We start from the raw sequence: 56791 nt of genomic DNA, 5'->3' as shown, positions 1-56791 counted from the left end.
TACTTTTTATTATCATGATTATATTGATTAATATTTTACATTTTCAGTGTAAAAGTAAATATAATTAAAAATAAGAATTAAAAAAATTGTTACAAACGGTTATAAATTTAAAAAGATTAAATATAATTTTAGTTATAAATTATGATATAAAATTGGATTTTATTCATAATACAATTTGATCCCAAACTCCAAAATTCATGTATGTTTCTATGTGACAGCGTATGAAAACACACACGTAATAATGTGATTTTTTACATCATTAAATATTTAATGTTGTTTGGTAACGAAGACTGTGACATCTCAAAAATACAGCCAAAATTATATATTCAGAAAAATCACATTTAACAATAATCCAAAACAGTTTTTCCACTAAGAATTTAAAATTTTGGAAACGAACGAGCGCTCAAGGACGAACGTCCTTGAGTACAGTTACAACATAACGAACGAACGCGCCAAGCCGCACGTCTTACAATAAGAGTTACAAATGAAGTCGAACGCACAAATAAAAACCTGACCGAACGGTTTACATGGTAAAAATACCGAACGATCAAACTTAAAAGAAAACGAATGAGTAGGTCGAACGACCACTCAGTTCAACAACTACACTACTAGCCGAGCGTCTCATTGCTCGGTCTTCACTTCCACATCAACCAGGTTCTCTTCGTTCAGCGCCTCTTCCAAACGCTCGTCTCCCTCTGCTCACATCCACACGGATGATCATTGCAATGACAAGACGGACGTACATGACGAGACAAGACAAGGAAAAACGCAGGGTAAGCTTATGTAATCTAACTCATGCATCAACATATAAATTCCAGCAAATAGTTCATTTTACACATACATATCAACGTACGCATTCATCACACATCAATATATTTTAACGCACGTACGAAATAGAACTCAACACCACTGACTATCCGGACTGTATGAATTCCCGTGTAGCTACGACGATCGCGCACCCGGGTGGTGTGGTAACTGGCATTCTCATCAGCTGCCACCCGAGGTTAGTTCGTTCCGTCCAAATTACAGTTATGTAACGAGGACCTCCTGCCGTTCCCACGCATGACATACCCCCTCTATGTGAGGACGTGTACTCACGGAACATCAGGATTGGATCGTCCGCTAAGTCTGGCCACGGTTATACTTTACAAATTCTCATATACTGTTCATCATTCACTATTCATCATACATTCATACGTTCATTTCCTCCCATATACTGTTCATCATTCATCATATATCATTCCATAATCATTTTCATCATTCATAAGAAAATCACCAGAACCAAACGTTCTCTCCGCAAAGACCGAGCACGAACGCTGTAAGTGAGACAAAGAGACGCTCGATCGCATTAGAGTACGAACGGCAGAATTTCAATGACGTACGGGAATAACTGCATAATACACTGTTCATTGGACGAACGTTGTTTACCCTGAGAATCAGTTTAAGGAACTGACGCTCGTGAATATTCCAGGAATAATTTAAGTGTAGAGGCCCTAGGCCGAATACATCAGACGCGAACGTTTCAAGACTTCAAGGGAACGTCTATAAGACTTCTCAATCTGGAAATCCACTTCCAGTCAATGACCGAACGTAGAAAATATGAAGTTGGACGTACGCTAATTCAATAGGGCTGATTTTATAAAAGCAATTACGAGCGCTCAGTATAAAGACCGAGCACCATTCAGGGCGAGCGCTCAGTGTAAGACCGAGCCTCATTTACAGCGAACGCTCGGTATAAGACCGAGCGTCAAACTGAGCGTATGTTCAGTGCAAGACCGAACATCATTTAGGGCGAGAGTTCGGAATAAGACCTGAATAACATTTGAGCGAGCGTTCAGAATACGGCCGAACGTTTTCTCAGTGCGAGCGCTGGTGTAAGACCGAACGCTACTCTGGACGAACGTTAGGTTGGAGACCGAACGTCAATAAGTACGAACGTTAGGTTTAAGACCAAACGTTGAGCCGTACGAACGCTCGGTATAAGACCGAGCCCCATTTAACTCATAATAGTAGATTTGATAAATATATTCAGAGAGTGTCAAAGTAGTATTTACGAACGGGAAACATACTATTTCATATATATATATACACAGAAGGGAAATTTATCAAAGACTACTGGATATAACAATGCTTGGCCGAACGCTCAAGCATAATAGTTTGACACGAGGACGCTCGTCCTCAACAGGGGATCTATCCAAATGAAAGAATCCCACTTCCGTTGTTTTCATCAAGAAAACCGAACGTTCTGAGACCGTTCAGCAACGAACGCATAATATCGTGGGGAGAGTTTTCTTATTTCATTCCATATACATTCTAGTTCAAAATCTCATAATTTCATTCCTTCATATCATAAACAAATCCTCAGGTTTCATACGATCCATATAATGTAAATCCCACATATTTCATATATCATGCATAACTCTCTCATATTTCATTCCCAATCATGTAAACAGCAAACGTTCATGCAATTCAATCATAGCAACATCATGCATTATACTCATGCAATTAATAACGAACGTTCATACCACATACAACAAACCAGTTAAATTAAATAAGCTTCCCTTACCTGGAAAATAACGAACGTTCACAGACGCTCACAGACGCTTCTCCACTCAGATTCTACTAGCCAACGCTCGTTAATCCACTATACGAACGAACCCCAACACCAAACTCAGAATTACCCCACTCTAAGAAAGATTACGAACGTACACTCAGAATTGAGTTTACATGCACGGAAAAACGAACGTCAGAGAGGAAGGAAAGGACTTACCAGCTTCACTAGCCGAACGTTCTCTCTGGAATCCTGGATGTCGTGCGTCCTTCCACAGTACCGAAAATATGAATTGGAGGAGGTAAATTTGGTGTTTCTCAGAGAGAGAGAGAGAGAGAGAGAGAGAGAGAGAGAGAGAGAGAGAGAGAGAGAGAGAGAGAGAGAGAGAGAGAGAGAGAGAGAGAGAGAGAGAGAGAGAGAGCAGAGAATGAATAGGGAAGGAGGAGAGAATGTAGAGAGTAAGGGAAGAGAAGGAATTCTCATAAATGAAGCAAAGAGAGGTGCGTGCAGAGGGTGGAGAGTATTTCAGAAATTCTAAGCTTCAGCTTTCCACACGCCAGCGCACGTCTCCACTCCAACGCACGTTACACTCTGGCAAGCATGTTTCTGATTTCTGACAGCCCATAACGGACGGTCGTTCATTCTGAGCCGGACACGTGTAATCCACTTCTGTCAACGCACGTTCTCCCTGACTGCCCATGCCGGACGTCCACTCCCAGGCGGACACGTGTATTCCACTACGCCGAACGCACGTTCCCACTATGCTCTGACTCAGTTCTGCGTGCGACAGTCTGGCGTCCGTCAGTGGGTGTCAGGCGCTGCTGTCGCCCATGTGCGTCGCTGAGGTGGCTCGTCCTGCGCCTGCCACGTGGACTCCACTATGCACGTTTTTCTGAAGTCTGACAAAGACTATATTCATTTATTAATAAAATCTAGAAATGAAATTTATTCCAAGTTTAGGATAATATAAAATCTATTTTTTCATGAAAGATAAAAGACTTAACTCATATTAATCTTTTAAAAAACTAAAATCATTTTAATTTTTAATATATATAAAAATTAATATGCCTTATTTTTTTTAAAATAATTATCAAAATTTGTTCTAATGAACTTAACGTAAGTTTAAGGTTTAATACCCAATTTTGTTCCCAGTTTGGTTCGAAAATCTTAATTTAGTCCGTCTTTAGAAAAGTAATTGTAATGGATCCTTACTTGTAATTATGTGAGTCAAATTAGTCCCTTTCGTTAACTATAAGCAAACAGAGTTAATGGGCTGATGATGTGGTAGTAGTCATTGGTTAGGTGTCACCATGCAATTTTGTGCGTGCTTACGTGGTGTTAGGGCAGCTGATTTTAAAATTGGGTTTATTTAATTGGGGATAAATTGGCAGCAGTTAGGGTTTGTAATTAATTTTGTGCAATTGAATAGAAAGAAAGTTAGGGCAGCTGGAGTTGGAGTTCTTCACGTACATTGCCAACACGGAGCAGTTGTGGGTGTTGTTGTTCATGATCTTCTCATTTGTGTTGTTCTTGTTTACGGGTTGTGCTTAAGTCAGTGGTTGTTGGTGGTTCGCGGTTGGCGAGTTCTTCTTCCTTCTCAGTGGTTGTCTCGCTTTGGGGTTCGCAATGTCTTCGAATCACGGTTGTTCGTCTTGCACATGGGGGAGCTCTCGTGGTGGTTCATCCAGAGGATTGGTTGGAAGCCAAATATGTCATTGTGGGGAGGCTGTGTTGAGAGTGGCAAAAACAGTTAAGAACGAGGGGAAACAATTCTGGGGCTGCCCTAACTACAAGGTTTGTAGTTTAATGTTTGTGATAAATTATTTTTAGTTATTAATGAAAATTTTGTGGTTGGATACTTTGAACAGCGGACAAGAAATGAAGAACTTCAAGGATGCAATTTCTTTAAATGGCTTAATGAAGATTATGTAGATGATGCTGCTAGTACTATTGGAAGGCAAAGGAGGAAGATTAATATAGTGCATTAACTTCTTGTGGTTGGAAGGACACTAGATGTAGGCTTGGCCGAACCAGTATAAAAACTCAGTGTTTGATCTTTCTATCCCTACATTCTTTTATTCAGTCGACTTCTTTGTATGCAATCGACTTTGTTTCCGCTGCATTTACACGTCTTTTACCTTGCGTTTCAAGAAAGCTTTAAAGACATCACCTTTTGTGAAAAATATTTTAAAAGAACATTGTTTTTACATTTCACCAATTCACCCCCCCCCCCCTCTTGGTGTGAGAAATTGAGCCTTTGTATTTTAACATTTTGGAACACTGATTTGAATGTTTTAAATTTGGACTCTTTTATAGTTGCGCCTACGAGCTTGGATAGATACATCGTACATTGTCAATATGAATTCCTTACTACGAGTTAGACATGAAACATGCATTGGAAAAACTCCATTTAGATGGTGTTTAAACATTGTGGATCCTTTAGAGGTCAATTTAAAATTGTTGAAAGAGATGGTATGTCGGTGGGTTGGCCACCATCAATCGTTTAGAGTTAGCCAACATCTGGTGCGTTTCACTGTGGTCAATGTATTGATGACTTTAGGTTTAGGAGTAGGGGGTTTTGACGTGCCCTACGATGAACCAGTCGTTGGTAAAGTTGGTGAACCATTTAATTCAAAAACAACGATTTTGAAAGACCTTATAAATATGTTTAATGTGCTTGCAGTTAATAATGATATTGAGGTAGATGTGGTATGTCGTTTGTATATATTAGTTTGTTTTGTGGTATTTTATTTTCCTAGGAAGTCAAAATATGTTTCTATCACGCCTTGTTTAGTCTTAGATGACTTAGATAGTTTGTCTGATTATGATTGGACTAGTGTTGTACATACATATATTGTACATAGTCTAAATAGATGTAGTAAGAAAATACTATCTGGAGCGATTGCTGACTGATAAACAAAATTTTTGATCCCAGCAAAGGTGCCAAAAACTTGTTAAGACTCCGGCAAGTGTACCGAATTGTATCAAGTAATATAAAATGGTAAGACCAAGTATCGTATCCCAAAGGACACACGACCTAAATTGTTATGTGATTTATTGATTAAATAGTACTTGAAAACAAACTCTTTTAGGTTTAGAATGCAAATACTAAAAAGTAAATATGAAGGTTTAATACCCAATTTTGTCCCAGTTTGGTTCGGAAATCTCAATTTAGTCCCTCGTTAGAAAAGTAACTGTAATGGATCCTTACTTATAGATTTTGTGAGTCAAGTTAGTCCCTTTTGTTAAATATAAGCAAACAGAGTTAATGGGATGATGATGTGGTAGTAATTAGTGCTTAGGTGTCATTGTGTGCGTGCTTACATGGTATTAAACCTAAATTTATATATGAAATGGGGAAAACCCGAGGTTCCTGGCTCCTAAAAAAACGCATCCCCAGTCATTACTGTACACCCTCACACACCCACCTTCACCTCACTCGCTACTCACTTACGCTCATTCTCACTCTCTTACTCTTCTTCTTCGTCTCGTCTTCGTCATCTTCGTTTCAATCACACCTTCTTTTTCGTCCGGATTGTCGCCCGCGAAATCATTTCGACCGGATTGCTCTTCGACCGTAACCACCCCCAACAAACATAACCCAATCAACACACAGGGCAGAACAGATCCAACATTCACCCCTCACACTCAGATGTACACAATACACACTCGTCATTTTCAATCCCAGTAAAACATCGAATCAATCAATGCCAAATTAATCAGTAAATAAATTTAAAAAATGAGAAAAAGAGAGGGAAGAATGCTTCGGTCCGGTGGTGATGCTGGAGACGAAAGAACCCTTGAAAGAGAAATAGGAGAGCCCATCGCGGCAGCCTCGGTGGCGGCAGTTTCCGCCACTGTGGTGGCGGTGACTATGGACGGAGAAGGGAGAGAACTTCCCGCGTGCGACGAGCGACGGAGGAGGAGAAATTTCGCCTCGACTGGCGACGACTCTGGTGGCTCGCGGCTGCTAGTCGGGTGGAGGTTTGGACGTGCGATGAAGACGAACCCCTCCCTTGGTTGCCGGTGTCGGAGAGAGCAAACGGGATCGGAGAAGCAGTGGCACGGTGGCTGGAGTTGACGAAGCAGTGGCGCGGTGGCCGGTTTGGCAGAGGGCTTTTCGCGGTAGACAGAAGGAGAGTGTGTCGGCCTCACGCATGAAGAAGAGAATGCAGCGGCGCCGCGGTCAGCAGTGGTTCCGGTGGGGCCTGAGGTCGAAACAACGCAGTATCGGCGGTGGCTCCGACAGGTGGGAGGGGAGCGTCGACGAAACCATGGCCTGGTGTTTGTTTGTCCATGAGAAAGTAAGGGTTTCCGTTTTGTGTTGAAGAAGAGGAGATGAATTAGGGGTAAGGGCAACTTTCTTGGCTTCTTTTGTTTGAAGTAGGGGTAAGGGCAGCTAACTTGACTCACAAATGTACAAGTAAGGATCCATTACAACTACTTTTCTAACGAGGGACTGAATTGAGATTTCCGAACCAAACTGGGGACAAGATTGGGTATTAAACCTAAATATGCATGTAATTTGATCAACTAGACAAAAGTGCAAAGATGAACGGGTTTGATATTATGGAATGAATATGTTGTTGGGGTTAGATTTCACCTAGTTTACTCTCATGTATATGTGAATTCTACTTCTCCATTAATGTTAATGTCACTCTCTAAAACACTTAAAACTCAATTCCTCGGCGAAGAAAGTCTATCCTTAACTATTAGTTCATACAATTCCTAGCATTCCTAATAATTAATTCTGAAGAACAGAAGCTTAAGATAACCAGAACTCATACCCTCATTTTTTAGCAATACTGCTTCTGGGAATAATTCTCTAGATCATGACTTGTAATCTACCTTCCGGTACTCATGCAAATCATACATCATGCTAAAGAATGATTTAAACGAAGCAAGCATTACACAAAGAAGAATTACTCTAAAAATTAATGAAAGAAGCAAATAATATCAAGAATCAATTCAATACATGAGACTTTACAAAGGTTACATCATCCCCAACAACAAATAGAGTATAGTTCACCATTAAAATGATGAAACTAGATGAACAATGGATAAAGAATGAAAGATAGAACCCTAGAAATTGAAGATAGGAGCTTCCGCATCCATTTCCGCCTTGGAGGAAGTGAAAAGTGTGTTTTTGAGTCTATTCCATCCAAAGATACAAACCCTAGGACGTCCAAGTCCTTAAATAAAACATAAAAATAACAGAAAATAAGTCTAAGCCCACAAGATTGGCGCTCAACGCCCCACTTATGGTTAGAGCTGTCAATTTGACCCATGACTCCGGGGCTAGCCCTAACCCACTCTTGAAAAAGCCCCATCTTAAGAAGCCCCTCAAATGGGGGCCAAAAAAAAGTCCCAACCCCTAAAAGCCCCCTCTCAAGGGGGTTAGGGTCAGGGTTAAGGTGGGTTTAGCCCACTAAAAAAATTTTGGAAACTAAACTTCAACATTCTGATAATAATTATTAAAAGTACTAAATTTTATATTCATGTAATTGATTTCTTCTTACAAATTATTAAATAAAACTAATTAATTATAGTATAATAGAATATTTAATATTCAAAATAACTACTTTTTTAAATAATTAAAAACAATTACAAACCACACACTTAATTTTATACAACTAAATAGTATTACAAATTTCTTTTTGCTAAAATATTATAAAGATGTTTAATTTTGTTGTCAATTTTAATACAATTATGTCTTATATTGCAGACACCAATTATTAGAAAATTATATATAATTAGTAATATCAAAATAACCCAAGGAGAGATAATAACATATTAAATTAATTTAGTATTTGCACTGTTTTTACAGTTCTTAAAAAGAATCACTGTTTTTGTTTCCTCGACTTCTAAAATATCACTCAATCTGTTTTTAATTATTTAAAATTAAAAATAATTCAAAATTTTTATTATCTAAAATTTTTGGATCAAAAATAATATTAATATTTTATGTGTAAATTAAACTTATGTTTTATTTTATTTTTTTCTCTCTGATAATCTTTTCTCCAAATCACCATAAGATATATTATAAAAAAGAAAATTAATTTATTAAAAATTTATAAAACAAAGAAAATTTTAAATAGACGTAAAGTACTAAAGAATGACAATGTTATAGTTTTTCAATTTTTTAACTAACACATTAAATAATTTATTTTTAACTTTCAATTAGAACACATAACATAAATGTATGTTTATGTTTATGACATTTAAAATGTAAACATTTTGAGTGAGTAGTACGACGAGATTGAATCCTATGGACAAATACAACTGTAGCCTGCATAAGGTTTATGAGTTTTTTCTTTTTACTTATTATTTATGTTATGAGCATGATTTGTTGAGTATAAAATGAAAAATAAAATTATTTATATTCAATTTCTTTTTCAATAGCTTTCTAAGAAAATAAAGAAGCCTTATTTTTTTTTTAAAAATTAAGAGCTTCAATTACAAAAAATCTTCTCTTAAATTTCAATTAGGATAATTTTAGATAGAAAGTTAATTTCTGACTTATAACCTATAAAAAACGAAATTAAATATTTAAATTTCAAATTTATAAAATGACTCTTTAATTATATACTTAGAGAATCTAACTCAATAAATATTGTCATTTTGTTTTTGTTTCTTGATTCTAGAACTCTCCTCCTATAAAAATTTCAATTTATTTTCTATAGTAACTATTTTTGTAACAGATTAACAGTTAATTATATTTTTTCTTGTATTCAAAATGATCATTTTTTCTAAAAAAAAGGCCCATGGGTTGGCCCTGTCCCATAGGACTTTTGAAGAAATTTTGGCCCTGTGTACTTTTTCTACAAGGGGTTTTTTGGCCCTATAAATTTTTTTCGGCCCCAACCCACGTGGGTTAGGGTCAAATCATGTAAGGAGGGCCAAATTGACGGGTTTACTTATGGTGCTCAGCGATGTGCGGTTCAAAAGTTACGTTCAGGGTAAGCTCAGAAGGCAAGCAAGCGTGGTACGTCTCGTCATAGTTGCGCTCAACGCCCCTGAAAAAGGTGCCCAGGCGCGAGCCAGGGGTATCCTACGCTGAGGGCTCCAGAAAAGGGCAGCCAAGCATGAGACAACGTGCTCTAGCGCTAAGGGCCCCTAAAGTGGCACTCAGTGCTGTTTGCAATCACCATTTTATGCTTTTCCATCTCTTCCCGAGTTTCAACTCCTTCCTACTTCAACTTCTTCTTCCAAATCAACCCAATCCCGGTTAAAAATAATGAAATCTAGCACAAAACCATCAAATTCCCCTTCAACTCTCTTTACTCATCAAAACCATGATTCCAAGCTAGTTTCTAAGTCAAAAATAGTGTTTTTAGTATCAAATAAAGGTATTTTCAACCGTTATCACAACCTCAAACTTAGAACTTTGGTTGTCCTCAAGAAAACAAAATGTAACTTAGCTTTCAACCAATCCATACAATGGTTCTAACACATTTCAAACTTTTTCTTTCAAGACAAATAATTGCTCAAATCAGCTTATCGTAAAGAATATCAGTTAAGATGAATAAATCTCGTGATTCAATTGAGCTCATTGTGGTGCTCATATACTAACAAAATATTCATCAGATGCTATACTCATGAATTATCAACCAAGCAAAGATGAAATCATGCATACATGGAACTATTCCTCACCAAGAAAAAGTGTTTCTCTCAAACACACAAGTGTATATAGAGGTGACTCATGCACTCTACTATCACAATGTCACATAAATCAACTTTGCCTTTCATTTAACCACAATCAATCAACTCACAAGCAAGTATCATCACAAGGGCTTTTCTATGGCTTGTAATGTGGGTGGGCTAAGAAGAATAATTGGTTTTTTCGGATCACAAAATCCTTGAGTTAGAAGAGTAATTCATAATTTCATCATCACAATCTCTTTTTTCAAGAAACCATTCTTACTTCTTCCCAACTTTCCCTTGCATTGAGCTTTTCTTTTGCTTTCTTTTCTTTTTATTTTGCTTTTCATTTACTCAACACTTAGCTCAATGCTTATTTATTTTCCCTTTTCAAATTTTCCAATAACCCCAAACTTGAACCTTTATCAATACCACACAAATATTCTCAACTTAACTCAAGGTAAAGATTTTCAACAGGGGTTTTCAAAACCTGTTTAAAGCTAAAGGTTCAAAGGATAGAACACATTATGGTCTCTTTTATTGGGCTAGAATCATGCATTGGCTAAAAAGGGATAACAACAGATGACCTTCATCATATGACACATACAAGCAAGTGATTCAATCATAGAAACCTGGGCAAAGTCATTCATACTTTCAAAGTAATAGCAATCATTCCCAAAGATTCTAGAGTTCAAACCTCACATAGGCTAATTCAAGTTCCAACATTTAGATAAACGTCTTGCTTAGTAACATAATCACAATTCATGCATCTGTTTCACAATATTATGAGCAACCACCTATATATCAGCATCATGCATCATCTCAACATCAATCAATATAATCAGCATCATAAAGCAACATTCATCACAAACATCATTACATTATGATCACGAGTTGATCACTAGGCTGACCGACCAAGCCGATCACCAGGTAGACCATTAAGTCGACCACCAGACTGACCGACTGTAATACCCTAATATTTTAAAGAGTATTACTTTTAGTAGAGACTAAATTAACTTATCTTCTATAAACAATCCAACTTTATTTCAATTCTCCCAAAGTACAATACCAAGCTTACAAACTTCAAACAATATAGTCTTCACCACTTAACATAAATTCGAATTTCAACTTATAAGTTTTACACAACATAATTTTTCCAATACAAATTTATTCTTTTTACAAAATATCCCTGAAAGTTTTTCCCCGCATCTCTCTCATCTCTAAGCTTTTTCAACCGCATCTGCAACATTATCTATTCACATATAACATGAGTTATATGATCATAGCACAAACAAATAAGGGTAAGCCAACCATATCATATCAATCATTAAACTTGTAATAAAAATAGTTCAATCATGTATTTCTACAATTACTAAAATATCATTACCCCGATGTCATTAATTCATCATTATCAAAATCATCTTCCTCAATTTCATAAACCTTACAATTTTACCATGCTTACTCACGAAGCCTTATGGTCAGACCGCTCTCTGCCCGCTTCCTTAAGCCTCACCTGTACACTATGTCTTACTCTCTGAAGCCTTATGGTCAGACCTCTCTCTGCCTGCTTCTATAAAACTTATGAATCACATATTTATGTCAAAGCCTTATGGTCAGACCACTTGCTGCCTGCTTTCATAAACCTCAGGTGTTACTTTGCTCATATCAAGCTCTCATGGTATAAACCGAACATACTACTTCCCGTAGGAAACATCATTTCATAAGCAATGATTTCTTATATCCACTCCAACATTTCATCAAATCAACATTTCATACCCTCTTATCCACTCCAACATTTCATCAAATCAACAATTCATAACCTCTTCTCCACATAACTCAATCATGTTCATTCTCTAATCATAATTTGACAATAACCTATTTTGGTGTCAATAAATTAAACATATTGTCAGATATCATACTTCATATTATAAACTCATTTTGACCATAACGAGTATAACTCAACATATTTTCACCAATCAAAGATTCATAGATCATCCAAAACATTTCAACATATCTTAGCAACTACATAATATAGTCTGAGCTCGATGTAACGATAAATAAAATATATGTGAAGTTTTTACCATGATAACTTTATGCATCTACAGTTGACTTATTTTATTTTATTTTCATCCTAATAGAGATCTTTCTTTACCCCAATTGGTCATCGGAGAGGACCCAGATGTCTGAACGCATCAAACTCACATTCGACGCCAGCACATATGACTAGTCACAACTGACTGGACCAAGCCAGGGCTGCTCTATGATCAGGGATGTGCCAACTCAGGTTTTTAAGGTTCCTCTATCCTACTAACAAAGGGAGGCCCTCAATAATTAACAATTTATTTATTTAATTTATCTACCTTGTTTTCTCATGCTCTAAATCTTAAAATGCCTAATTTTACTTTCTCTCACAACAACCTCAAACAGTATCTGTATATCTATTTAATACCCATATACAAGCTATTACAGAACCCTTATTCCAAACCTTCCAACAAGATCAATTTTAGCCAACAAACTCATTCAATAAATTCATCACAATAAACATCCATAATAGAATTCATACAAGATAATTATAAACAATTAACAATAATAAAACATTACTATAAATGGTCATAGAAGAATACAATATTTGACAATCATAAAAATAATCTTAATATAAAAATTCATGGGGAAACAAGAAGTTGAATCTGGAAGAGCCGGTTAGACAACTTCTAATCCATCCAACAATACAATATAATTAAATAACAAGAAAAATACATGTCTGGGGAAATAAGAAGTTGAATCTGGCAGAGCCGGTTAGACAACTTCTAATCCTTCCAAAAATGCAATAAAATAAATAAGTAAAGCAATAAATAGTTTGAGGAAACAAGAAGTTGAATCTGGCAGAGCCGGTTAGACAACTTCTAATCCTTCCAAAAATGTAATAAAAATAAATAAGGAAGGAAATAAAAAGTTTGGAGAATCAAGAAATTGAATCTGGCAGAACTGGTTAGACAATTTCTAATCCTTCCAAAATACAATCAAAATAAATAAGGAAAACAATAAAATGTTTGGGGAAACAAGAAATTGAATCTGGCAGAGCCGGTTAGACAATTTATAATCCTTCCAAAATACAAAAATAAACCACTAATAACATACAATTGGCATAACATAATCAACATCACATTTTACAACTATCACACTTGGATATTAACACAAAAGCATACTCTCATTTAAAATTCAAGATCATACAGAAACAAAATACTCCATATTCAAGATTTAAAATCAGACAAAAGAAAAATATAGCATATTCAAGACTCAAGATAATACAAAAAGAAATACTCAAAGTTAGCTTCCCTTACCTCTATTACATACTTAATCTCCTCGCTCTCTGAAAACTTCCAGAATATCCCCTTTGAAATTAGAAATTCTTCCAACTCTCTTCTCTAAAAAATTTTCTAAGTTCTTTGGTGTAAATTTTCAACCTTCCCCTCTTGGCTATTTATAGCAAAAAATTTTACTATTCATTTTTTACTATTCATTTTAACTATTCATTTTTTTATTCATTTTACTATTACAAAAATAATTTTTTATTTGCAATTTGATAAATTCTGATCTCAAAGCTACGTGGAACACTTATCTTTTCCAAATATTATTTATTTATTTTTTTTATTACTATTCACTTTTTACTATTCACAATTTACTATTCACAATTTACTATTCATCATTTTTTTTAGCATTTAACTTACAAATATTTTCAAGGATCTTACAATCTCCCCAACAACAATTATTTTCGCCCTCGAAAATTATTTATTTAAACAAAGACTATTTAAAAAAAAAATTACTTACAAAAGAGATATGAATATTCCTTTATCATAAATTCTTCCAATTCCCAAGTCATTTTCTGTGTGTCTTCATTCCAAAGTACCTTTACCGTGCGAATATCCTTCCCTCTTATTCAAGAACACAATCATTCTCCTGTTGATGATAAACACAAGGTAACGAGCTAAGTCTTAATCTAAAGGGAAAAAATGAAGAGTTGTTATCATAGAATAATTCACATTCCAATCCAAATTACTGCTAACAAGCAACATTTATGATTTCAATAACCCAGTGTCCCAACATTCAACCAACTAAAGATGATAAACTATGCAGAAAACTTTGGAAAAAACTAGTATGTATACATTAAGGTTGAACTTGTCATTAGAGTGATCCAAACATGTTACTAGAGTGATACATTAAAAACACATGCAATCAACTAAAGTATAAACTTACTTATTGAGAAGAAAACTTAGAAATCCATGTAGGAAGCAGACAAGGTGTGTTGTTCAAAGCATCCTATGATGTTTCCTTAGAAATCCTTGACAATATTTTTCTTACTCCAACCAGGCTCTTCAAATATTAATCTCTGCATATTGCTTATCCGTTATGTATATATCTAAATATTAATCATAAGTGCCAAGGAGACAAAGACATTCAACCTTTCTTTGGCAAACCATGCACAAACATATGGGTTATGCAATGCTCATCCTTGAGTTTCTCTTAAAATATTGTTAACTTTTTCATATACTGAAATTGAAATTGTGTGTAGCACTTACCTCTTCAAATAGCCTTTAGAAAGAAATATAGTATAATCTACTCTTTGGCATGCTTATATGATCATATATAACTCATTTAAACACAATCCGATACTATAATATTTGAAAATACAACAATTTGAACTACAATTATTGATTCGAAAAACAAAAATATTGTGATACCTTCGAAAGATGATGACAGAGTATGGTAAGTGAGAAAGCATGCTTCCAATTCCTTTTCATTGTTTCGACTTGGGACAATATAAATTGGGTACCTATTCAATGATGAAAACTCAGTATAACATTTATGTACCATGGAAATTAACAAAGGCTAATCATATGATAGAAAGTAACATAAACAAGATAAGATGAACTTTGCCATGAGATCAACCACATTATCACATTTAGAATGGTTTCCATACATAATCCAGCATATACTTCCAATATGAATCATGCATTATTCTTCTTCCAACCTATCAATCAAGGCATACAAGATTAAGGGTACAAATTAGAATGAATAATTGAGAAAAATGTAGATCATTTTTATATATAATAGACTTCAAAGTAGCCACAACTGCCTCTTTTGTTGACTTTGTTAATTTAGACATGGTCTTGCTCTATAGCATTTGCTCTTCTTCCATGTGGAGGATACATGTAGTAAGCAAGCAACAAATCAATAATTACATCAGATCTAAATTTTATATGCAATTTGTTTTAGAAGAATTAGAATTGACATGGGTACAATGAGGTATTAAGTTGTTCTGTAAGATACAGTAAAATATCTATAATCTCCATCATCCAAAGTTACAAATAGTTAGTTTATGAGTGCACCTTCTCCGGGAACTTCTCACGGTTCATTGATGCTTCAAAATAGTCTCCAAAATCTGTGTAAAATCTTCCCACTGCAAAACATCACAAATATTTGACGCCCGAAAAACATAACTAGTGACAATATACCAAAATTTCTTTATCAAATGCTACCTAAACCCTAGGTATTTTTAACATACAAGACAAATCAGCATCACCAAAGGAAGAAATAGAGAAAATAAAAATAACCAACTTGATATTCGATGATAATTCGAGAAAACAGGGCAAGAATTTGAAGAAGCACATAGAACGGGCTTGGAGCATTCCAATTCGAACAATATGCGTGCATCCTCAGTCTGGTGGACAAAAACCTTCTCCTTCGCAACCATAAAAAAGTGGTCACTGGGCGCATTGAACTTGACCAGAGTAAGTTCCTTGTTGAGGCGCAAGCATCAGTTGCAGCGGCCGCGGACGAAATTGACGACGGCAAGGCAATTGTCACGGGCAACGGTGATGGCGCGTTGATTGGACGAATGTAGGGCGAGGTCGTTGATAGCAGCATTGCGGTGGACGGAGACCATGGTAAAAGCCTTCCGCGCTCCACACCGATCATCTACTTTGACTTCGCTGGTTCGAACTTTTCCGATCTGGTCCAGTCTCCGGTTAAGTGCAGTCATGAAGTCCTCCCTTTTTTTTCTTTCTCGCATTCTCTCACAATCCTAACCCTAACACGCACACGAAGAGTTCCTCTTTCAAAATCAAATGGGCGACCTGACAAATTCAAATCTGAGAGAGGACCCTAATGCAGCAGCTCCCTTCATTGAAACGCACAGTTTCATTTATTTTTTTACCAAACCAGCGCATGCAAATGACAAATTTACCCTTGATGACATTGACGGTGAATGGGCCCTACTGCGTGTCAAATGAATGTCATTCACTTAAACCGTGTCAAAGAATCATTTTTGATGAGAAAAACTCCATTTCCCGCTATTCCACAGCTCCTTCGAGGTGGGACTTCTTCCAACCAATGGCTGCTCTGACCTCTCTCTCCCTCTCTCTCCGTCCCCTCTCTCTCCGCCGCACAACAACCTCCGCTACACTTTCTTCACTCCCAGGTACGTCACCACCCAACCAATCCACGCCATTTCGCATTCACGTTTATGGCATTTCACGCACGTGCTGTTTTCAGGGAGAACCCATGGGTCTACAACCAAAGCGCCTCGCAGAAGAGCTAGGCGAATCGAAGGTCCTAGAAAAAGCATGGAGGACTCGGTTCAACGCAAGATGGAGCAGTTTTACGAAGGCTCTGATGGGCCTCCGCTTCGCGTTCTTCCCATTGGTGGTTTGGGGGAGATTGGGATGAACTGCATGCTCGTCGGCAACCATGACCGCTATATCCTCATCGACGCCGGTGTCATGTTTCCAGAGTAAACCCTTCGTCTTCTCTGTGTTACCGTATTTTGTGGCCAAATCAAAATTAGTGACACCACTTCTATTGCATTGTGCTGCGCTTCTTCAGCTATGACGAGCTTGGAGTTCAGAAGATTATACCTGACACCACGTTTATACGAAAGTGGAGCCATAAAATTGAGGCGCTTGTCATAACACACGGTCATGAAGATCATATTGGTGCATTGCCTTGGGTAATGCTTCCTTCTCTGTGCTTCTTAAACCAATTAGAGTTTCTTTCGAAAAACTGCCTGGCCTTCTGGGAGCTGAAAATAAGAAGAGTGAACTCTTGCACATGTTAATGTGTTAAAACTGGCTTATGCACAGATTAATTATTGAAACTTCTATTATATTAACTTTTTTTTTTCTATTTTTATATTTTATAAATAATGGCTTTACGGCTATGTAGAAGTTTATTTCTTTTATTTTTCTCTCTCTTTGAAGTGTCTATGGAGAAATTTATCAACTGTGACCCTTAATAATATAAAAGATGTTTTACTGAATTGTGGGCCTTGCAACTTGGTAGTTATAACTTACAAGGCTGTTTCTGTTCAATTTGTGTAACGTGATTGTGGACTCCACTGACAATCGACTATCACTTCACATTTTGGAATTTAATTTTTTGTTAGGTTTTTTTAAGGGAGTATTTTAAGTATTTGTTGCTTATTTTTAGGAAGTTACGTATGGAAGTTGTTTTATTCCCCCCTATGTATAGTGCAGCTATTAGGCAGCAGTTATCCTTTTGCTGTTGCAGTTTGTGATGTGATGTAAGGCATATATATTACCAAACCAGTATTGTTTAATATTACAGTTGATTTCTCTACTTTCTCTATTTTACTCTTCCCGACATTTGGTATCAGATGCTCTATTAGGGGGGCTGGTTGGAATTAGAAACAACAGTATCTGTGAGTGTAGTGTTTGAAGCATGACAGAAGATAGCTGTTTTATGCAACTAGTAATTCCAAAGTTTGATGATCATTATCATCATTAGGCAATGCTTATGGAAAACATTTTTCGTTCAAAACAGTTTTGGAGTTTGGTGGAAGATGGCGTTCCTGCAACAGAGGATGTTCCTCTCACAAAAGTAAAGAAGAAAAACATTGATGATGCAAGGTTCAAAAATTTGAAAGTAAAGAACTACCTTTTTTAAGCTCTAGAGTGTTGTTTTCAAGAAACTATCCTAAAGAAGGATACAACAAAAGACATTTGGGATGCCATGAGACAAGGTTCCACTAGAGTTAAGCATGTATATTTGCAAACCCTTCCAAAGAATTTGAAGTTATGCAGGTGAGTCTATGAATGAGTATTTTGCTCAAACGCTTACCATAACCAACAAAATGAAAGCAAATGAAAATAAACCCGGATGTTGAAGATGTTGAAAAGATCTTGAGATCAATGGCACCCAAATATGATTATGTTGTGTTATGCTGAACTGTCAAAAGGTACATTTACCTTGGCCATGGATGAGTTGCAAAATAGTCTTCTTGTTCATGAACAGTGAATAAGTTCTGATGTTGACGAGGAACAAACTTTGAAAGTTACTTATGTTGATCAATCTAGAGGAAGGGGAGGTCATAGTACTTTTAAAGGAAGAGGTCGAGGAAGAGGTAAAAGAAGAGGAAGACAAAAGTTTGATAAAACCACAATAGAGTGTTACAAATGTCAATTGTTTGGTCATTATTATCAATGTGATTGTCCAAGCGAGGAAAATGATCAAGTAGTAAATTGTGTAGAAGGTGAAGAAGAGGTGTTGCCGATGGCCCACTTGGAGTTGCAGAAAACCAATGAAGAGAACACATGGTTCCTTGATTCAAGTTGTAGTGATCACGTGTGGAAAAAAAGAGTACTTTTCAGATTTTGATGAGAACTCTAGAGATTTTGTAAAACTAGGCAGCAATTCCAGTTTGAAGGTAAAAGGAAAAGGAAATTTGAAGTTACTAGTCACTGACATTGTGCCATCATCGCAAGAGTGTTTTTTGTGCCAGAGTTGAAGAACAATTTGCTGAGTGTTGGCCCATTACAAGAAAAGAGACTCGTAATTGTGGTTCAACATGAAAAATGCGAGTTGTACCATCCAAAGCGAAGTTTGATTATGGAAACAAAATGTTCGTACTACATGCAGTGTTTTAGTGACTTACATTTGCTTGTTTTACCAAAACTGTAGAAGATGTTGTGCAGCTTTGGCATTGTAGGAATGGATATTTAAGCTTCAAAGATCTCCAGATTCTATATCAAAAACAAACGGTGAATGGTTTACCATAGTTAAAGTCACCCTTAAAGTTGTGTAGAGATTGTTTAGTGGGAAAACAACACTGAGATTCAATTGAAAGGAGGGATAGAAGTGCACCAATTTGGATGCAAGATTATGAAACTGGAGAAGGCTTGTCAGATGAAGAGAATGTAGCATCTTTGCTAGTGTTTGCTGCTGCAGCTGCTGATCCAATTTATTTTGGAGATGTTGTCAAGTGTGACTAGTGGAGAAGGGTCATGAATGCTGAAATAGAAGCAACACAAAAGAATGGCACATGGTGAAGTTAGTAAAGGTCTGCCTTGTGGTGAAAGGTTATCCTCAAAAGTATGGAGTAGATTATACAAAAATGTTTGCACTTGTAGCACATCTAGACACTATTCATCTTGTGATAGCATTAGCAACCTAGTAACGATGGACCATATATCAGCTGGATGTAAAATCTGTGTTTTTACATAGTAACATAAATGAAGCTGTCTTTGTGGAACAGCCGTGTGGATATGTTGAAAGAGAAGCGAGCAAAAGGTTTATAAGTTGAAGAAGGTACTTTATGGCCTTAAACAAACATCCGATGCCTGATGAGTATAGAAAGTTATTTTATGAAGGAAGGATTTGAGAAGTGTGAATATGAGCATACTTTATTCATCAAGATAAAAGAAGGTGGGGAAATTTTAATTGTTTGTTTGTATGTTGATGATCTGATTTTCACAAGGAATGACGAGTTGTTGTTTATACAGTTAAAAAATTCCATAAAACATGAGTTTGACATGACAAATATGGGTAAAATGAGGTATTTTTTGGGTCTTGAAGTCATACAAAAATTTGATGGAATTTTTCTTAGTAAAAAAGCTTTACTGTGGAAGTGCTGCACAGCTTTAGTGTGGCAAAAAAGCAATTTTGTGAGAAATTCAATGGTTCCAGGCACAAAACTTCTGAAGGATGAAAATGGTGTCAAGGTGGACAAGACTTACTTTAAATAAATCAAATTGTCCAATCTAATGTATCTCACAGCTACTTGACCTGATAGAATGTTTACTGTGAGGCTTATCAGTAGGTATGGAGAATCCTACTAAGCTTCACTTACAAGCAACGAAAAGGGTGCTTAGGTATTTTGAAAGGAACAACAGATTTTAGAATTTTCTGAAGGAAGGGAGGAAATTGTGAAATTGTTGGTTATACTGACAGTGATTATGTTGGGGATTTGGAAGATAAAAAGAGTACTTCAGGCTGTGTTTCTAATGGTTTCAGGAGCAGTATGTTGGTCTTCCAAGAAGCAACCAGTAGTTAGTCTCTCAACTACAGAAGCTGAATTCATTGCTGCAGCCTCTTGTTCTTGTCAAGCAGTTTGGTTGAAGCGAGTGCTAGGAAAACTAGACCAAACGAGCAAGACAACTGTCCTTCATTGTGATAATACTGCAATTAAGCTTTCAAAGTATCCTGTTATGCATGGTTGCAGCAAACATAGATATGTATTTCATTTTCTTCGTGAGTTTATAAAATCTGGTGATGTGAAGATGGTTTATTGTGACACAAAGGAATGATTAGCAGATATAATGACTAAACCATTCAAACATGACACCTTCTTGAAGCTTAGGGGACTTTTAGGAGTATGTTCTGAAACTGAACTGATGTAAACTGAATAATTGATAACATTCAATTTAAGAGAAGAATTGTTAGGTTTATTTTAAGGGTGTATTTTGAGTAACTGTTACTTATTTTTAGGAACTTAAGTATGGCCGTTGTTTTATTTCCCTACTATGTATAGTGCAGTTATGCGGCAGCAGTTATCCTTTTGCTGTTGCAGTTTGTGATGTGATGTAAGACATATATATTGCCAAACTAGTATTGTTCAATATTACAGTTGATTTCTCTTCTTCCTCTGTTTTGGTCTTTCTAACATTTTTTGCATTTTCTTGGACACTTTTTATCCCTTCAGTTTGGAGACTATCAGATTATGATTCCCCCCCCCCCCCCCCCCTCTAATCCCTCTATATCTTCAGTGGTATATTATAGAGTTATTTATTTACACATTTTTTTAGAGGGGGAATTCTTACTAAAAACACTTGGAGAGCTCTTTTTAGCTATTGCTTCCCCCCACTCTTGCTACTCTAAGAGTATTTCCTACTGCAATGAGCTTCCTATATCATGAATCCGTGTGTAGCAGAGCAACTATTTCTATATGGGTATCACAGATACAAGAATAATTACAAGAACGTACAATTACCCTAATTTAGATAATCACAATGATATGATCTGCCCTATTTACAATATTACTATAATTACAAGAACAACTATTTCTATATGGGTATCACAGATACAAGAATAATTACAAGAACGTTCAGTTACCCTAATTTAGATAATCACAAGGATATGATCTGCCCTATTTACATTATTACTATAATTACATATTTCCTATGCTAGATTTCAAGATGCCTTTCAAGATATTCTTAGTTATTCTTGCCACAATAAAAATTGATGTTCATAGGTGTCAATTTGTTTGTTATTGACAAGTGATTCTAACCAATTATTGATACTTCATAACAATGTTTATTGTTCTTTCCTTTTGTCTATTGTTAACTTAACTTACATTGGTTTGTCAGGTCATCCCAGCATTGGATTCCAATACACCAATTTTTTCATCTTCCTTTACAAAGGAGGTATCTGACTAGAAATTTTCTTGAAATAAGTCAACTTGTTAATTTGTTCAGTTTATGTGTGGATTGAAAATATTAAGGCATAGTAAGCGATAAAAGTCGGATCTTAGTGTTAACATTATCATGAAGTTGATTAACTAGTGCTTTAATTCTTCATTTTGTGTTACTGTAATTGATATTTGTTATTTACAGTAAAAAATTGGTACACTTTCGTCAAAATATTCTTTCAGATCAGATTAAAAAATGTGTTCTTTGTGTTGTTTATTTTGTATGGTCCAGAGAAGATAAAAGTTTTCTTTTTAACAGCTTATAAACAAACGTTTGAAGGAACATGGTATTTTTGTTCCATCTAGACTCAAAGTATTTAGAATGAGGAAGAAGTTTGTGGCTGGGCCATTTGAGATAGAACCTATCAGGGTGACCCATTCTATTCCTGATTGTTGTGGATTAGTTCTTCGCTGTTCTGATGGTACTATTCTTCACACTGGGGACTGGAAGGTCAGTATTTTACTTTTACATCTCCGAGCGTTGACCCTCTCTTTTATTTAGCTTAATCTCCTGTTGATTCAATAGATTGATGAGACACCATTAGATGGGAATGTTTTTGATCGTGAAGCCTTAGAGGAACTCTCTAAAGAGGGAGTAACATTGGTAAGTCACTTGGATATTTGCTAATTGCTCCTCGATCTTGGTTTTGAATAATTTATCATGGGCTTATCCCTAGATTAACATTAGGGATTTGAAGATTGAGGGGCTTTAATAGTCTTGTAATTGACATTTCTAACGGGTCAGGTGTATACTTACAATTATGGTTTGTGGTGTTCTCTGAGTAGTGCCTTATATATTAAGCTTAATATGGCTTTCATGGCTAGTCCTGGACTTAAAGGAGAGCATGTTTCCACATTCAAAATTTCAAATTGTATTCCATTGGTAAATAATAGGCTTTTTAAATTAGCAATATTATTGTAGTTCAGGGATGTTCTTTTCAACATTTTTTCTCCCCTTCTACTCATTATTGTTAGAAAGATATTTTTCCATATTTTTGTTCTGCTCTGTTTAATTTTACTATTATATATTTGAAAATGAATAGTATTAAATGTCATGTTAGATGCACATCGGTTTATATTTAGTATGACCATGCAGACAGTTTTCTTCTTTTTTGGTTAGATCAAATATGTATCTCTTCCATCTTTTTCCTTTAATGTTGACAAAAGATAGAAACAATGTTTGCTCCGGACATTACATACAGATGATGAGTGATTCAACAAATGTACTCTCACCTGGTAGGACAATCAGTGAATCAGTTGTGGCAGATGCATTGTTGAGACATATTTCAACTTCTAATGGAAGGGTCATCACCACCCAATTTGCATCAAATTTACATCGGCTCGGGAGTGTGAAGGCTGCTGCTGATTTAACTGGCAGAAAGTTGGTAATGTTCTCCCTGTTTAGTATACTTAAATGCAATCAGAATTGACTTATTTAGAATGACAAAAATATTAAGAGATTTTAACTGTTATCAGGTATTTGTTGGCATGTCCTTAAGGACATACTTAGATGCAGCTTGGAAGGATGGAAAGGCTCCAATTGATCCATCCACTCTGGTATTAAATGTTTGAACTTTGCTGCTGAAATTAGAGAACTAGTAGTTAAAAGAAAAGAGAGAGATTGAGAACTTGTATTCTGTTCTTGATATTTTTTTGTACCTTCAATTGAAGAGATCAGTTATATACTAGTCAGCTTTCAAAGCTTGAGAGAATAACTCTATTACTCTTACAAGAGCTGCAGAATTCTGCGTAATTCATGAGAGATTGATTTCAGCGCCATAAGTATAGTGCATACCAGCATGTTTTATTAACTAGGTTGTTAGCAGAAAGTCAGTGAAAGCATGTTTTGGCTTTTTTAGAATCTGGAAAAATCTAATGCTGATCAACTTGATTTATTAATTTTATATTTGAAGAAGTTCGTTGCAAGAAGATTAATCTTGACTTCTGAATTTTTCCTAATTATTGAAAGGTTCCACCTGGTCATCTAAATACAGTATTTGTTTTTTTAATCTCTGATGAACTACTTGGTTCTCCCTCCTTTGTCACTGAATTCAAAACTCATCTTTCAGAATATGCACTTTTGGACTTCCAAGACTAGAAGACTTTCATGTTAGATGGTTTGTTACAATTATTAATATAATTCTTGGGCTGTTGTACTTTACCAGCTTGAACTTTATGGCAAGTGAGTTTTTTGTCACCATCAATCACAACATCTTTGTTAGAATTTTCTCGAAGTATTTATTGGTTACTTTAATACCTCGTGAGCCAATAACTATTTTTTTAATTGTATGATTCTAATGAGTTGCATGTTGTTTGGATAATTGTGTCCTGTTTATTCATTATTTGTTTGTGTTTATAAATTTATATTCAAAACTATTCATCTTTATCCATGTATATAACAGCTTTTGTGAGTCTCACGTCTCTTGCCCTGCATTTCGTTATTTCTAATTATACATAAGGTGAAAGCAGAGGATATTGATGCTTATGCTCCAAAGGATCTACTAATTGTAACAACAGGTTCTCAAGTACGTTATTTCAATATCCTTAAAAGAGTGGCTAATTTCATGAATTATAAACATTGACATGACCATATTATGTACTGTTGTGTCAGGCAGAACCTCGTGCTGCCTTGAACCTCGCATCATATGGAAGTAGTCATGCTTTCAAATTAACCAAGGAAGATCTTGTTTTGTATTCAGCTAAGGTATGAGAAAATATTGTATTATTTATTTGTTTTTATGACTTTATCTAAATGCCAAGATTTCTGTAGTATAGTTAAATGTCTGTGTCTAGCGAATTGATATCAGTATTTGAAACATAATAGTATACTATTTTTAGGCAGCTCATTCTAGTAACATGTTGGATTTTTCTGCATGACCTTTCTCTGTGTCAATATCTGATTTTATTTTTACTGTAAGAATACATTACTTTTTTATCAACAAACAAGTTTATGTTTTTACTCTGATTCTAAATTAATATGCTAGGTTATCCCTGGTAACGAGTCTCGTGTGATGAAAATGCTAAACCGTATATCGGATATTGGATCAACTATAGTTATGGGAAAAAATGAAGGTCTGCACACATCTGGTCACGCATATCGTGGAGAATTGGTAATTTTTTTAATTGCATGTCAATGTTTCTTTGTTCCTTTTATTTATTTTTTCTCAAATTTAGGGGACCAAAACTGGATTCACTCCAAATTTCAAAGACAACATATTAAGCCTTCTCGTTATATCTCTTATTCGTGGTTAGATATCCTGATTGATATTTCACGAATAGTAAGAATTAGCAGATCTTGTGGACTAGTTTTTTTGCTTTGATGCCTTTTCAGTTTAGTCATTCATTTAATGAGTCTTCTAATACGATTTCCATGTGTTTTTTGGCAGGAAGAAGTACTTAGAATAGTGAAACCACAACATTTTCTTCCCATCCATGGAGAACTTTTGTTCCTGAAGGAACATGAATTACTGGGAAAATCAACTGGCATTCGGCACACTGCTGTGAGTCATTTGCTTCTGTATAAGATGTTGTGATGAAATGCAGAAGAGATTAGTGGCCTATAACAGTGAGATATATATGTTAAAATACCAATATTTGGTCCTTTATTCTTTAGAAGTTTCATTATGATCATTTTTTGTTTACAAAAGTACCAAAGTTATCCTCTCCATCAGCCAAAAGGTTACGCCGTTAGTATTAAAATAATTAATTAAATACTGACTATTTTAATCATTCTAAACAAATGTCATAGGTCCATAAAAAAGATTTCGTACTCCAGCATCAATACCGAGCCAGTAGCAACAATACCTAAAGACAAAATCATGGGGTATTTCAGTGGAATTAAACCAATAATTTCCAAATAATCCATTAAAACATTTATTTGTTACTTCCTTCACCCTTCCCTAACCAGAATGATTTTGATCCATAGAGCCTACGGATTACATTCAGACTTAGAGAATTGTCGGAAGGAAAGGAGAGCGAGGACAAGAAAAGAAAATGAATGGCAGGAAGCCTCATGTGTCACTGAAAAGGCGATTTCTGACTGCCATGGGCTGTGGTGCTTTCTCGTGGCTCTAATCTTTCTTTCTCTGTTCTTTTACCTTGTATTTCTTCCCATTTTCCTCTTGCTCCACCAATTCAGCCCCTTTCCCTCTTCCCTCTTCCCTCTTCTTACACTTGCTTCCATGGTGGACTGCTGCAACAGCAACCCTGCAACTAGGCCCTCTGTTAAGAAAATGTTTTAGGAATATTTTATTTTATAATTTTAATTGAGTCAAAGTCTATTCCTTATTTTTAGGATTTAGTTATTTTTTTTAAGGCTTAATTACCTACTTAGTCCCCATGTTCGGAGGTAATTTGTTGTTTAGTACCCGGTTTTAAAAATGTAGGCATTTGATACCTATGTTTTGAAATTTGTATCAATTGAATCCTACCCACTTAACGCCGTTATAAATCTAACGTTTTTCTGACATCAACTTTGAATTGTGGACGAGCGGTAGTGGACGAGCGTCCTCTTAGTGGACGAGCAATTGATAACGCTCGCCCTGTGGACGCAAGTACGTTCAGTGGACGCTCGTCCAGCGAAGCGAACGCCCAGTCTGGACGCTCGTCCAGCGAAGCGAACGCCAAATCAGGCAGAAGAGGACGCTCGTCCAACGAAGCGAACGCCCAGTCAGGCAGAAGAGGACGCTCGTCTAGCGAAGCGAACGCCCAGTCAGGCAGAAGAGGACGCTCGTCCAGCGAAGCGAACGCCCAGTCAGGCGGAAGAGGACGCTCGTCCAGCGAAGCGAACGCCCAGTCAGGCAGAAGAGGACGCTCGTCCAACGATGCTCGTCCACTAAGAGGACGCTCGTCCACAACCGCTCGTCCACAATTCAAAGTTGATGTCAGAAAAACGTTAGATTTATAACGGCGTTAAGTGGGTAGGATTCAATTGATACAAATTTCAAAACATAGGTATCAAATGCCTACATTTTTAAAACCGGGTACTAAACAGCAAATTACCTCCGAACATGGGGACTAAGTAGGTAATTAAGCCTTTTTTTAATTATGGATTGGAGTAGTGGATTAAAATTAAAATAAAAATGTTAGTGGATAGTTACTTTTTCAGTTTTTAAATATTATAACAATTCTTTATTATTAATTGTAAAATAATGAGAAACGTTACAATATTTAAAACCTGAAAAAGTAACTATCCAATAACATTTTTATCCTAATTTTAATCCACTACTCCAACCCATAATTAAAAAAATAACTAAATCCTAAAATTAAGGAATAGACTTTGACTCAATTAAAATTAAAAATAAAATATTCCTAAAGCATTTTCTTAACACTCCTCCTTGCTTTAGGAACTGCAAACGTCCATGATAGGTTTCAATAAAAAGTATCTGAATCCTGAACTGTGAATTCTAACATAACCCTTCTTGAGAGCTTCAGTGTTGACTTTATTAGCACCTTTAGGCTCCTTCTCTTCTTTGTCTTCATAGTCAAGAAGGTCCTCTTCGTACGCCTCGTTCCAATAACTTACTAAATTGTTTCCTAATTCATCCATGATACGATCATTAATCTTTCCACATGGTCACCTTTTGTTATATGAAACTGCTGAGGAGCATTATAGCTAGATGGGACAACAAATACATCACTTTGTAGGGGCATGTCCTCAGCCCTATTGACCTTCCTGATGAAAGAAATTGTTTTGCCTCCATGGCAAACCACAACCACATTGAGAAGGATCAAAGCAATGTTGCAGCCATTGCTGCAAAATAAGAGAAACTTTTTGCACCCAACATATGATGAGGATGTCTTAGCTTCTTGTGCCAGATTTCTGTCACATTTTCCTTGAGTGAGAATACAGTTTGCTCCTCCTCCAATGGTTTTAGAGCAAAGCTTTTCCCTTACATTTTCACCTTGAACATATCTTGACCAGCTGCATCTTTAATCAAGCAATTTTTGTCTTCAAAAATAACTCTAAATTCTCTTTCAATCAGTTGACCAACACTTAACAAATTTTGGTCAATTTCTGAAACGAAAAGAAGGTCTGCAATAAATTTTGTGCTTGCACAGCTTGTAATTGCAACTGGCCCCTTTCCTTTGACTGAGATATAATCACCATTGCCTATTCTGACTTTGGTGACATCAGTTGGCCTCATATCTCTAAAGAGTGCCTTGTCAAAGGTCATGTGGTTAGTACAACCACTATCAATTAGCCAAGATTCACTTGAAGCATTGGTTGAAAAACAGGTTGCAACAAAAAGTTGATCTTCCTTTTCTTCATTTACAATTTGAGCATCTGCTTCCTGTTGCTGATTTTGGTTTCTGCATATGACAGCTTCATGCCCAAGTTGATTGCACTTGGTGCATTTAGCGTCAGGCCTTCTCCAACACTTGAATGAAGGATGACCCATCCTGTTGCAATGCTTGCAAGGAGGATACTTTCCCTTGGAGCTTCCTTCTTTGTTTTCATTTCTAACAACACCTTCTCTATTTTGTTGTTGGTTCCTTTTTTTGTTTTTCCAACTATCTTCATGTTTAACAGGCAAGGCTTCCTCAAGAAAGCCTCTTCTCTCATAGCCCTTCGTTGTTCTTGTGCCTGCAAGGAATTCAACGACTTTGCCAAGGTGATCTTTGAAAAATCCTTAGTGTTTTCTAACGTGGATAGGGTAGCTTCAAATCAACCAGAATATTTTCAACAATACGAGAGTCCTTAAATTTAGAACCAAGCAATCTTACTTTGTTTGCTATGTTCAAAAGCCTCTCAGAGTACTCCTTGATAGTTTCAGATTCCTTCATCTTCTGCAATTTAAAGTCTCTAATGAGATTCAACACCTTCATGCCTTTAATTCGATCATCTCCATCATATTCTTCTTTGAGATAATCCTATATGGCTTTGGCTGACTTTAGAGACATGATTCGAGTGAAAATGGTTGGTGAAACTACTGCAAAGAGGCACGCCTTTGCCTTAGCTTTTTTGGTTTTTCCGTCCTTGTGATTCTTGATTTGAGCCACTGTTGGATTGCCAAGTAGCACAGGAATTTCATAATCCTCTTCAACTGCCTCCCATAAATCCAGAGCTTCTGGGTAGGCTTCCATTCGTACCGCCCAAATTTGATACTTTTCAAATTTTAACTTTACAATTAATAATATAGAACAATTTTAGCTTCAAGCTGCTACTGTTTTTATTCTAAAAACCAACACCCTCCCTTTCCTGTTTTCCCCCTTTCTCACCCCAGTTGTGGTGATCTTGCTCTCATTATCATTGCATCTTTGTGTCTCTTGCTCACCTTCTCTTTTTGTCCTTCTTTCCTTTCATTCTCCTTTCTTTTTCTCTTCATGTAGTCAAGGAGAACACTATGTGCTCTTGCAATTGCTCCAAGCATTCTTGATTGAGGCTAGGGGTCATTATGATGTTAATGGTTTAGGGTTCCCATTTGTTATCATTTGTAGAATGTTGAGTTACTGGGGTCAAAGTTTACATCTCTTAACCTATTTTAAAAGATAAAATGAGGAAAATATTTATCCAAATTCAAAAAGTAGAGAACCAAAATGAAAATTTGATGGCAATCTCCTTAGCTAGTTGGCCTAAGCTAGAAGATAAAGCCAAGTGCAGGGTGAAGGGTGAGTGTTTGCGAAAGTTGGTGGAAATGACAGCTAAGCTCACGGTTTTGTGTAGTTTATGGTGATGGAGGTGATGTTTGATGATTCTCTAAGAGAGGTTGGGCCAACTCTTGGAAGAAGGTGGCTAGAGGAGGCCACTTGGGTTGCTCTAGCCTAGGGTGACCTAATAAGAGTAATATGGCACAAAATTGGAAGCATAACAATACTTTAAATTAAAGGTGAATACAAGAGTGGGAGACACCACTATTTATAGGCTAAGGGTGTCTCCTAATTTGTAGAAACTAGACCTAAAAACCCTACCTTGGCTAACTTGGAGAGCAAGGAGAAAATCATCTCCATTAGGAGAAGGACAAGTGGCGAAAATCCTCTCTAATGAGAGGGGGACATGTGGCCACTACCTATGGAGAATCTTCTCCATTCCTACATGTGATCATTAACTAGGAGGAAAAACTCTCCAAAGAGAGGAATACACATGGCATGGACGGCCCACTCTCCTTGTCCACCAAGTTTGATGAAAACTTTGACCCCTTGGTAAACTAAACCAAATTTGTGTCCCACTTTGGTCAACATTGAGCTTTGGCCTTTTGTTGATTTGAGTGATCAAAACCCTATTATACTTGGCCCAAAAATACAAGGCCCAAAATAAATCCTACACTACTAGGCGTATAATACAAAGCCCAAATAAATCCTAAACTACTTGGCCCAAAATACAAGGCCAAAATTTATTCTTACTCTACTAGAAGCTTCATGATGGCTCAAGATGGCCCAAGAGGAGAGAGACTCTAGGCCTATCTTCCACAAATGACTCCAGCTCTTCTTGAATGTGCTTTGGCCATGGCTAGGGTGTATGCCATTAAAATTTTAAAAGATAAATGAAAAAAGAATGACAAAAAAGATAAGGGACCAAAAGAGTATTTTTAGCCATATATATATATATATATATATATATATATATATTAATATATCATATGACTTGTTCATAACATATGAACGAATTGATGAGCTTTATGCACCAGGTCATTAAGAATGGAGAGATGCTTGGTGTTACACATTTGAGAAACAGAAAAGTCCTTTCTAATGGTTTCATTTCTCTTGGAAAAGAGAATTTACAGGTTGGCAGCCATCTGTGCTCTGTTGGCTCCCTAGTATAAATTATCTAATAATTTATGTTTTATTTTCTGGTTTCATTTTTTCACGCAGTTGAAATATAGTGATGGAGATAGAGCATTTGGTACATCAAGTGAACTTTTCATTGATGAAAGATTGAGAATCGCATTAGATGGCATCATTGTTACTAGGTAGATCTTTCAAGTTTTAAATTAAAAAGAAGGAAGTATGCACTGTTTAGTGACATCTTAATATTTACTTTTCAGCATGGAAATATTTCGCCCCAAAATTTTAGGTAGTTTGGCTCCAAATACCTTAAAAGGGAAGATAAGGATTACCACAAGATGCTTATGGCTCGACAAAGGAAAGTTGATGGATGCACTCTACAAATCAGCCCATGCCGCTCTTTCAAGCTGCCCTGTAAATAGTCCTCTGGCTCACATAGAAAGAACTGTGTCTGAGGTATTGAGAAAGATGGTGAGGAAGTATAGTGGTAAACGGCCTGAAGTTATTGCCATTGCTATAGAAAATCCTGCATCCACTATTACTGATGAGATAAACACAAAATTGTCTGGAAAAACCCATGCGGGTCTTGGAATATCAACAGCAAAAAGAGCAGTAGATAGACATGAGAAAGGAAATCAGCCCACCTCACTGCAAATTACAGGTAACATCAATGTACATTTGAGGAATGCGTATAGAACTGTGGAGATATGGTCTGTTTGCTTTTGTGCTTGTATTCAGATTTTATTAAATATGTGACATCAAGTGTATGTTTGCTTGATTCCCTCGAATCTCCCTGAGTTGAAGGGTGTGTCTATATCTAGGTGACTCCCAGGTGACTGTTGCTTGCATGGCTAGGGGAGCATGGCAGCATCTCTAGTTGAGAATAAAGTATCTCAGGGCTAATGTCTTTCTTTATCATTGACATGTGGCACTCAGTTTCTTACATATAACTTATTTATTGTTTTTGAAGCTTAAGGAAGGTTTTTTATGTATACCTAGCTAATCATGGTTTTCACACTAGAAGTTTCCTTCTCAACGAATCCAATATAAGGTCAATGTCTTTGTCCGAATAAGTTTTGATTGCTCAGAAGTTGGCTACTTTTTCTAGTGAATAGAGATAATGAATTCACAGTTGTTTCAAATGCGCAAGCAATTGACAATATGAATGTTTTGGACTGTACTTGTTCTTAAATGAATGGCACTGTAAATTTCTTCATTATTCAGATGCTTTTGTTTGACTTTTAGTAAAAAGACATCTGAATGCAATGGACATGCATGGTTTATAGACACTATCTGACTTCGCTCATGCATTTTTACACACCTGGAATGGAGATATATAGCTTCTAACATGCATTTCTTCTAATGTAATGTTTTTTATGCTTGTGCCCTTCATGTTTTTTCTTATGTGTATTCTATTATTTGGAACAGATGATAGTATTCATAATGCCAGTGGACCTGAGGATTATTTATCTGATGAAGACAACACTGCAAGTGGAGCTGAGGGTGATTTATCTGAGTTAGAGGATTCAGATGAATTTTGGAAACCATTCATTGCACCATTACCTGTCGAGAAGCCTTTGGGTGCTAACAATGCATATGATTCACAAAAGGAGCATGAGTCCAATCGGAAGAAAGATGATTCTAAGATCATTGATAAAGCTAAGTCTGAAGAAATCTCTACTTCTGAACCCAAGTCTTCAAAATCAGTAAAGAGAAATAAATGGAGAACTGATGAAGTTAAGAAGCTGATTGGTATGCGTGAGGAACTACATGACAGATTTCAAGTTGTGAAGGGAAGGATGGCCCTCTGGGAAGAGATATCTCAAAAATTGTTGGCTGATGGGATCAGCAGAAGTCCTGGACAGTGCAAATCTTTGTGGACATCTTTGGTACTTAAATATGAGGTGTGTTACTTCTTGTTACCCGCCTTTTGTTCATATTGTAAACTGTTCAGCCACTTAAAAAACCATCCTCAATTGGTAAGCTGCTTTTTATGATTAATGCTGATCACCGGTTGTTTGGTATAATGTATAAATGGGATGAAAAGTTCATGCGCTTAATAATGATTCGTGAAAATTTTCACCACATAACAATTTGACCTTAAAGAAAGCTTCTGTTCATGTGAAATAAGCAATTTAATTTCTTATTCTAGTTGCCACTTTTTAATTAATAACTCGAAGGACATTTGTTTAACCTGTTTACAATACTTCCCTGAAATCTGAATGTCAAGATAACTTATTCAAAATATTCACATCATAGGCACCGATCTACTTTGCCTTTTGTGGGAGTTCGATTTTGTCAAACTTTCTTTTCTTGTGTTTGATGGAAAAACCATTTACAAATTTTGGTCTTGTGAGGTTTTCTTACACCCTTTTAGTTGTCAGAGTACCCTCTCTCTACAAGGGATTGACTTGATACAGCTAGGATGAAAATTTTGTTATAACTTCGTGTCTCTTGTGAATTGCGATATTAAATATCTACTGTACCCTTTTATCATTGTTGGCAAAAGAAATTTAGCCAGTTTTTGTTTCAATGAATTCCTCGTATCTCAAAGAATAAGTTAAAGAAAACGGGATTCTTTCTTTCATTGTTCTCTCTCTTCTTGTTAGTTACATTAATTAACATACAGATAGTAAACTCGTTCTGTGAACGAAACCACCTTACATTTCATATTTTGGTATTATCATAATAGAAGGGATCATATTCAGCTGCAGTACAAGTGTACTGTAGAACAGTACAGCTTTTGCACTGAACAAAATGATAACAAATGCTATTATATGAGATAGCTACTATATCCACAAATAACTTATTTTTGTATTTTAAGCAGGGGATCAAGAATGAGAAGGATAGCAAGAAAAGTTGGCCATATATAGAGGACATGGAAAGGATAATGTCTGATAAAGAAGCTCCTGCAACAAAATGATTGGAAAAATAGTGGATACTGGGCTGGATAAGAAATATTTTAAGAGCCATCTATTACAATTGTTGATCAGTTTGAGCATGGTGAATGGGAAGATAATTCATGGCTTCCATGACATCGAAGATCCATAGTTTTGTAAGGGTTGAGGGTTAGACAACATAAGTGGGTTTGCCTTTAAATTGATACGGGAATATCTAGGTATAGGCAACGATTTCTTACCCACCTCAAATGCCTGTCTCCTTTTTAATTTGTCAAATACATATCTTATTATTATTTTTTATTATTTTTTCTGGTGGCACATATTGGGTGCCCGAAGCAGCAATTGAAATGTCGGTATTTTTTCATATTGAACTGAAAAAAAGTGTTATTGCTTTTACCTTCACGTGCCAACTTAAATTCCCAGTCATATGTATACGTCAAAGTTGAAACATAAAAAGGGGGAACTGTCAAAAGGATTTGAACCATATTTTAAAAGAACAAGGTGTTGTTTCGTTTAGAAGTTGAGTGAGATGGTTCTAGGAAAATTTAGGTCTGTCTTGGCAAGCATTGAATCATTGATGACATTTAACAGGTGGGTTTTCACTTATTCTGGTTGATTTTGTTGAAGGCCGAGTAATATATGTTGTAAAACTTGATATTGCAAAAGTTAGTTAGTAATGTATGAACATTACTTTTTAGACGTTGCTTCTCCTACGTGGTCAAATGAACACTATAAGATTCGGTCAGTGTAGAGTTTCATCAAATCTTCAAGGTTTTGTAAGTCATAGGATTGATTTATGGTGGGCTGTGATTTTGATCATTTTCTAGTTCTATAAACAGAAGCTTGTGTTTATCTCCAAAAACACACTTTCTTCTTTTTCTCTTAATTTTTTTTTTCTTTTTTTTCTTATAACATATTGGATTTATTATTTTACTCTTTTTAGACTTTCTTACTAATTTTTATATTCTCATAAACTTTTGGAAAGTTCATGATATCCTATCCTTAAAAAAAAGTGAATTTATACATTTAGAAAAAATCTTTATTCGTGGCTTTTATTATTTTTTGTCAACATTTTACAACATTCTTAAGAACTTATGGTTGATATCAACAACCCAATCTTGAAGGATCAAAACATTGTTTCCAGAACGTAGTTGGTCTTCGCTATACCTTTCTCGGATGTGTTGCAAATCAAGATCTTTTTTGGTTAGAATTTTTGGCGTTGGCAAGAACGTGAGTATACTTTTTTAGACAAGTACATAATTATTACTAATCTTTCATCTCCAAAATCCGATTATAGTTTCTCTTCAAATTCAAACCAAGTTGAAGATTGGATTCATGCGAACAAAGTATGTTGACACACTTTACTTAGTGTACTTTCTAATGATTTGTTCCTATAAGGAAGTAAAAGACATTTGAGATTCATTGATTTTCAAATACATTATTGAAGATGTCGTCAAACAAAGGTTCGTCATTGAGAACTATTACCGCGTGAAAATGATTGAAGATAAAAACATAAAGTCTCAAATTAATGAGTACTACAAGCTGCTCGAAGATATCAAAAAAGAGAATTCTATCCGATGAATTTATTTCAAAACTTTTGATCGAAAAATTGTCGCCATCTTGAATTGATTACAAACAACTAAAACATAGACACAAGCAGATGTCACTTTCAGAGCTCATCACACATATAATTATTAAAGATATCAACAGGACAAAGTGTGCTACTGCGAGGGCCAAAACTTTGTCTGCAAAAGCAAATATGGCATAAGACAAACATGCTCCAAAAAATGTACGAACATAAACCTGATCATAATTGTCGCAACCGGAATCGTGACGGGACGACGATCCAAAAAAAGGAACGAGTTTTGATAAGAGATTTGGGGTCGCTATCATAGCTTATTCTGGAAAACTACGGAAAAATCATAAAATGATAATGCATGGTCTACAAGAACCAGATTCTGGGTTCGAGAGTCGGTTACATGTAGGGAAGATATTAACACTCTACAACGCCTGCCCTAAGGCAATACCTTCAACTAAATACGCGAATACGATGTGGTTTTCAAAATGTTTAACTATCCCCTAAAATAAAACTCTAAAGAGACAAAATATATTTTTTAGTTTTTTGGACCCGACAAGGATTGACCTTGCTCCTACGTATTCTCATTCAGAATGAGAAATTAGGGTTACGTAGTTCTTTTGAATTTGTTTGAGAAATTTGTTTGGAAATTGTTTGAAAATTTGTTTTGAAATGATTTTGGATTTTGGTAAGTGAAAGAGAAAAGTTTTTTAGCACAAGGACGATGCGAGCGACCACACATGTGCTTAACCTTTAAAATGTATTTTTTTGTATTTTATATAAAAGAAAGATAAAAGGTTTTTAGCATAAGAATGATGTGAGCGATCACACATGTGCTTAACCTTTAAAATATTTTTTTGGTATTTTTTATGAATGAAAGAGAAAATGTTTTTAGCACAAGGACGATGAGAGCGATCACACATGTGCTTAACCTTTAAAATATGTTTTGGTATTATAAAAGAAAGAGAAAAGGTTTTTAGCCCAAGAATGATGCGAGAATCACATATATGCTTAACCTTTAAAATATTTTTTTGGTATTTTTTATCAAAAAAGAGAAAAGGTTTCCAGCACAAGGACGATGTGAGCGATCACACATGTGCTAATACCGTTATTTACTTAGGAAAATTGAGGGTATTGAGTGCTAGGCTGATGCGGACGATCGCACGAGCATTCATATTATTATTTAATTTTTTATTATTTTGGATAGTGAGTATTAAGCTGATGGAGACGATCGCACAAGTACTCATATTATTAAAACGATATTTAATTATTTTTTGCTTTATAATTTTTACTTTTTATCTTTCATTTTTTGTAATTTTTATAATATAAAAATAGTATTTACAAAAATATTTAAAATAGATTAAAAAATAGTAATAATAGTTACGTAAGGATTTAATATAACATAAGAATAACATTTACTGAGTATTTGAAATGAAACAATGATATTATTTACATATCTATTTGTAAAAATGACAATATTATTTATATAAGTATTTAAAATGAAATTATAAAATATAAAGTAAAAGTAGTAGTTACGTAAGAATGTTTAAAGATACCTAAAAATGAAACAAACTAAAATTATACTGTAGTTTTTAAAAGGGTACTAAATAATTAAGGACTAGTAAGACTATTTTTGTTATTTTATAATCTATATAATAAAAAACTAACAAATCAAAATTTTATTTATTTATTTGCAAACGGAGATGGATCAGATGTCCTAAAGCCATTTTTTAAATTTTATAATTTTATTTTTTTCTTTTTATCTTTTTATTTATTTATTTTTGTTGATTTTTATTAGATATTTTCATTAGAAAAATGAGTGTGTGAGATGGAATACAGTAGACAAACAAACCTAATAAAATAAAACACAAGGCAAAGGGGTGGGGTTATCTTAAAACAGGTCACATCCAGTAAAAAAAACTAATAATCAACAAAAAAAAAAGAAAAAACACAAATGTATAAAATAAAATTCAAACAACAACAAAACAAGAAAGGCTTAGTAAAAGAGTAGGAACGCAAAGATTAAAAACCAGGATTAAAAACCAGGAATGTGTGTATAGTTCGAGTCCACGAGAATAGGGGTGCAACAATGAATTTGTAGAGGTACGATCCAAGCCCAAGGCCCATTTTTTCTCTCAGATAAGAAACCAAGTTTCTTCCTTCTTTTAGATTCACAACAGCGTTTCTACTTCAAACAAAAGAAGCCAAGAAAGCTGCCCTTACCCCTAATTCATCTCCTCTTCTTCAACACAAAACGGAAACCCCCACTTTCTCATGGACAAACAAACACCAGGCCATGGTTTCGCCGACGCTCCCCTCCCACCGGTCGGAGCCACCGTCGATACCGCGTCGTTGATGCAGGTGACCGTCTCTACTTCGCCGCCGTCAGCCTTGGAGGCTGCTACCGATGCTACCAGCTCATCTTCTCCCTTCAAATGGGGTTCATCTTTTCCCAAGTTCACTACCGCAAATCATGGCTCCTCGCTGATGCTGCCGCTCACCGCCACACCACAATGTCGTGACTGGGAATTCCTCCTCTGTATTGTGTTTTATGTCTTTGCATGGAAGTGGCCCTTAGGATTTTTGGCGGTTGATGGGTGAAGTCGAACAGGATGTTGAATTGGGTTTCTCTTTTTTTGTTTGAATGCAGGGGAAATAGGAGAGAAGTATGATAAGAAGGATGAAACTTAATATTTGACTGAGATGAGGATGGTGGAAGGGTGTTGGTAGTAGCCGTAAGTGTCAAGATGGCTATGGCAATGTGTGAATATGGATGATGGTTGATGATTGGGTGAGGGGAGTCAAGGTCTAGTGGAGAATCCAAGCGGTTGATGGTGGCTTGCAAGGGAGACAAAGGTTGGAGTTTCTATTGTTACCGTGGGCAGCGGCTAGGAAAAATGAGTGAATGAGGATGTAGGTTGGGGAATGGTGGGTGTGCCTGATGGAGGAAATTCTTGAGGAGTTGAGAGTAGTGTCTCCCTGTTTAGTGAGTAGAGAGTGAATAGAAGTTTTTGTGAGAGGCGAATGATGGGTTCTGTGTTGATGTCTCCCCCTTTAGCCTTGTTCACGCTTCAGATGAAGCTTAAAGTCAAAATCATGGCTTGTCCGATCCTGTTCTGCTTTGCTAAGACAATGTAGATGCAGCATGCATGACGAGCAGAAGATTTGCACCAGAATGGAAGATGGCGTAATGGAACCAAAAAGCCAAAACACTAAAGTTGGCTCAAATTGGACTGACATTTTTATGTTTTGTTTCTTTTCTGTTTTTTTTTAACATTTGACAGAATGAATTAAAGTAAAAGAACGTAAAAATAGAATAAAATAAAACAGACTAAAATAAAATAACTCTAAATAAATAAATAAAATTAGAATAACCAAAAAATTAAAATAACCAAGAATAAAATAAGAATAAATAAAATAAAACACAATATAATAAAATAGAATAAAATACAATGTAATATAATACAATGGCTCAAAATAACCTAAAATAAAAATAAAAGTAACAATAACATAAAACAAAACAACATAAAAAATAAATAAGATAAAATAAATTTCATAATTATTTATTTATTTATCCGAACGAAATTGGATGTTGACAATTATAGAAAAAATAATTTTTGAAAATATCGTTCCAACGGATCTAATCCCACTTTTAAGAAGAAAGAAAATTGTTTCGTGTGTGGAAAGTCGGGTCATCATACACCATAATGCAGGCGCAAAGCAAGAAACTACAATCCTCCTAGGGAAAATATAACTGAAGGAGATTATATTATTGTTGGGTCTTGTGAGTTCTTAAAAAAATAGAATATCTCATGAGAAAAATGTTAAAACCCATGTGAGTTGTGGAGAGGTTATCAACCCAACTTTAAATATCTAAGAGTATGAGGGTGCCAAGCTAATGTGATGTTAACCATGTTGGAAAAGCTGACAAAAATAGTATTTCCTGAGGCGTGTAGAGTCACTGTCCTTAAGAACTTATCCGCGGTGTGTTGCGCAAGTCCCCCAGGATACAACAGGAACTTCTCAGAATGTCTGAGGATCTCAGAACTAGCAAGGAACTCTAAACAGAGTATAAGAATAACCCAGAATATTTTTAGAAGAGAGAAAGAGCTAAAGAATGAAATTCAGAAAAGAGAAGAATGAGAAAGACTGAATTTTGGTGTGTCTTGGAATGGAGGAGGAGCTCCCTATTTATAGAGCTGGAAAGAATCAAGAAAATAAAAGGAAATTAAAACCCATAAATGATTTAATTAAAACAATTTTCCACATTTGAAAGAAAATGAACGTTGGGTGGCAACGTTCCAAACATTAAAGCTCACCATTTAATGGTTTTAAAGCACACATTAACTTTTGCAATAATATAATATTAATATATTATAACAATCCCCCACATATTGCAAAAGAAGTTGAAAGAAAATAGTCTTTAACTCAAATAGTTCAAACACTAAAAGAAAAAATAAGAAATTTTTATTCTGGGTCTCATAGGATGTAATGCATCGGAGCTGGTATAGCAAGCTATATGAACCAGTCTTAGATTTAGAACTTAACACACAATGTAGTTGGTATAGCAAGCTATATGAACCAAAGACATTTGACATGTGTTAGAGGTTTATCAATCACAATACACCCCCACAATCCTTGCTGTTATCGCTGTGTTACGCTTACTAGGCCATGCGCTTGCCCGGTATTCATGAGTGCTCCAGAGATCATGCCAAGATCTCATGCAAGCGGCCCCACTTGACACTCATATAGGTGATTTCATCAAGTGTATGCTGCAAATCATACACCACCCATAAGGGATATGAAAATCATTAAAACTTTGTTTAAGACAACATTCTATCACCGTATAGAATTTTAATGACAAAGTTTAACCTCTCAATAATGCAGTCTCTAGCACTTTCACACACACCATAGGAATGGACATAATTGATTAAAATCAATTTAGTGCTATCAGAACTAACAAGTGACTTGTTTTTACCCATATGAACCTTATTCATGGGATCTCCAATCACAAAGGTTGGGTTACCATCACTTGTTTGTTTGCTAGTGGCTTAAGTCCCATTCCCCTCGATGTTTCTAAGATCATATTTCTTCCCAAGGGTTTTGTCAGAGGATCTGCTAGATTCCGTTCTGACTTCACATAATCAATGGAAATAGTTCCACTCTTTAGCAGCTGCTTCACCAAATTGTGTGTCAATTGAATATGTCTATTCTTTCCATTGTAATTTTTGTTTTTAGCTATAGCTATTGCCGATTGGCAATCACAGTGTATTGACACAGATGGGGTTGGTTTCATTCCTAGTGGAATGTTTGCTAAGAAGTTTTTCAACCACTCAGCCTCACTACCAGCCATCTCAAGAGCGACAAACTCAGATTCCATTGTTGATCTTGCAATAATTGTTTGTCTGGCCGATCTCCATGTAATCGTACCACCCCCAAGTGTGAATACATAACCACTAGTGGATTTTGTCTCATCTGAATCAGAGATCCAGTTAGCATCACTGTACCCTTCTAGTACAGCGGGAAATCCACTATATTCAATGGCATAATCCATTGAACCTCTTAAGTATCTCATAAGCCTAGCAAGTGCATCCCAATGTTCCTGATTTGGACATTGAGTGTACCTACTTAGTCTACCTACTGCATACGCAATATCAGGTCTAGAAAAACTCATCAAGTGCAGTAAGCTCCCAATTATCTGGGCATACTGAGGCTGAGATAACGATTCTCCTCTATTTTTCATTAATTTAGAGTTAGCATCATAAGGGGTACTCACTGGTTTTAAGTCATAAAATCCAAACTTCTTAAGAAGTTTCTCAATGTATTGTTTTTGAGATAGTAATATACTATCTCCCTTCCTTATGATTCTAATACCTAAAATCACATTGGCTTCACCCATGTCTTTCATTTCAAATTTTGATCCTAGAAACAATTTAGTTCTAGCGACAATCTCATTGCATGTACCAAAGATTAACATGTCATCCACATACAAGCATATAATGACACAATCACCATTTCCAGACTTAGAGTACACACATTTATCAGCATCATTAGGTGAAAACCCATCACAAAGCAACACATTATCAAGTTTTTCATGCCATTGTTTTGGTGCTTGTTTCAACCCATATAAGGATTTTAAGAGTTTGCATACTTTATCCTCTTGACCAGGTACAACACACCCTTCAGGTTGAGTCATATAAATTTCCTCCTCTAAATCACCATTCAAAAAGGCTGTTTTAACATCCATCTGATGTATCACTAGTTTATGAATAGCTGCTAAGGCTAACAACACTCGAATAGAGGAAATCATAGTCACTGGAGCAAAAGTATCAAAGTAATCTATGTTGGGTTTTTGAGTAAAACCTTTTGCTACTAATCTTGCCTTATATTTTTCTATGGATCCATCAGGGTGATACTTTTTCTTAAAGATCCACTTACAACCAATGGGTTTTGCTCCTTTAGGCAAATCTACTAAAGTCCAAGTATTGTTTTTCTGGATTGATTCAATTTCAGTCCTAATGGCCTTATCCCACTGTTTTGCATCAAGAGCACTAGTAGCTTCTATAAAGCTTATTGGATCATTATCAACAAGATAAGTATAAAAGTCATCTCCAAAGGAAGTTTCCTTTCTCTGCCTTTTGCTTCTTCTCAAATCCTCACTTATGGTATTACTATTATCATTATCATCAACAGGTTGAGACATCTCACTAACCTTTAAGGGAAACACGTGTTCAAAAAATTCAGCATTTTTTTGTCTCCATTATAGAATTTCTCTCAAGTATGTTACTTTTAACAACTAGAAACCTATAGGCTGCACTATGTTCAGCATAACCTAAGAACATACAATCAGAGGTTTTAGATCCTATTTTCCTTTTCTTAGGATCAGGTAACATCACCTTAGCTAAGCACCCTCACACCCTTAAATATTTAAGGTTAGGCTGGTAACCATTCCACAACTCATAAGGAGTTTTACCGGTTTTCTTATGGGGTATTCTATTTTGTAAGAAACATGCAGTAAGCAAGGCTTCTCCCCAAAGATTATCAGGTGCACCAGAACTAACAAGCATAACATTCATCATTTCCTTAAGGGTTCTATTTTTCCTCTCAGCTACTCCATTAGACTCAGGTGAATATGGTGGGGTCACTTCATGGATAATTCCTTCTTTAACACAATAGTCATTAAAAAGCACATACTCACCACCTCTATCTGATCTAATCCTTTTAATTTTCTTATTCAATTGATTTTCTACTTCTGCCTTATAGGTTAAAAATACATCAAAGGCTTCATCTTTATGTTTGATTAAGTAAACTTTGGTATATCTAGAATAATCATCTATAAAGGTCACAAAATAATTTTTACCTCCTCTAGACATGGTTTGTTTCATATCAGCTAGATCAGTATGAATTAACCCTAATAGGTCAGTTTGGCGTTCTACAGAAAAACATGTTTTCTTTGTTAATTTAGATTCTACACATATATCACATTTTCTACTCTGTTTATCATGCATATTAATTAATCCTAGTCGTTGTAATTTCAAAACATATGAAGAATTCACATGTCCTAATCTAGCATGCCATATATCATACGAGTCAACAATATAAGCAGAAGAACTTGATTCATTAATATTTTCAGAAACATTTAGAATGAAGAGTCCTTGATCACAATATCCCTTCCCCACGAACACATTATTTTTTGTCATGATGATCTTGTCAGACTCAAATGACACTTTAACCCCCACCTTTCCCAATAGTGCTACAGAGATTAAATTAACTCTGATTGATGGCACATGTAGCACATCACTCAAGGCCAGAGTCTTTCCAGATGTGAGTTTGAGAAGAACTTTTCCTTTTCCCAGAACAGGAGTGGTCCTGGAATCACCGAGGTAGACATGTTCTTCTCCATCCCCTACACTAGTGTAAGAGGTAAAAGCACTTCTGTTTGCACAGATATGCCTAGTAGCACCAGAGTCTACTACCCACTTGCTCACATTGGTCATCAGATTCACTTGAGAAACGACCGCAGCAATAATGTCATCTCCTTCGGCTATATTGGCCCTAGGAGGATTGTCGTTTCTCGCTCTACGTCTGCACTGTGGTGCATGATGGCCTGGCTTCCCACATACGAAGCAATTTCCTTTCTTTTTAAAGGTGGGTTTAGATTCATGGGGACGAGATTTAAGAAAATTATTTTTCTTTTTGTGATCAGGTTTGTATTCGTACCTTTTTGGAGCAGGTTTTACTTCTACCATATTTGCTTTCGCAGATAAAGCTTTGGCCCTTGTAGTAGCAGACTCCTTCCTGTTGGTATCTTCAATTATTATGTGTGTAATGAGTTCTGGTAGAGACATTTGATTGTGCCTGTGTTTCAACTGTTGTTTGTAATCTGTCCAGGATGGCGGCAATTTCTCGATCAGAAGTTCTGAAACAAATTCATCCGGTAGTAGAATGTTTTCTGCTTTGATGTCTTCGAGCAACTTGTGGTATTCATTGATTTGAGTTTTTATGTCCTTGTCTTCGATCATTTCCCAACGGTAGTAATTTCCTATGACGAATCTTTGTCTGACAACATCTTCGGCAGTGTATTTGAGAATCAATGAGTCCCAAATGTCCTTTGCTTCCTTGTACGAACAATACACATCGAACAAATCATTAGAAAGTGCACTAAGCAGAGTGTGTCGGCATACCTTGTTCGCGTAAGTCCACTCTTTAACTAGTTTTGAGTTTGAAGGAATAGTGGAGTCGGGCTTCGGAGATGAAAGAGCAGCAACAACTCCATACATGTCTAAAAGGGTGGAAACGCGTTCTTGCCAGCGTCGGAAGTTCTGTCCAGAGAAAATCTCGATTTTTGACACGTTCGGAAGAGATTTTGCGAAGACCGTCTGGGTTCCGGAAGCAATGGTTTGGCTTTCTGAAGGCATGTTGTTGATGTCAGCCATAAGTTCTTAAGATTGTTGGAAAAGCTGACAAAAATAGTATTTCCTGAGGCGTGTAGAGTCACTGTCCTTAAGAACTTATCCGCGGTGTGTTGCGCAAGTCCCCCAGGATACAACAGGAACTTCTCAGAATGTCTGAGGATCTCAGAACTAGCAAGGAACTCTAAACAGAGTATAAGAATAACCCAGAATATTTTTAGAAGAGAGAAAGAGCTAAAGAATGAAATTCAGAAAAGAGAAGAATGAGAAAGACTGAATTTTGGTGTGTCTTGGAATGGAGGAGGAGCTCCCTATTTATAGAGCTGGAAAGAATCAAGAAAATAAAAGGAAATTAAAACCCATAAATGATTTAATTAAAACAATTTTCCACATTTGAAAGAAAATGAACGTTGGGTGGCAACGTTCCAAACATTAAAGCTCACCATTTAATGGTTTTAAAGCACACATTAACTTTTGCAATAATATAATATTAATATATTATAACAAACCAATCCTAAGAAAAAGAAAATAGGCTCTAAAACCTCTCATTACATGTTCTTAGGTTATGTTGAACATAATGTTGCCTATAGGTTTCTTGTTCTTAAAAGTGATATGCTTGAGAGTAATTCTATAGTAGAAACGAAAAATGTCGAGTTTTCTAAACATGTCTTTTCCTTAAAGGTTAGTGAGAAGTTTGAACCTATTGATAATAATAATGGTGACACATTAGGCGAGGATTTGAGAAGAAGTAAAAGACAGAGGAAGGAAACTTCCTTTGGTAATGATTTCTATACTTATCTAGTTGATAATGATTCAACTAACTTTGTAGAAGGTACTAGTGCTCCTGATGCAAAACAATGGGATAATGCCATATGGACTGAAATTGAATCAATTAAGAAAAATATTACTAAGACCTTAGTAGATCTTTCTAACGGAGCAAAACCTAATGGTTGTAATTGGATCTTTAAGAAAAAGTATCACCTTGATGGATCTATAGAGAAGTATAAGGAAAGGTTAGTAGCTAAAGGCTTTACTAAAAAATCCAACAAAGATTATTTTGATACCTTTGCCTGTGTGACTTGGATTTCCTCTATTCGAGTGTTGTTAGCCTTAGTAGTTATCCATAAGCTAGTGATACACCAAATGGATGTTAAAATTGCCTTTTTGAATGGTGATTTGGAGGAGAAGATTTATATTACTCAACCTGAAGGTTGTGTAGTACCTGGTCAAGAGAATAAAATATGTAAACTTTTAAAATCTTTGTATGGATTGAAACAAGCACTAAAACAATGACATGAAAAACTTGATAATTTATTGCTATGTGGTGGTTTTTCACTTAATGATGTTGATAAATATGTGTACTCTAAATATAAAAATAACGATTATGTCATTATATTCTTGTATATGGGTGACATGTTAATTTTTGGTACATGGAATGAGATAATCCCTAGAACTAAATTGTTTCTAGGATTGAATTTTGAAATGAAAGATATGGGTGAAACCAATATAATTTTAGGTATTAGAATCATAAGGAAGTGAGATAGTATAGTACTATCCCAAGAACAATACATTGAGAAATTTCTTAAGAAGTTTGATATTATGACTTCAAGATAGTGAGTACCCCTTATGAAGCTAACTGTAAATTAATAAAAAATAGAGGAAAATCTATATCTCAGCCTCAATGTGTCAAGATAATTGAGAGCTTATTGCATTTGATGAACTTTTCTAGACCTGATATTACTTATGGCGTAGTAGACTGAGTAGGTACACTTAATGTCCAAATCAGGAACATTATGATGCACTTCTAAGACTTGTGAGGTACTTAAGAGGTTTAATGGATTATGCCATTACATATAATGGATTTGTCGTTGTACTAGAAGGGTACAATGATGCTAACTAGGTCTTTGATTCAAATGATATAAAATTCACTAGTTGTTATGTATTCACACTTGGGGGTAGTGTGATTACATGAAGATCAACTAGACAAACATTTATTGCAAGATCAATAATGAAATATGAGTTTGTTGCTCTTGAGATGACTAATAATGAGATTGAGTGGTTCAAACATTTCTTAGTGAGCATTCCACTATGAATGAAACCAACTCCATCAGTGTCAATACATCGTGATTGCCAATCGACAATAGTTATAGCTAAAAACAATAATTACAATGGAAATAAACATATACAATTAAGACACAATTTGGTTAAGCAACTACTAAAGAGTAGAACTATTTCCATTAGTTATGTGAAGTTAGAATGGAATCTAGCAGATCTTATAACAAAACCTTTGAAAAGAAATATGATCTTAGAAACATTGAGGGAAATATGACTTAAGCCACTTACAAATAAACAAGTGATGGTAACCTAACGTTTGTGATTGGAGGTCCCATGAATAAGGTTCATATGGGTAAAAACATGTAACTTTTTAGTTTTAATAACACTAAATTGATTTTTAAATCAAATATGTTCATTCTTATGGTATATGTGAAAGTGATAGAAACTGCATTATTGAGAGTTTAAACTTTGTAATAAAATTCTTTTAGGTGAAAGAATTTTAGTTTAAATAAAAGTTTTAATAATCTTCATATCCCTTATGGGTAGAGTATGATTTACAGCATACACTTGATGAAATCACTTATATGAGTGTCAAATGAGGTCGCTTGCATGGGATCGAGACATAATCTTTAGAGCACGGACAAATACTAGGCACGTGCATGACCTAGTAAGCGCAACATAGCGTTAACAACAAGGATTGTAGGGGTGTATTGTGATTGATGAACCTTTAACACGTGTCAAGCGTCCTTGATTCATATAGCTTGTTATACCATCTACACTGTGTGTTAAGTTTTTCGATCTAGGACTGGTTCATATAACTTGCTATACCAGCTTTGATGCATTACATCTTATAAAACCCATGAAAATTACTTTCTTTCTCTTTCTTTCAATCTTTCTTTCTAGTCTTTTGCAATTTGTGGGAGATTGTTGTAAAACTTGATATAGAAAAACTTAGTTACAAAGAAAGTAATGGATGAACATTACTTTTTAAATGTTGCTTCTCTCATGTGTTCAAACGAAAATCACAAGACTGGATCAGTGCACAATTTTCACCAAATATGCAAGGTTCCACAAGTCATTGGTGGACTATGATTTTGATCCTTTTCCATCTTTACAAATAGAGATTTGTACTCACCTTCAAAACACACATTTTTCTCTCGTTCTCCTATTTCTCTTAATTTCTTCCTTCTCTCTTTTCTTTCTTATAACATTTTGGGTTTATTATTTTACTTTTTTTAGAGTTCCTTACTAGTTTTGATATTTTCAAATTTTTTTGAAAAGTTCATGTTATATTCTAAGGGCTTATGCAACACACCACAAATAAATTTTTAAGAATAATAAATATATACACTTCGAAAAATCTTTGTTCGTAGTTTTAATTATTTGTTGTTGGCATTTTGCAATAATATGAAGATGCAACATTGTAATACAACCTTCACATGTGAAGGGTTTCTTTCTTAGCAAGAGTTTGATATCAAAATGCCATGACAAGCAATTAAATAAGGTAGAAAAGTGATGGTGAAAATGAAGGATTTGACCTATGATGAAGTAATAAAGATGCACGGTAACACAAAATAAACAATTATATAAAAGCCTTTTGAAGTGTGACTTCACCTTATTTTAAGTTTATTCAGAAAAAAGAACGAGATAAATTTGAAGTAGTTTTGTAAGAGAAAAAAAGTTATTAAGGTTTTTATTATTTTTTTTATGGAAAGTAAAAGAGAAAATAATTATACATTAAATTATATAAATATTACTAATAAAAAAGTAAAATAAGAGTATATTGATATTTTTGTTATAATTAAATTTTGTTTCCAATAATCTATACATTCTGTTGAACAACCAAACATCTTAATAACAGTTATAGATGTTTTGGGCTATAAGCATGTGCCAATCATTATTAGTAATGGCTATTGCTTCCAGTCTATTTCCTCTAGCACCTCATCACTTCCGGAATTTATTTCCGGAACACTATAAACAACTCTGGAAATTTTTTTGAGAAAGCAATCACTCCCTCCTAATACGGAAACCGAAGCTTTTTAACGGAGGGGAGGGAGAAATTTGACGGAGTACAGGAAGGAACAGCCTATGGTAATTAGAGTGAGGAAAACAAAATATAATCTTTATATCATTAATTTATAAGAAGTACTATTATTTTTATTTCTCGGCTAATTATTTTAAAATTCAATAAATTTATCATATAATAGTTTGTGATTAGATGCAGCGAAAAAAGAGAGTAAAAAAATAAGAAAAAGAAAACTTAGCAAAAACATGGGCCATTATAAAAGGAGCACATACATGTGGGCCGAGCCGGCCCAAATAAGTCCTGCCTTTTTCCTCAAGACAACACAACACTGAAAAACAGTGTCTTTCTACTTTTTCCCTCATTGCTCAAACTCGACAATTGAGATCTCACTGCAATTGCTTCTTCTACTAGAAAAGGTGCCAAAACTGTTCTCAAAATTTGCGATTATTTTTCATATCTCCCCATTTTATATATATATTATCTACTTTTCTATGTTATTTTGATTTTAAGGTTTGTTTTCATTTAGGTCACTAATCTTCCATCATGAAGCTCGATACCACTGGTCTTGAATCGTTTCCCTCACTGCTTGCACCTCAAAGCGACGTCGTTGGAGAACTTTCCGCCGCTCCGTCCTTCGACCTTCCGAATTCCAATGACGTGAGTATTCAGGTTTTGAAACTGTTAAAAGTTTCAGAGGGGAATTTTGGGCTGAGGTTTTGTTTCTGAAATTGTTGGGGAAAGAAAATTGAAAGCTGGCTAGGGTTTAAATTTTAATAGAGAAGGGTTGAAGGTTGATGGTTTTAACTGATGCGTTTGGGTATTTTGTGTGTATGTTGGTGATAGTTCGATGGGTTCTTGAAAGAGGCTATTCAGATGGTGAAGCCCGCGAAGGGTACAACGACTCTTGCTTTTATCTTTAAGGAGGGCGTCATGGTAGCAGCTGATTCTCGAGCTAGCATGGGAGGATATATATGTGAGTGCTTGTTAAATCTAATAGCATTTTCGCTTTTCTTTGTTCCTTTGGGTAAGTTAGTCAGATATTTTCTGTTACTTGCTTCGAATTAAATGATGCGTGAGTTCTTGAACTTTGAGTGTTGGCTGTCTCCAGCATCGCAGTCTGTGAAGAAGATTATTGAAATCAATCCGTACATGCTTGGGACTATGGCTGGAGGTGCTGCTGATTGTCAATTTTGGCACAGGAATCTCGGTATCAAGGTAATCTATGATACCTTGAACCTTATATCTTGTATGCTTGCTTCTGTTCTGTCTGTTATGTACTTATATTTTTAGACCAGTCTCCTACCGAGTTTCTGCCCTAGTCTCCTACACCTTGGCATTCCTTGGTTATTTCCTTACAATTTTGTTATTGATATTGTTGCTGCTGCTATAGTGGAGTAGGTGACAATGAACCTTCTTTTTGAAGTATATTTATATTCATTTCCTAAAAATTTCTTGTGCATAGGAAGCATTTAGCCTGTTTTTGCATGCAAAGAAGGAGCATAAAAAAGTGGGTAAATTGGAAATAATGATGGGTGGGTAGTCTGCTATTCAGACGTAACTTTGTTAAGAGAAATTCTTTAGATGGATGGTTATGTAATTTAGAGATATCCTAAACTCTTAATTCTAATTTTCTCTTATTATTTTTACCGTGATGAAATGTAGAGAGAATAATTTATAGGGTGCAATTGTGTAAGTAAAATGCATTTTTCAATTTCAATTCCAATTCCTTTCTCGTTATATCTAGTTGTCCCAGTGGTGTGATATAGCTTTCACATCTAATTTTTATTTACCTTGTCAATAATTTGTTTTCCTTTAACCTATATCAACTTTAATTTATAATTATGTGCTTGGCCAGCATGTTTGAATATATTTTATAAATCTCAAGGGGCTACTGTATTTTATTATTATTATTATTATTATATATATATATATATATATATATATATATATATATAAATAATATGTGCATGCACTTCAATGTGAAGGCTTTCGTTACTTTTTCTTATATAATAACATCTAACAAGATATATTGGTACTTGGAATGTTACTTAATTGACATTGATTTTTTTGGATCGGTTGATTTTTGATCTGTTAAGTTTCTGATGGCAATGCTCTAGCTAAGACAAGCCAAATCTAGAAGAAACCAAGCCAAAAGATCAAGATGCTCATGGCTTTTGATGAAATGTGAAATGGTGGTGGTATAAGGTGGATGTTGTCACGGTTTTGTGTGTTTGAATGGTGATGGAAGGTGTGTTTGGTGGTTCTCTAAGAGAGGTTGGGCCAACTCTTGGAGGAAGGTGGCTAGAGGAGGCTACTTGGGTTGCTCTAGCCTAGATTGACCTTAGAAGGGGTTGTGTGCACAAAATGACAGGATAACTTTACTCTAATTTCAAAGGTGAATACATGAAGGAGAGACACCTCTATTTATAGGCTAAGATGTCTCTAAATAGGCAGAAACTTTAACCTAAAAGAGCCACCTTGGTTGGCTTGGAGAGCAAGAAGAAATCCTCTCCAATAGGAAGGAGACAAGTGGCAAAAATCCACTCAAATGAGAGGGTGACATGTGGCCACTATATATGGAAAAACTCTCCATTCCTAGGGTGACACATGGCCACTAACTAAGAGGAAAAACTCTCAAATAGGGTGCCTCCACATGTCTAGGACGAAAATGAGCTCCTTGTCCTCCAAGCTTGGTCAAAAATGTTTACCCCTTGGTCAATGTTGGGCTTAAGGCCCAATGTTGACTTAGGTGGTCAAAACCTTACTCTTCTTGTCCAAAATGCAAGGCCCCAAATGGAAATCCTACGATACTAAGCCCATAATACAAAGTCTAAATAAAATCTAGACTACTTGACCCATAAACAAAGCCCAAATAAAATCTTGACTACTTGGCCCAAAATACAAGGTCCAAAAATTATTCTTACTCTAGGATCTTCATGATGGCTGAAGATGGCCTAAGAAAAAGATTCTAGGCCCATCTTCCATAGATAACTCTAACTCTTCATGAATGTGCTAGGCCATGGTTAGGGGTATGCCATTAGTTACACTCTTTGGTTGAACTGGTAATGAATTCAGATTGACTAACTAAATAACTGATCATTTATCACGGCAGTTCTTGCCAAAACAATAGCAGGCTAATAGTCTGGTTGACATCAAACCATTAACTTGTACTATCCTTTTTATAAATTTCCATTAGATTTCTAGTGTTTTTAATCTCCATATACTATTGTTTTTTCCTTTTTGATTTATGGCACACAGTTTCCTGTAACCTTACAGCCCAGGAGGCTTGCTAAAAACTGCTCCCCCCTCCTCCCTTCTTCCGCTTAACTGATGACCTCCTCCTACATGTCTATACATATAACCCATTTCTGCTTAACTTGCCTAGTCAGCAAGATCTTTAAGCCTTTCCCCATTCTGTCATTTTTTATTCCTAATGATATAAAACTTCTAGATTATGGACACTTGGCTTGGGTCATTAATGAGCTGGAGCTCTTCCACTAACAGAACTAAGCCTAACAGAAGATCTAAATGACTGATTCATATAAACTTAAAGTTGTATGGTTTTCTATCTTTTGGTTTTCCTTTCCAAGATGCTTTATCCTTTTGTGTTTATGAAGTTGGAAATGGAAATGTATTCTCTAATCTGTTCCATAATTTTTTGTAGTGTCGTTTGCATGAGTTGGCGAATAAAAGAAGAATTTCAGTAACAGGAGCTTCCAAGCTACTTGCCAATATTTTATACTCTTATCGTGGAATGGGGTTATCGGTTGGTACCATGATTGCTGGATGGGATGAGACGGTAATTCACTTGTCAAGTTACTGAACAACGTTATGCTCAGTTAGTCCAATAGCTACTTACAACCGTTAATCTCTCTTTAGGGACCTGGTCTATATTATGTTGATAGTGAAGGAGGAAGACTTAAAGGCACTAGATTCTCTGTTGGATCTGGTTCGCCATATGCTTATGGTGTATTGGACAGCGGGTTAGTTAAACTATGTATTTAACTATCTCGCATAAATCTCATGTCAATTTTCTTTTTGACATTTTCCTTGTTATACCAGGTACCGATATGACTTGTCAATTGAGGAGGCAGCTGAACTTGCTCGACGAGCAATTTATCACGCAACATTTCGTGATGGGGCCAGCGGTGGAGTTGCTAGCGGTATCTATCTTTCTATCCCCGTTATTAACCCAGCTACATCACAAACTTGCTTCTAAATCATGACATTTTTGTTTCTATCCTCTTCCTCACCAGCAAGAAAATAATAGACTTACACTGACAAATGCATGGTAACTAAATTGATATAACCTCTCTTAAGGTACACTTGCCCATTTTTTCCGGAGCACAACTGCTCATGATCGTCCAAAACATAATGTGCATTTTATTATATCCATATAAATGAACAATCGAAAATAATCCATGGTCTCTAACTTAGTCGGGTGAAAATATTAATACAGTAATTTTATCCTCATTATAGTTGACTTGGTGCTATTTTTGATGCATCATTTATATTTATAAATTTTATATGATTTTAGTATACTATGTGGGACCAAATGGATGGAAGAAATTGTCTGGTGATGATGTTGGTGAACTGCATTACCATTACTACCCAGTTACCCCAAGCACAGTTGAACAAGAAATGGTGGAAGCAACTGGAGCATGATGAAGTAACTCGTGGATACCTTCTTAAACTTTGCTTGCCAAGCTTATTTTTAATCCATTGCATGAAACTGATTACTCAATTTGACATTAGTTGATATATGTAAGTGCTGTACTATCATGATGTGGTTCAAAATGAAGTGAATATTTACAATTGAAAATGACATATCAGCGGCAATGTGGAGTGGTTTAAACGAGGAAAGTGCTAGCTATTGCTAATTTAATCCATCTTGCCATTAATGGTTTTCATGGCAACTTTCTGAAAGTTGTACAAGAAACTTACTAATGCGAGTACCTTTGTTTGTTATGGTTATAATAGGTTGTCCTAGTCAAATTAGACTTAAATAAATGCTTTAACTAATCAACTTTGCAAAAAAAGATAATTTTTAGCCTTGATAACGTGAATCAGCTAAAGTGATGAATAATAACAATTTTTATATCAAGTCTCATCTCACTTTGTACAAGAGATGACTAAATCTCTAAGAAATTTCCGCTTAAATCAAGCCATAAATTATATTCCAAAGTGACCCATTGGGATTTGATTTTGACATATCATGTCGTGAAGTGTTTGAATATCTAGAATCATTTTGGAATGTTTGTTTAAGATTTTTTTAAGAAAACGAATACTTTTTAATATAATAAATTTTAAAAATCAATTAAAAATAATTTAAGTAGTTACTAGTTTTTAAATACAAATACACCTACTTTATTTTTTAGTAGTTACTAGTTGGTTAAACCACTTTCATTCTTATTTATGTTGGGTTTTCCATTCTTATTTATGTTGAGTTTGTTCAGTTAGATTATTTTCTTCATTTTTTCTCCAATTAAGTTTTTAAAAGTAAAAAGTTGACTCAATTGAGTCATTGTTGTTAAATTTGGTTAATGGAATTAAGTTTTTGATGACATGACATCTTGATGTGGTAAGTTTTTAGTATGTGACATTTGCAGAGATTTATACATGGAAATTGATAACATTAAACATTTAAAAATTAATGTTTGTTGGTGGATTTTAAAACGTGTAGATGATGTTAAATGTAAACATGAGGATTTAGGGATTTAAGGTTTATTGTTCTTGAAGATTGGAAAGCACTTGAAAGTTTGCAAGACGAAAGTGGGAAAGCGCAAGATGCAAGAATGTCTATGAGGCATTCGTGTTCATCTTCCACTTGCAATAAGTGTCGAAAGCAATTCCGCTTTATCAGCTCTCGCAGAGATGGAGGGTGGAACAGGAAGGACGCATAAAATCTATCATTCATAATTGACCAACGTTACTTCAACAAAATGAAATTAACACCAAGCTTTTTAAAGTAACTCCAAAACATTACTTTGAACTTAACAGGATCAGTTTTACAGTAACATTCTGAATTCAAGACCCATTACTCAAAACAAGAATAAGTTATTCCCATTCTTGTCAATATTCATTAAAGATAAAAAAACATAAGTCTATGATGGACATAAGTAGTACAACAACAGTTAATGGCACATAATGTAGAGATCCATTACTGATATGAAGATGGACATAATAACATACGTTATATTAATACCAAAATGTAGTCATCCATTGTTGATAGAAATACCAATATCTACAATACTGAAACATAAAACATTGTTGATAAAATATTGCTTTCATCTATTACATTTTCTTTCATGTATTAAAATATTTATTAAACATGTCGTCCTATGGTTAAACTTCTTTTGCATGTGCTTGACCCTCAGAAAATGGAATGGGTTCTTCTCCCTATGGTTGCACAACAGGTTCTTCATTTCTTTTGGGACGTGTTATGTTTTTGCCCACTTCCCTATACAACTTACATCTCTTCAGCAATCCACCTTTTGTCATTCTTGTGGTATCATTTTTCATCTCCCACTGCTCTAACCTCCTTTACTTCTTAGGTCTGCTAGACAACTTTTTTTTTATGGAGGCATGGCGTTAGGATATTGGGTGATCTCCCAGAGATTGTTTCCATTAATAGGATAGATAATAGAGGAGTAAATTTCTTCATAGGTTGACTTCTGAAAGCAAGAAGGTATGTAGTCGTCTCCATCTATGTTTAGAAACCTCATTGTTGCCAATGCATGAACATAAGGTATTCCACTAAAGCTCTATTTTCTGCAGGACCATGAATATTCATTTATGTTCACCACAAACTTTTCCCACTTTGTGCCACACTACTATCACTAATGTCATGTTCTTCCAAATCTGACTCAGAAATAGCACTCCAATCTGACCTCTCTATTTCAAGTAAAACAAATTCAACTTTAACCTCCATATTACCAGAACTTTCACTTTCTCTAAAGTCATACTAGACATTTATGTTAACTAACCCATCCATACTATTCACCTCACAATTATCATCATCATCTGATGTACTCCATTCACAGACTTGTACTTTTATGTCCTCCAACTCTACTACTTCTATTTTGTTCGCCTCACCATCATTTAATTCTATCTTGTCAACCTCAACATCATCTACTTCTAACCTGTCACCCTCAACATCATCTACTTCTAACCTCTCACCCTCACCATCATGTGCTTCTCTCCTCTTAGCCTCACCATGATTATCATCAACTTCTATTCTCTCACCGACAACATCATCTGCTTCTCTCCTCTCACCATGACCTTCATCAACTTTTATTCTCTCACCCTCAACATCATTTGCTTCTATTTTCTCAGCCTAATCATCATCAACTTCTATCCTGTCATTGTTAGCACCTACCCACTCATCCAACTATTGTGTTACATCACCATCTCCCAAGGATTGGCTACGACATACGCCATCAACATCATGTATTTTTGTGGCCTGACCAAACCGTTCAGTTACACCACCATCATCTTCTTTTGTCCTCTCATCCAACACTGCACCCTTACCACCGTCATGCATTACTGGTGCAACTTCCTCACGTCCTTCATCAACATCATATTCAATCATGTGAATGACATCATGTTGAGACACAATGTGCACAACATATAAATGAACCTGACCATTTACCTTAGCTAAATTCGCCATATGCATGGCTCCTATGTCATCACACAATGCTTCTAGCCTATCATCTAACACAGAACCACATCCAATAGAGAACCACAATACCTTAAATCCATCATACCCAAGCTCTTTTACTACACTCACTACAACAAAGTAACTCCACAAGTCAGGGTCAAAATACATAGTATCAGTTTCACCTTCATACTTGAGGCACCCTTCGTTCACGAACTTCCTCCCATGGTGAATAACAACCTCTATATCATTCTCTATAACTGATAACACAATCAACAATATTCTACACCTATAAATAACCACAAAACGACAAGAAACATCGTATATTAAAACGAATACCAAGTGATAATGACAGAAGAAAGGAACTTTAACTATGGGGACCAGAACCACAATATGCATACAACACGTTTTCGGACAACCCCAACCCCACATTCTAAAAAGCATGGCCACATAACTACAAAAAAACACTGAATATCAAATTGAAATATACCAATACTATAGATACTAACCTTCCACAAAATTTCACTCCAACCACTTGCGATACACGTCCAAGGACTTCGCGATTCACGTCAAACCTCCAGATACCAAGGATCACTACAATCACGAACCTTCAAAATCCTAATTAACCAAATACCCTCTCTAGTAACGACTTCGCGAAACGTCCAAGAACACTCTACTTCAGATTTTTAATCCCAATTTCAATGAACCCTAATTCCTAATCACATTATACATTTCAGAAATAACTAATTTAAAATGTTTAATGTTATGAAATTCCACTTATAAAAACCTCTGCGAAGGCTATATACTAAAAACTTTCCACGTCAAGGTGTCAGGTCATAAAAAACTTAACTTTGTTAACCCAATTTAATGAAAGGGACTAAAGTGAGTCAATTTTTTTTTTTTAAGGACTCAATTGGAAAAAAATTAACAAAGTGATCTAACTCAAAAATCCAACATAAATAATAACTCCAAAAGTGGTTTAACCTTA

The 56791-nt window shown here is 35.5% G+C and overlaps 2 protein-coding genes and 1 long non-coding RNA gene across 5 annotated transcripts; 2 read left to right on the top strand and 1 right to left on the bottom strand.

Moving 5' to 3' along the window:
- Positions 1-11229: 11229 nt before the first annotated feature.
- LOC128196162 (uncharacterized) lies at positions 11230-16304 on the bottom strand. Of its 3 annotated transcripts, XR_008248339.1 has the most exons (5): positions 15580-16304; positions 14932-15023; positions 14447-14579; positions 14021-14149; positions 11230-11444 (listed from the first exon to the last, which is right to left on the bottom strand). It is a non-coding gene; the product is annotated as an uncharacterized LOC128196162 (long non-coding RNA). The 3 variants fall into 3 exon arrangements; XR_008248338.1 differs by lacking the exons at positions 11230-11444; positions 14021-14149 and having other exon boundaries at positions 14156-14579; positions 15580-15650; positions 15809-16301; XR_008248337.1 differs by lacking the exons at positions 11230-11444; positions 14021-14149 and having other exon boundaries at positions 14156-14579; positions 15580-16301.
- Positions 16305-16357: 53 nt separating this feature from the next.
- On the top strand, positions 16358-33973 carry LOC108323423 (ribonuclease J). The gene is made up of 17 exons (XM_017555881.2): positions 16358-16670; positions 16745-16982; positions 17075-17198; positions 21853-21909; positions 22213-22404; positions 22480-22557; positions 23156-23338; positions 23430-23510; positions 24413-24478; positions 24565-24657; positions 24938-25063; positions 25340-25453; positions 30581-30676; positions 30765-30862; positions 30938-31338; positions 32106-32581; positions 33505-33973. The coding sequence occupies exons 1-17, from the start codon at positions 16358-16360 to the stop codon at positions 33598-33600; spliced, it is 2832 nt and encodes a 943-aa protein (XP_017411370.2). The 3' UTR covers positions 33601-33973.
- Positions 33974-48428: 14455 nt separating this feature from the next.
- Positions 48429-52973, top strand: LOC108323419 (proteasome subunit beta type-5). Its single transcript, XM_017555870.2, has 8 exons — positions 48429-48562; positions 48673-48803; positions 48990-49119; positions 49255-49361; positions 51811-51945; positions 52026-52129; positions 52209-52309; positions 52684-52973. The coding sequence occupies exons 2-8, from the start codon at positions 48690-48692 to the stop codon at positions 52809-52811; spliced, it is 819 nt and encodes a 272-aa protein (XP_017411359.1). The 5' UTR covers positions 48429-48562; positions 48673-48689; the 3' UTR covers positions 52812-52973.
- Positions 52974-56791: the final 3818 nt, after the last annotated feature.

Source organism: Vigna angularis, chromosome 4 (genome assembly GCF_016808095.1).
Source record: "Vigna angularis cultivar LongXiaoDou No.4 chromosome 4, ASM1680809v1, whole genome shotgun sequence".
Classification (NCBI taxonomy): domain Eukaryota; kingdom Viridiplantae; phylum Streptophyta; class Magnoliopsida; order Fabales; family Fabaceae; genus Vigna; species Vigna angularis.
The sequence above is the reverse complement of the archived record's forward strand: the minus strand, read 5'-3'. Positions and strand labels throughout refer to the sequence as shown.

What these genes read in the sequence shown, in the direction of transcription:
- LOC108323419 (XM_017555870.2), top strand. Translation starts at nt 48,690, where the DNA reads ATGAAGCTCGATACCACTGGTCTTGAATCGTTTCCCTCACTGCTTGCA. An exon ending in ACCTTCCGAATTCCAATGAC is followed by an intron (nt 48,804 to 48,989) that starts GTGAGTATTCAG and finishes TGTTGGTGATAG; the next exon opens with TTCGATGGGTTCTTGAAAGA. An exon ending in TAGCATGGGAGGATATATAT is followed by an intron (nt 49,120 to 49,254) that starts GTGAGTGCTTGT and finishes GGCTGTCTCCAG; the next exon opens with CATCGCAGTCTGTGAAGAAG.
- LOC108323423 (XM_017555881.2), top strand. Translation starts at nt 16,358, where the DNA reads ATGCAGCAGCTCCCTTCATTGAAACGCACAGTTTCATTTATTTTTTTA. An exon ending in CATCTTCCTTTACAAAGGAG is followed by an intron (nt 21,910 to 22,212) that starts GTATCTGACTAG and finishes TCTTTTTAACAG; the next exon opens with CTTATAAACAAACGTTTGAA. An exon ending in CTTTGGTACTTAAATATGAG is followed by an intron (nt 32,582 to 33,504) that starts GTGTGTTACTTC and finishes TATTTTAAGCAG; the next exon opens with GGGATCAAGAATGAGAAGGA.